The 72,089-nt window shown below is 41.0% G+C and overlaps 1 protein-coding gene across 1 annotated transcript; it reads left to right on the forward strand.

The window, feature by feature from the left end:
- The first annotated feature begins 7,050 nt into the window (after window positions 1-7,050).
- On the forward strand, window positions 7,051-54,464 carry LOC114645836 (prokineticin receptor 2-like). The gene is made up of 3 exons (XM_051935353.1): window positions 7,051-7,325; window positions 44,981-45,496; window positions 53,641-54,464. The coding sequence occupies exons 2-3, from the start codon at window positions 45,045-45,047 to the stop codon at window positions 54,320-54,322; spliced, it is 1,134 nt and encodes a 377-aa protein (XP_051791313.1). The 5' UTR covers window positions 7,051-7,325; window positions 44,981-45,044; the 3' UTR covers window positions 54,323-54,464.
- Window positions 54,465-72,089: the final 17,625 nt, after the last annotated feature.

Here is a 72,089-nt window from a genome sequence, read left to right on the forward strand (position 1 = left end):
TTCAACACACAAGTAAGACATTTCCAAAATGTGAATGTAAGATAAGAAGACATAAAGAATAATAACCTGAATGGTGAACTTGCCCACCACGACAGCTTGACTTGAGATTATTCCCAGCACAGCACAGACTGCAGATGCCTAAAGAGACCAGCAGAGAGGACCACCACATCCACAACTGATGAGCACGAACAGGTTAAGGAAGTGAGGTTTGGCCTGGACCCCCCACTCCAAGTGCAAGCTCAACCTAACAGTACCACTTATTAATGTAGGAGCCAGATGCCCCATTGACTCTCGTAGATGACAGTTCAAGAAAGAGAAGGCTGAAGAAATTCTCTCTTAATGTCTGGATGTCACAGGATGACCAAGATGGGCAGGAAATAGGATACCAATATGTAAAGTGAAATTGTGAAAGATTGGGGGTGCAAACACCCAGGAAGACAAAGACCTATCTGTTTTCTTGACTTTACTCCAAGTGTCCAGCATGTAAATTAATAGGTGCTACAATTTTAGAGAGCAGACCTTTAGTCTGAGTTTCAAAAATGGGAGATTAGATAAGGATTTAGGGGCTGCAATGTTGGACTGGATAACAGCTGGAGAAAACCTGGTCCAGATGTGTGACAATGTAGAAGCACAATGCTAAAACTCCACATTAGGCAGAGAGCTTCTGCCCTGACACCTGTTCCTAGTCAGCATATTGTAGTTAATGGTAGATATCTTTTTATTCCATAAAAAGTGGGATAGTAGAGATCTAGTGCAGGGATCCTCAGTCACAGTTCTGGAGGGCCGCAGAGGCTGCAGGTTTTTGTTCTAACCCGCTTGCTTAATTAGAAAGCAATTCTTGCCAATAATTTAATTTCATGGCTTGCTAGTGCTGTAACTCTGCCATGTCAGGTCATTCTCATATCCTAGATTTTTTTTTTCCTTTCTAAGGATATCATCCAAATGATTTGAGGTTTAAAACAGACGAGTAGTTCTCAGTCCTTCACTTTTTTCTCTTCACTTTCCTTCCAAATATTTAATTAAACCCAATAGTGCATGATAAATACATTCAGGTGAAAATGGTAATAAGCTAAATGGAGAAATGCTGGTTTCTTTTGTCATTTGCATGTTATTGCTAATTAGGAGCAATTAAAAATCAAGACTACAGCTGTTTAGGACTAAAATAAGCAATAAGCATTCAGCATCTTAACGAGCGAGACAACTAAAGTAAAGCAGAAGTGTTACTTGAGCAATAAGGAATTCTTATTAAGTAATTGGGTTTGAGCAAAAACCTGCAACCACTGCGGCCCTCTAGGACCGTGATTGAGGACCCCTGATCTAGCATTAGGCCAAAACATTTTAGAAGGTGAAAGAGGGAACACTGCGTTTTCAAAGTTAAACCAAGGTAAAACATTTGTTTTAATAACTACCAGCTGAAATTTACATGGCAGAGAATTCAAGAGAGTCCTTGACCTTTTTAAAAAGCTGTTAATTGTTAGATGTGACTGTGTCTGACGGGGAAAGAGACATCTCAGTGCTCAGATATTTCGTTGAACTGGCCACCAGGATAAAAAAATGAAAATTACAGTTCTTGCGTGAAGAGTTTAGAGAAAGGGAAGCCAGTTTTGCCCAATTGATTTTATAACCTGATAAAGATTTGTAAGCATTAAAATGACTTAAGGTCAGGGCCACTACCTAGAAAAAGCAGTACATCATCTGCAAATAAAGATATTTTGTGAGGAGAGCCATAGGCAATAACTGGCATAATCATCTTGATACCTTTTACATTTATCATGTAAAAATAAGCAAAAACTATTGTCGTACCTACCCAAACAGTACATAGGGAATACATTCCTGTAGAATTTATTTTCCTTTTGTTGCTCTTCTCTTCACTTTTAAGTTTTAGGCAGTGCTGGGTGTCCATATCTTTAATCCTACACTTAAACGTTTGTTGCAGTTGGACGTTTCACTGAACGCTGACAGTATTTATTTGTACTTTTTCTATGGTTCTCCGTTTGGCATTTAATGGGAGTATCTTGTTGAAAGAAAGAGAATACAAGCAATGAAAGTGCCTGTTTAAAAATGGCGTGATGACAACTTCAACACTGGCGTCTAGTTATCTACATGATGACACAGGCAGTGAACCAATCAATGAGTACAACATCACCACAACCTTGTGAAGATACAAAGCGGATATCGACCACTTAGTGGCTCTCTACGCTAAGGATTATGCACTTAACACTATATTCGGGGAAAAAGCTAATGGAAATATAAAAGACAAGTTACGATGCCAGCATATGAAAAGGGTCACCTCCATCATGAACCATGTACCAAGTCTGCACGCCAGTGCGTGAAACTTACCATGGGAACAACGTAGACAGATTGCATAATTTTCCATCCATTTGTAGAAGTGAGGGACATCTATCACGAAAATGAAATTGTTTTATTAAATTGCTTAGACTATGGTGCATGTATACTATTAAAATAGACATTTTATAGGTGGGTAAAGGGGCTCATAGGATGCTGGTTGCTCGTGGCTCAGAATTTTAACAAGATCACCAGTTAATGAAACTGGATTCTCCACATTAGATCACCAGATTATCAAGTAGAGTGAAGTCCAGTCATGTTCATTGTCATGTGTACTGTACATAGTGCAATGGAATTCTTACATGCACGTCTCCTCAGAAAAGTGACAAAAAGAAATTAAATTAAATAAATAAAAGGTATGCATCGCATGCAAGGTACAATCACGTGCAATATGTACTTTCAAGTATTTTACATAATAAATATTTCTGCACTCACTGTTACAATATTTGTTTTAAGACTTGTGGGTAGAAACTATGCCTGACCCTATTCGGTGCGAGGGCCAGTGGTCCTTTAACATTTACCAGAAGAGAGGATTGAGAAAAGAGACTGTGCAATATGGCTTTACTTGTACTTCATTTCTAAGTCAGTGAGTGTAATGAATTTCCTGAATACAAGGCAACTGGGTGCCAGTAAAATTTGGTGCCATTATCTTTGCAGTTCTTTTTGTTTTTGACCAGAGTATGGTGTCATACCAGGAGAGATTTGGCCAGTAAGAATAAACTACTGTGCACCGGTAAACATTCTTTAGAATGAAAGGAGAAATGCAAACTATCCTCAAACATCTGAAGAAGAAGAAGTGCTGGTGGGCCTTTTTGACAGGTAATCAACTTCAGTTCATCAATGATAGTCACTCCAAGCAATTTCAAAGTCAAAGTCAAAGTGAACTTTATTGTCATCTCAGCCATATACAAGTATACAGATAGACGGAATTGTGAAGCTCAGGGTCCACAGTGTAACAAAATGACGTGCAAATAATAAAATTAAAATTTAAAATTAAAACACAAACAAGGCAAGACCTTGTGCAAAGACAAGACAAAAAAAGTAGCAGCAATATTGATGTGTAAGATATGTAATATAATAAATAATAGATATAGATCATACAGAAATTATCAGTGTATGATAATAGTTGTTTAAGACGTGTAAACAGTGACAGGTCAGAATGTTTCACAGCAGAAGAATATCAAGAGTGTCAAAATACTTAAAGGTCAGTATGAGATGTTCAGTTGTTTTCTACATGCACACTCGTCTTTGCAGGACAGTGGCTCGCATGTATATAAGTTCTGTTTTCAGAGGTGGTTGAGGCCGTGTGGAAGGTCCCAGGGGGCAGCCTGGTGTTAAGGAGTCTAACAGCTTGGGGGTAAAAACTCTCCTGCAGCCTGGCAGATCTGGCTTTGATGCTACAGTATCTTCTCTTGGATGGCAGAAGTGTGAAAAGTCCATGTGAGGGGTGTAAGGGGTCCTGCACAATGCTGAAGGCCTTGCGGACACCGCGTTTGTAAAATATGTCCTGTAGAGAGGCACCCCAATAATGTTCTCTGCTGTCTTCACTATCCTTTGCAGGCGCTTGCGGTCGGATATGTTGCAGTTGCCATACCAGGCCGTGATGCAGCTGCTCAGAACACTCTCAGTGGTGCCTCTGTAGAACATGGTGAGGATGGAAGGGGGAAGACTTGCTCACTTCAGCCGCCTCAGGAAGTGTAGTCTCTGCTGGGCTTTCTTGATTAGTGATGAGGTGTTATGTGTCCACGTAGGTTCCTCAGTTATGTGCACACCGAGGAACTTTGTTGATGCTGAGTGGGATGTGGGCAGGACGTGATTTTCTGAAGTCCACGATTATCTCTTTTGTCTTGTCGACATTGAGAGATAGATTGTTGTCTTCACACCATGCAGAGAGCTGTTCCACCTCATCTCTGTATGCTGTTTCATCATCCCTTCTTATCAGTCTCAGCACCGTTGTATCATCCGCAAACTTGATGATGTGGTTGGCGTTGTGTGTGGCTGTGCAGTTTTGAGTCAGCAGGGTGAACAGCAGTGGACTAAGCACACAGCCCTGCGGTGCTCCAGTGCTCAGTGTGATGATGCTGGAAGTGTTGCAGCACATCCAAACTGACTAGGGCCTCTGTTAAGAAGTCCAGGGTCCAATTGCAGAGGGTGGTGTTCAGGCCCAACCTGCTCAGTTTTACAACCAGCTTTTGAGGGATGATTGTGTTGAAGGCGGAGCTAAAGTCTATGAATAGCATCCTGACATATGTGTCTTTTTTATCCAGATGTGTCAGGGAGAGGTGAAGGGCAGAGCATATGGCATCCTCAGTTGACCTGTTTGAGCGGTATGCAAACTGAAGAGGGTCAAGGGAGGCAGGGAGATTAATCTTTATGTGTGACATGACTAACCTTTCGAAGCACTTCATGATGATTAGCGTGAGTGCAACTGGTCGGTAGTCATTCATGCATGTCACTGATGACTTCTTTGGCACTGGTATGATGGTGGTTGACTTGAAGCATGCTGGGACTGACGACTGGCTCAGAGATGTGTTGAAGATGTCTGTGAGGACACCAGCCAGTTGAGTGGCACATTCTTTGAGTACACGACCAGGTATGTTGTCAGCTCCTGCAGCCTTGCGTGGATTGACTCTGGATAGAGTCCTCTTCATGTCATTTATGGAGAGACAGAGTGCCTGGTTTAAAGCTGTTCACTCTTTCAAAAGCATCTCTTCCAATGTCAAAATGTAGTGTGGTGTGCCATTATGAAGTCTATGAACAGCTCCTTGGTTTGGCTGACATTAAGGGTCAGATTGTTGTCCTGGCACCACTGAGTCTTCAGGCAGACCTTTTCTCCATAATTCTTTCATCATTGCTGGTGTGCAGGCTTATGATGTTGGTGTCATCAGCAAATGTAATTAAGGAGATAGATAATCTCTGGCCATCCAGTCATAGGTGAACAAGAAATAGAGAAAAGTGGGATTAGCCACTACCCTGTGTTGTGCATGTGTTGAGGGTCATCATGGAGGAGGCGATGCTGCCAAATAGGTTTACCTGAATGTCCTAATTTGTGTATTTAACCAGTAAGAAAGCAGTTAACAAATGTGGTAGTCTAATGTGTAATTTACTTTAACTGATGGGCGAGTATGACAGCTTTTTCACAGTTTCTAAAAATGAAAATGCAGCTATGAAACACACTTTGTTTAGTTTGGAGTGCAGGTGTGAAGGTGTTCTATCTCCCCATTGGTCTGAAGTATGGCTGTTTGGAACGGGCTTCTATCAAAAGCCTTTAAGTACCACAATGCCCTATTGGCTCTAGGGGTTGGACAGAAAACTTATAAATTTGCTTGCTTTACCTCACCCTCTCTCTTTCTTACCAAACTGATGAAAGACCATCACACACCATGAACTGAAAAGGACAACACAATGAAGAGCACAGCTCGGCAGCCATATTGAGACAGGCATGCGGCCGGTTCTAAAAAAAGCTGACCACAAAACGATGCCTTAACTAGAGACATTTTAAGTAACTAATAAGTCTGTGTGCCGCCTGAAACTACACATTAACATTTATCAGGTTGTATGGTTGCCAGTATTGAAATGTACTTTGCATATTGTTATTTTTTATGAATATTATCAATGATGCATTGTTTAAATTGTAACTTAACTCCTGCTTGTCTTTTACTACGCCTAATTGCCTGAGGTTATACATGTAGAAGGGAAGGTTGGGAGAAGTTATATACTATAATACGTTATAAACAGTGGTAAGTCTGGGAGATTTGAGGCATTCTGACAAAAGCTACATATTAATAATACAAAAGGGGAACGTAGAGTAATATATTTCTCTACCAAGACAAAACAACCCAGAAGCCCCGGACTGGATTCTCTGCATTGGTGCCAGGCGTGCCTATCACCATGCTAACATGTCAAAAACTGTTACAGCCCTTAAATCAACCATGTAATACACACAAGAGAGAAGATTTTTTCTTTGTCTGTGAGTCAGTGCCTCATCGGGGTATACTCTTGAACAGCCGGACTCGGCAGTCACTGCCCCTCACTGCTTTCGGTGCCCTGGTAGGTTTGCCTGTATATTGCATGTACAGACTGTATTCTGTATCGTATGTCATTATTCCCCAAATTATTGTTTCAGCATGAGTTATTGCTGTTATGCCTTTAGTCAAGTGATAAACACAAGGTAAAGACTGCCAGACTGTGATTTACACAGACAAGACATTCAATTTAAAAGCCTGATGTTTTGTGTTGGAAATGAGGGAACTGTTTTAAATTGTCTGTCGTGTCTTTAATCCTTTGGTGTAGAGTGATAAAATGAGGAGTGTGAATGTTTCATGCTGAATTTCTTGGCTACTGCCCATTTTCTGGCTAAAAGACCAAAGTTGTTGGCAGGAGTTGATCTCAGGGCCACAGACTCTGCTTTTTTAAAGCTAGATGGAAGTTGTCGCTACAAAAAGCCAATTTCAAGGGGTCTTCACTGGGCATCCAGATGGACAGTAATGTTCAGTGGCATTGCCCCCCTACTGAGACGCAGTCTGCTCAAATGTGTGTCAAGCAAAAAAAAAAGGGGGGGAGGGAGGGGCAAATTCCCCTTGGCTCCAACAAACAAAGAGCCCCTGGGCTTGAAGACAGTGGGACCACAGCACTACCTGCAAGACACAGCAGACAGCCGGGGGGGGGGGGGGTGGAGAGGAGGAGGAGGAGGAGGAGGAGGAGGAGGAGCAGACACGCAGAGACGGCACAAGCATTCCAGCTGCCTGGAGATGCACGCTGGGCTCCCTGTCTGGAGGCTCCCGGTTCAAGAACGGAGGGAAGCAGGCAGAGCCAAGCACACCGGCGGGATGGAAAGAGCTTTCTGGAATCTCTGTTGTCTTCTAACTGACTGGGCACTATGGGGCTCTGGCTTGTAGCCCGTCCTGTAGGAGTAAAGTGCAACCTGCTCTTGGCATTTCTCTCTGTGTAGCCACATTGGGTGAAATCTTTTTTCTTTGGTAAGTAATTATGATTTTTTTTTAAATTTAGCTTTGCCTGTTTCCATTTTCAGAAATGTAAACATAAGAAGCCATAATTAATATCTGATTACAATTTTAATATATTTAGTGTATGCAATATCTGTCCATGAACTGTATAACAACTTTATCTATCTATCTATCTATCTATCTATCTCATTAAGTAATGCCTATATTTTAGTTTTCCTCATTTATTTTAAAGTTATTAATAATTCTGATAGGTACAATGTCTTAGGAAGGAAATCAAATAAAGAAAACACATTTCAGCATTGCAACATTTCTCCCTCTAGTGGGTTTGACATTTTAAAATGTACACTGAATCGTTTTTGGGATGAATGCAATTATTTACTAAATATGAAATTATCAACTGACACCCAGACACACTTTTTCATATTTTTGTATTGTGTTATAGTGAATCAGTTTTTATTATAAACTCAACATTAGGCATTACTGTATTTTTAAAAGGTTAATAATGGTAATATTTTCCTTCAATAGGTGTTTGTAGTTTGGCTATACAGACTATGTATATATAATGTGTGTGTGTATATGAAGACCATATAGAGAAAATACAGGTGACTTTACAAATATGACTATCACATTGACACAATTATTATTAACTTATGCTCTCTGCTTCTTTTGAATATGTTATCATATTTTGTCATATGTTATTCAAAAGATTTTTTTCCCATGACTTGTGAGGACTGTAATGACTTGTCCCAGTCCTTGCAGGAGTAAACTCTGATTCTCAGAAACACAACTCCAAATTTAGCAAATGAATCCGCAAGCAACTTTTGCATTTAACTGCATATCAACTGAAAATGCTTATTGTTACTTTTCTCACTTCTTTCGTATGAATGAAACTTTACTGAGAGTCTGTAGAAAATGGATATACTGTATTCTCCTTTGTTGTCAGCAGTGTCACAAGGATGGAGGAATGAATTGATGGGCGGTCGTTAATAACGGACTGGCCTCCCATTTAAGGTGGGCTCTTTTTCTGGCATCCACCACTTTTCTGAGGAAGTTACTTACTTTTAACAAATGGGCAACAGCTCTGAACTTGTAAAGTGCCTTTGTTAGTTTCTGCTACACAAAGGTGCTACATAACATGCATATCATTAGATGAAAGTTTAATTCAAAAATTTTCACTTGCAGTTTTGACAATGAAACTTCTGCACTGAATATACTTGTTCTTTTTTCAACACGGCGAACATGATATCGGTGCCTTTACTAATTACAGATTACTCAGTGCTAACGGGCTAATGAGAATGTTAGGATCCGGCACTCCGTGCAGATAGCAGCGCTAACAAGACCAGCAAATGATGGATAAGAGGCGAGTAAAAGATCAACGTGCAGCCTTCAGGTGGACGCCCCGAAACATCGGGCACAGCGCCCAGCCGACACTGGAGGGGCCAGCTAGGACAGAGTTTTATTTATTAATTTAAATTCTACCAGCAGCTTGTTGAATGTATTATTAATGCCGCACAAAATAACGACAATCTGCCTGAAAAGTGAAGAATGAGTTATTGTTGGTTCGCTTCCCGAGTGGAGAGCGCTTTGAGTAATAAGAAAAGTGCTATACAAATGTAAAGAATTATTATCCATCCATTATCCAACCCGCTATATCCTAACTACAGGGTCACGGAGAATTATTATTATTATTATTATTAATACTGAAAAGCAGAGTATCTGCGCCCCTGAGAAGACAATCAGCTGACAATAACAGAAAAAAACTGTAAACATACAAATCTTATTCAGCTCAGACATAAAGACGCAAAATAAATAAATAAATAAAAGCTAGGTAGTTATTCAGTGTTTACGTTTAAAATGCTTCAGTGCGAAGTCAACATGCCCGAGGCCGCATCGTTCAATTTGCTCAAACAAAATAAGATTAAAGCTCATAACGGACCGCGCGAGCTCTCGGCGACGGTAAGCACAGAAGAACTGCGCCTGGCGGACTGCCGAGGAAACGGGAAATTAAATCGCATCCGTGTACAATCAATACAATAAAACGTACTTGGGCTTTCTGCTTGAGATGTAATACATTTAAGAGTCCTAAGAATAACATCCGTGAAATACTCTGACGCGTTAGTCACGACGGACACGAACGGTGGCGATTAGGTTAGTGCGCGAGGTGCTATTGCGAAGCTGGCAGACAGGAGCCCACTGGTCCAAGTACGAGTTTACATTTCCTGGCAGCTTCTGGGGTAATCGATAGGCACATTCAGACACCCACCGTCATCCACAGCGGGTCAACTTTAGGTCGCGAATCAGCCCACAGGGGGTCTCTGCGATGTTGAAATACAACTGGGATCCTCGCAGACCCGCCATCTCACACGGGCTAAGAAAGCGCATGCAACAGATATAAAGAGCACGGGTCGGAGTTATAAAAAAAAATCTGCTTTACAATGAAATATATATATATATATAAAAAAAAAACTTGATTAAGATTCTTGAGACAATCATTGATGATTTAACTATCAAACATATATCAAAAACGCTTGAGATTATACCAATGATTTTTAACGGATAATACTCTTTGTGAATTTCCCATTGGGATTAATAAAGTATCTCTATCTATCTATCTATCTATCTATCTATCTATCTATCTATCTATCTATCTATCTATCTATCTATCTATCTATCTATCTATCTATCTATCTTTATAATGAAGTCATACAGTACCTACAGTACATCCATTTTCTGAACTGACTTACTCGACTACAAAGTCTCCAGCAGTAACCCTACTTATGGTCCTCGGGTGTAAGACGTGACACATCACTTTCCATTCACTAAGCAGCCTGCCAGCGTCCCGTAGTTTGAGGTGCCTCATTGTTTCTATTTGTAACAGTAAGCCGAGTCCTGGGAATGGTTCATCAGGCTGATGTCCCGCTTTGTGCCATTGGCAACGTGGATCATTTCCGTTCAACTCACTTCACTGATCTTCCATGTCCTGAATGATTCTGACCAACTGTTCTGTTCAAATGATGTCAAATATCCTTTCATTTCAGAGTTTGTTTCTTCCATTATTGGGAAGAAGTGCATTATGGCAGCATCAGGTGGAATAAGAATGCAGCTCTTAATCAGATACCTGTCTATTACCGGATATACTCGTGGTCCCAGGCTTGCTGTTATTGGACTAGCTCTGCCATTATTATTATTATTATTAATGATAATAATACTATTATTATTTATTCTAACATGCTGTTAGGAGTAAAACAAAGTTCCTGCAGAACAATAGTAGAGTGTGCCAGTGTGCCACGCATCTCCACACATACAGTGACTGAGCGGAGATCAGAACCCCAGGGCCAACTTGTCAGCCTCTATCAAACATCTAATCATTTTTATAGCTCACATATTGCTAACCAAATCAAACCTAAAGATTTTAATGAATTTGCCACAATATTTTTATTTTCGTTTGTTGAATCTCAAAAACTGACTGAAATGTTGACTTGCTGTACAAGCAGCTGTCACAAAGGGTTGCAGCAGATGGAGATGAACTTGCTGGGTTGTCTCTGACAAAACACTGAAAGTCTGTTTTGGTACAGTTGGTCTTTTGTTGTACTTGACAGTGGACCCCAGATTTCTTGAGCCCAAGGCAAGGTCATAGATGGTTATGGAGATCTGTGAGATGCAGCTTTCCCCCATGAAAAGAAAATATAAGGTGCCTATTAAAGGTATTTACCTCCCTCGGAAATTTTCAAACTCTGTTGTTTTGCTACACAGTGAATAATTAGTTTTTCTTGACCCTGATTAACAGAAAAAGATTCTTTAATGTCAAAGTGAAAACAGAGCTCAAAATAGTCTAAGTATATGCATCAATGGAGATTGTATGGAAAGAGTTTGTGCCTTCAAGCTTCTGGGTATACAAGTTCCAGAAGATCTCTTCTGGTCCATAAACACCACTGAGACAGCCAAGAAGGCACAGCAGAGACTCGACTTCCTCTGAAGGAGAAGCCGCTGGGGTCCTCTCAACGCTGCTCCATTGAGGGTGTGCTGTCATACTGCATTTCTATGTGGTGTGCCAGCAGCTCACTGGCAGACAGGAGGGCCCTTCAGAGGATCATAAACTCTTATTGGCTGTACAGTGCCCTCTTTGGATGAACTCTCGCTGCCTCAACAGAGCTGCCAACATCATGAACGACCCGTTCCACCCAGGACATGACCTGTTTGAGCTGCTGACCTCTGGCAGGCGGTTCAGGTCCATCAGATTTAAAATCAGTTTCTACTGAAGAGCCATACAAGAACTGAACATTACTAAACCCTTCTAGTGATTGACAATGACCAATATAAAAACAGGCACTGTTGCACTACAAGTACATGTTTGCATTCTTTACAAATTATATTTATTTCTATTATTGCACTCAATTTATATGTGCATTATACCTAAGTGCAATATTTAGTTATTCTATTGTATTGTAATATAATTTAATTATGTCCATTACATGTGAATGCACTACTAAGACTGCCACAACTTAGTTGCACGGAGTGCAATGGCAATAAACGGAATCTGAAGAAAAATTAATTACAAATCTGAAACACAAAATAATCGATCACATAAGTATTCACCTCCTTTATTATGACACACCTCAGTCATTACTGGGGTAGCCAATTGGTTTTAGAAGTCACAGAATCCATTAAACGGAGATGATCTGTCTACCATTACATTTGATTGTGGTATAAATGCATCAAATCTAGAAGGTCCAGCTTGAGGTGAGTCCGTATGGTGGCCTTACCCTGTACAGGACACTTTGTGAAAAGGTGACTGCAAAGCACAAGTCAGAGGATGATATCCCAGTAATGGAATATCCAGTTAAATCAGTCATAAGAAATGGAAAGAGTTGTAAATCTGCAGAGAGCAGGCCAACCACACAACCTGAGTGATCCTAGAAGAAGAAGAAGAAGAAGAAGAAAAAGAAGACTAGTGAGAGAGGCCACCTATGATAAATCTTAAGGAGCTCCAAGCGACAGTAGGTGAGATTTGGGAGACCATACACACAAAGACTGCTGCCCAAGTACTTCACCTGTCACAACTCTATGAAAGAGTAGCAATGAGAAGCGAACACACAAGACATCTCAGCTAGATGAGAGACCTGAAGTTAGCTGGAAAAAGAATATACAATCTAATGAGACCAAAAGTGAGCTTTTTGGCCATCAGACTGTCATATTTGAATCATGCACATCATCCAAAATCCACCATCCCCACCGCCAAGCATGATGGTGGTAGCGTTATGCTGTGGAGGTGGTTCTCTGCAGCAGGTCTTGACAGCCTTGTGAGGATATGTGGTGAAATGAATGCAGTGAAACCCTGGAGAAAAAGTCTACAAGAAACATGCGCTTTGAGAGATTTGTTTTCCGGTAAGACAACAACCCCAAGCATAAAGCCAAAGGAACAGCGTAATAACAGCAATACTAATGTCCTGGAGTGTCTGGGTCTGAGTTCAGATCTCAATCCAAACGAGTGTTTGTGGCTGAACGTGAAGAGAGCTGTTCACTTACGATTCCCATGCAGACTGATGAAGCTTGAACAGTTTTACATGGAAGAATGGGAACAAATGGCAGTGCCCAGACGTGCACACAGACTCAAAGCTACCATGGCTGCCAACTAAATACTGACATGAGGAGGTGAATATTTATGAGATCAAATATTTTATGATTTAGATTCAAAATTAATTTAGGCCACTTTGCAGCGACCTGTTGTCACTTTGACATAAAAAAGTCCTTTTCTGTTGTTCAATATCAGAATCCGCTGGGATTCAATTTTGCCTAACTATAAAATGTGAAAACTTCGAAGGGGGTGAATACTTTTTATAGTCCCTTGTCTAGACAGGGATAGTGAACACAAACAATTAAACTCGCTTTGATTCAATTTTCAGGGCTAAATATCCATTTATCCTCCCCACAACAGTGGACAGGATTAGTGAGTGTGAAAATAAATGAATGGCTCCGTCTAAATTGACTTGTTAAAAACCATTCTCGTAAATACAAATCAAAATAATGTGCGGTGAAGGTCTACCTTTCTTTTATTAGTAATGGCTTCTCCAGCAAATGTGCAGCGAGAACAGCTTTACAATTAATGGGTCTGCTTTGGTTGCTAGGACAGTTGCTTGCTAACATGTGAGTCTCTGCATTTCCTCACCATGACTTAACAATTCACTCTGAATTTTGTGAATCAGATGGCAGCCATGAAAATGCAAATGCCCAAATGTTGCCAAGGATCACAACAGGAACTGGCAAACCGCTAGAAAACAAAAGTAACAGCAAATCGAGTAATTAGCTCAATCTAAGCAAACCAGGCAAAGAAGAGCTCTTTTTTCTTTTGCTGACTGTTAACCAGACTGACTTTGAGAATTATGGGAAGTTCACTTGAATTATTGCCCTTAAGTTTCTAATACCTATTAATATATATATATATATTTACTACTGAACTCACAAAATATAACAACAGGCTTTATTCAAGACTTATTCTTTTTGCCTCAATGCCCTTCATATTATTACAGTGCCATGAAACTGTGCCTGATTTCCTCTGAACTGCAAGTGTGTAAAATGGGATGTTATTAGTTCTTCAAGCAAGATGTAATATTAGATAAATGGCACCCACGTGTACACATGATGCATGTTTTAAAAATGGATTTCACTCATCTCATTTTCCAAGAGCAAATGACATTGTGCGAAAAAGTAATTGCACCCAGTGAAATCAACTCAAGTAAACTGAGCCTTTCGATTGATTAGAGGCGCCATAGAAATTGCAGTTATTTTGACCTGAGCAATCAGAGTCAAGTTGCCTTCACAAACATTCATCAAGCACATAATGGCACAATCAAAAGAATTTCCCGAAGAGACTGGAAAAAAGTGTTTTAATCTGTCAGTCTGATGAAAGGACTACAAAGCCATTTTGAAGGCTGAGGAACTCCTCCGAAACACAGAGAAAGACATAATCTTCAAATTTTAAACACTCGGAACAGCAGTGAGACTTCATGGAGGTGGCCAAAATGACTCCAAGGGTGCAGCGTAATGTCATCCAGGAAGGATCCTAAAAAGGAACTGCAGATGTCCTTTATATTATGATTTTGTTTTGTTCTTAATTTTTCTAGTCTTCTATTAGAAATTTCCTTCTCTTTAATCAGAATCAGAATCAGAATCAGCTTTATTGGCCAAGTATATGTACACATACAAGGAATTGGACTCCGGTTTTACCTAGTATTGTCCCTGATGCTGTGAGATTGACTTAAGTGTTCATGAGAGTGATGGCCTGAGGAAAGAAACTGTTCACATGTCTGGTAGTTTTGGCGTACAGTGCTCTGTAGCGCCTACCAGAGGGAAGAAGTTGAAAAAGGTTGTAACCAGGGTGTGATGGGTCTGCAATGATGTTTTCTGCCCTTTTCCTGACTCGAGATCTGTATAAGTCTTGAATGGAGGGCAGATCAACACCAATGATTTTTTCTGCAATCCTGACTGTCTGTTGAAGTCTGTTCCTGTCCTGTTTTGTGGCTGAACCAAACCAGACTGTGATAGATGAACAGAGAACAGACTGGATTACTGCAGAGTAAAATTGGATGAGCAGCTCCTGAGGCAGGTTGAACTTCCTGAGCTGGCGCAGGAAGTACAACCTCTGCTGGGCCTTTTTAACAATTGTGTTTATGTTTAGTTCCCACTTTAGGTCCTGGGAAATTGTGGATCCCAGAAACCTAAAGTTTTCCACAGCAGACACAATGCTGTTGAGTAGTGTGAGAGGGGGCAGCACTGGGGGGGCTCCTCCTGAAGTCCACTGTCATCTCCACAGTTTTAAGCTTGTTCAGCTCCAGGTTGTTTTGACCGCACCAGAGGGCCAGCTGTTCGACCTCTCGTCTGTATACAGACTCGTCACTGTCCTTGATGAGGCCAATGACTGTCATATCATCTGCGAACTTCAGGATTTTAACAGACGGGTCAAATTGTACTTGTACCCTAGTAGGATTGGAATATGTGGATTCCAGATATTTGGTTGTTATTTTCGCATTAATAATTCACCTACCCTGGTTGCTGGCACTGTGGTCTTATAGATCACGATTTGTCATTTACTGACCAGTTAAAAAGTCAACACTGGCGGCCATTTTTATCCAGGTCTGCAGATAACTTTCTAAAAGTCTAGTGTGATTCGTTCTTTTCGCTCTTTCAGGCATATAACGTTTTGGCAATGATTTTTGGGTGGTGTTCTTTGGCTTGTTAAAATCCGATTTGACATTTGGTTCTCATCTCTGTGTGCATCTTTGACTGCATCACATTTTCTGGTCCTCCTCTTTCAAACAATGCCATCTCTACATGTGAGATGGTACACCTATCTTCAGCAAAAGTCAGTGTTCACAATGCAAAAGACACCACTGGGCAAACAATGGGCTCCATTGGAAAGTAGCAAAGCACTACTAACCGAGAAGAACTCACAGATGCGCATTTGCCAGGATGATCCCCAAGTCTTGCTGAGAGACAAAAAGTGGACATTTTTGGGTGAGATATCATATGTCATAATAAGTCAGTCAAACATGGTGCACCAGACCCCAGATGACTCGCCATAATCGAGCAAACCATGAGTTTAGCTCTCTATTGCATATGTCCAGTCATTCCGTGGTGAGTTGAAGCTTTGCTATGATGTCGTCATGTGGCAATGCAAAACACAAACACAAGTCCATATCAGAAAAGCTGAGAAGAAGCAAACATTTTGGACTGACTTAGTTCAAATTCAGACTCAAAGCCAGCAGAGGTGCTGCAGCAGATCCCGAAACAAGCAGTTCACACTTGAAAACTTACCAGCCTTTCTGAATTCAAGCAGTTCTACAAGAAAGAGAGGGCTAAACGTCCAATACGGCAATGGGAGAGACACATACTGAGTTCAAAGAAGTGTCTGGCTCCAGTCACCGCAGATTAAAGGGGCACAACCAGCAAAAGGGGGTAAAAACATAATTTTTAGACAGTGCCCGATGATGTTGAATATCTCTGTTAATTCAATAAATGACATACTGTTAGTAAAAAAAGTAATTTATTCATTCAGGATTGCAAGATCTAATATTAGATTTTAGATGGACAAATTGATTCAGTGTCAAAAATTTGTATTAAATAGGAAAGTAGTACTGTATAATTAATTTTCAGTTAATATCACTGGTACTGGGGTTGCCCAGTTTTAGTGCTGCTGTCTCACAGTAAGGAGACTAAGGTTTGTGTCCCGAGTCCGCCCTGCATGGTGTTTGCATGTTCTCCCCGCGTCCGTGTGGGTCTCCTCCGCGTGAGCTGGTGTCCTCAAACTGTCCAAAGACATGCAGGTTAGGTGAATTGGTGATGCTAAACTGGGCCTGCTGTGTGTGTGCGCGCATTTGCCCAGCGATGGTGTGGCACCCTGTCCAGGGTTTCCTCTGGCCTTGCACCCTATGCTTGCTGAGATAGGCTCCAGCACCCCCCACGACCCTGTTCAGGACCAAAGCTGTTAGAAAAAGTCACGACATGACAATAGTGCTACTAATAGTCACAGATTGGCATTTCTAGAGTGACCTACTACTTAGTACTGAAATAGATCCTTAATTTAAAGAAATTAAAAATAAAAACACACTAGAAATATGTAAGTAATTTTGAACAGGGGCCAGGCATTTGAAAATGACACTTTTATGTCAGTCAGTCAGTCATCGTCCAACCCGCTATTTCCTAACACAAGGGTCTGCTGGAGCCAATCCCAGCCAATACAGGGTGCGAGGCAGGAACCAAACCCCAGACACAGCGCCAGCCCACTGCAGGACACACACACACCAAACACACACCCGTGACAATTTAGGATCACCAATGCACCTAACCTGCATGTCTTTGGACTGTGGGAGGAAACTCACATAGACACGGGGAAAACATGCAAACTCCACGCAGGGAGGACCCGGGAAGCAAACCAGGTCTCCTTACTGCGAGGCAGCAGCGCTACCAGTGCGCCACCGTGCCACCCCACACTTTTATGTAATTAATGAAATGTATCAGAACTATTTGGAAAGAATAATACCATATAATATAATATATTTGTTATTTTTATATATTTCAAATCTACACACTGAAGAAAATTACATTTATGTAAAAGCAATCCTCTGTTCTGGATGTACTTAAACAGTACACCAAATATTCCTCAGAAGTGACATGTACTGCAGGCCTTTGATACGACACCACGCTTACTGGTACTGCTGCTCCCACAAACAATGTAAAAAACAAAGACTGTGTATGTCAGCAAACATTTCATGAAGAAGAGATTAAGCTGAGACTATCTTTAGGGCCTGTGATTGTACAAATCTTCAGTTCCAACTGTCTGTAAAAGTAAAGATCTCTAGCTTTTTATAAACTGTACACTCATATATTTTTATAAACACAATATGGATTCCTACCTGACATTTAACAGGTGCAAGTCAACCAGATAAGAGTCAAAACTGTAGAATAAACTACCGAGTAATGTGGAAGACAGCAGGACTTCAGGGACCTTCAAAACTCGACTTGATGTTATTTTGAGAGAATTAAGTGGATAGGACTGGCGAGCTTTGTTGGGCTGAATGGCCTTTTTTCGTCTAGATTGTTTTAATGGTTTAAGAAATGTGGTGCACAGGCAAAAGGATCAACTGACAAAAGCGAGCGCAGCTCAGAAACTGCTGGATACACAGCTGGAATCGCCTGCAGAACTGACGCCACATTTCACAGCACTTCCTTAAGTAATGAGGGTCTCAGCATGACAGCAAAGAAATATGTCACTTTATTAACAAAGTGTTTGACATGCATTGAATACGGTGACGACTGCTGGTAAGACTTCCATTAACAAAAAGAAGATAAACAGTGTGAGATGTGTACAAAAAATGCTTATTCAAGAAGACATTTTAATGCACATTCTATTTGTCTGTCAGATATCAGACAGTTGTCTTCCAGTTCAATGAAGACACATATTAAAGTCAGTGATTTAAAAAAAAAATGAGACAATAGAAGATGGAAGAAGAAGGAACCAACTAAGGTAATCAGACATTTCACCTTTAATAGGACAGTGCCGTATATCACCCCCAATTTTCAAAAATCCTTCTTTGACTCTTATCCTTAGACATGACTCTAATTACGTTGAACTAATGCCGACATTTGCACACAGCTCCTCCTTCTCGGCTGTACTGTTACCTTGGTGCTCTAGCTTTAATAGCCATTCACATCAGTTCTGTTCAAAGCAGACAAGTTTTGATCAATTGGATGCCCTGCAATTGCAAATTTCACGCCTTTATCAACTTGAGTGCTGGCAAACTTCCCTCCCGTGAAAGTGTCTTTCAAGTGAAAAATATAAAGCTCTCAGTCAGAGAACAGCCAGTGTAGCAGCACGTCTAGAAAATTTTGTTTTTAAATTATAAAGCAGCTCTCAGTGATGCTACCAGTACAATCGATGATGGTTAGTGGTTTGCATTCTCCTTTTTTCTGTTGTTGCTGGTTTGATGTGCCCAATGCTTTCTTTACAGTCATGATCCAAGTGGCTGTGTAGCCTTCTTTATGTTCTGTGTGTGTGTGTGAGCAGTGTTAAAGTCAGTAAATTATGCATTCTAATACTGGCATTACAGCAGAGAATTCAAAAACATGTAATGTCATTACACCTGTAAATCATCAGCCACCCAATGAAGTACCAACGTAGCACAAATCCTTCCCGCCTACTGCCATGCTGGATTGATTTCAGGAAAGTCAGGTGACTCTACAGTTAGACTGACCACTGGCTAATAGAAAGACTATGTCATCACTCACTGACCTCACACATTAATGGAGTGCCCATGTATCCCTGCAAAGTGCCCGGCATGCAGCTTCAAATGAGCGAGTCGGCAGGGAGACTTAGATGTTTTACATGAGTTAGGCTCACACAGCCAGTGGTTTTTAAATTAATGTTGTAAATTCATAACGGATTGAAAGTATCACATCTATCTTCCGTGTTCTAAATTTATAAATAAAGAAACTGCCATCAGTGCTGTCTTGGCAGACGTAAACACAACATAAACATTCATTATGTGCAGGGGACTGAGGGTGGGGGATATCACAGCGTGTGTGTGTCTGGGATTCACTTCAGTGATCTGAAAATGTCATTCATTGCTTAAAACAATGAACATTTCAAGCAAATGATTTAGATCCTTTTAATCCTAACTGTTTTCTTTTGAAATACTATTTTAAAATTTACAGTTGCAGTGTCTTAGACATCAATAACTTTCTCTGGTGTGAATGTGAAATAATGGTAGATGTGAAACAGTATTTCAAATTAAACTTGTAGGCCATTTGACCTTTTACAGCTGTCATTGGAAAATTTTTTGGTTAAATAAAAAAAAACATATCACATTCAGTAATGCTATAGTTGCATTGAAGCAATTTTGTTCAAAATATAGGGTCCCATCATCTGTAGATTTTAATAAAAGTGCCAAATTTGGGCACAGTTAGTCAATCTGGTTTATTCATATCACAGTTTATTCTTGCCAGTGATGCACAGACTCAAACACCAAAAGCCACGTGCATATAAATGTGGACGGAAATCACACTGGAAATGGGCAAATCGTGTTTTATGGGCAAAAATGCTATTCTGTCATCATTTCCTCTCGTGGTGACATGTTGCATGCTGGTTGAGCATGCAGGTAAAACACTCCCAGTACTCTGTACATGTGACAAACTACTAATACTTCTACTACTGTAGAATAATAAATGTAAACATTTATAAGTATCTGTCTTTCTTAATTATTGTAGTTTCTTAATTTGTAGTTTACCATCTTGAACTGGCTTTTGTTTGCCTTTTTTGGTTTCTTTCTCTAGGAAAATCAGTTTGTAGAGTCCTGGTACTGCTAAGGTTCACACTGTCGAAGAGACGGTGATTTATTTATTTTTTTGGTGGAGATTCCAAGGATGCACCCAGCCTTGGCCCGACCTGCACACACTCACAAGCAGAGACAAAAAATCAACCAGTAATAAAACAGCAATTAAAGAATATATTAAACAATAATAAATGAAACAATGATCCCACCCCAGTTGTGAAGATAGGGGCTGAACGCACCCCAAGGAGACATGGTTGCTCCTCCAAAACCCCCTCTTAAACGTTGTCACAATGGGAAACAAATACAGTTTCTTTTTTTTTACCTCCTCTTTGCTCGATCAGCTGTTGGCTTGCTGCTGCTGCCGTGCCACGTGATCTGCATCTCGCGCGGCGCTTCAAACATTTAAAAGCCTGTACAGCAGTTGTTCTACTCTTTGTATTTTATTTCTGGCCCCGAGCGTGGTTAAATCTCTTGGCACTCTTGGTTAAGTCTAGTCTCTCGTCTTGATATTTTTCAGTTTATCATTTAAAATGGAATAAGAATCTGAAAATCTAACAACATCACATTTAAAGTTCGATAAATTCTGAAAAGAATGATACCAAACATATATATGTAGTTTTTAAAATAAACCAGATTTAAAGCGTGACAAAAAACGTGACATAAAAACATCATATACAGTAAAATCGTTGCACAAAATTGTTGCACTTTTAGGCTTAGGATTTTATATATAGAGAGTAGATCAGCCTACTTCTTAACTTCTCCTCACAGACTTGTGATCAATGGTCTCTCAGGGTGAATTTGCTGACTTGCTTTGCACTTTCAGTCATATTAAAAACTAAGCTGTCCCCATGAAATGTTTAATTCTTTTTTAACATATATGGGCATATTACAATTGTATCTTCATTTATACAGTATGTTTAGATAAAGGTGATGTAACTGAAAGAAAAAAAACAATGAAAATTTGACTTTGCAATAATTTACGCAATGAAAAATGAACAGATATGCCATTTCCCTAATATAGAAAAAGTAAGTACACCCTTGGCTCTTTGGCAGAGACAACCTCAGGTAGGCATTTCCTATAACTGTCTATCAGTGTCTGACATCGACTGGGAGATGATGTTCCCACTTATCCTTGCAGAATTCTTTTATTTGTGTGATGTTTAAGGGGCACCTTGCATGCACAGCATGTTTTAAATCCCACCACATCCAAAAAAAAAATCCTTAGAACATGACCTCATTACCTTCTCTTGTGGTGACATGTTGCATGTGCCTCTATAAGATTCAGATCCAGGCTATTTCTTTCAGCCATTCTTTGGTGGTTTTAATGGTATGTTTAGGGTCATTGTCATGTTATAAGCTCCACTTTTTTAGAGCTTTAGTCTTCTGACAGATGGTTTCACATTATCATCAAACAACTCCTGGTACAAAGAAGAATTCATGGAGGACTCAGGGATGGCAAGCTGCCCAGGCCATAATGCAGCAAAGCAGTCCCAAACCATAACATTTCCAACACTATGCTGTACAGCTGCTATCAGGTTCTTCTGCTCAAATGCTGTCTTTGGTTTTTGCCAGACATGTCATCTGGGACTGTGGCCAAATAACTCTGTCTTTGCCTTATCTATCCAGAGCACATCATTCTAGAAATCTTGGTATTTGCCTAGGGTGTTTACTTTAGTATTACCCTGATGTTCTTTCTGGATAACAAAGGTTTCCTCCTGGCACACCTTCCATGCAGATCTAATTTTTGCAGCATCTTTGTAATGGTAGACTCGTGCACTTGGATACCAACATTTGCGAGAGCTACATGTATGCCCCATGATGAAATTCTGGGATTCTCAGAGACTTCATTCAGAATCAGACTGTACTTGCTGGAGTAACCTGGCCTGGACAAGTTGGCAGATGTTTAAATTGTTCTCTACTTGTAGATAATCTTCTGGACAGTGGAATGGTTGATTTGCAATTGTTTGAAGATCTTTTTTTAACTTCTTCCCAAAATAACAGACATCTATAATATTCTTTCTGAAGTACCCAGAGAGCTCTTTCAATTTAGGCATGGTCATAACATACAATATACAGTGCATCATCAGTGACGAGCAAACCAAACTAAATATCTTAGGCTTAGATAAGACAGGCTCCTCTCTAATGATGTTCTAATCATTTTCACCTGATTCTAATTTTAGATCTGCAGTGGGCTGGCGCCCTGCCCGGGGTTTGTTCCTGCCTTGTGCCCTGTGTTGGCTGGGATTGGCTCCAGCAGACCCCCCGTGACCCTGTGTTAGGATATAGCGGGTTGGACAATGACTGACTGACTGACTAATTTTAGATATTTAAAGTAGTGATAAACAGGAGTGTACTTACTTTTCCACATGTGAAATCTGCATTTACGTTTATTTAAATTATACAATGGACTACAGACTGTAAATGTGGCATGATGTTTCTTACATTACATCACCTAAATCTATCAATACTGTTTAAATAAAGATTAAATCTTGATATATACACATCATTCTATTATATAAAAAAATCCTGGGACGAGACAAGACTTTTTAGCCTTGGACGAGATGTGACTTTTTCAGAGAGATACTTTCAAGTCCCGCGAGACGAGACTTTGTGCCAAGAGATTTAACCACGCCCAGGGCCGGAAATAAAAGACAAAGAGTAGATGACAAAGTAGAATGTTGTAAAGAATTCAAAAACGTTGGTGCGATACACATGCAGAGCAGGTTAGAGATAATGGAAGTATGAAAATTCGAAAGTCCCAAAAAAATGATAGTAAAGATCGCATTAGCGCTAACAAATGGAAATTATTACTTGGTGAAATAACGGAACAGCAAAAAGAGATTGAATATATTGTTTGGATTTAAACTTTAAGTTGGAGACTTGTAGATCGTCTAATTTGTGTTGCCATCAGGGAAAAGTAGTGTTTCTTTCCAATGAAGAGGTGTATCCACGAGAATTAAAAGATTTGTTGTTTGGTGAAAGTGAAATCCACATACATGAGCCCCAGAGATGTGAAGTGGCTGGAGCGTAGCGCAGGCCAGGGAGTTGGCAAGCGAAGCCCCCTAGTATGTTAAAAAGAAAAAAACATTTCATGGGGTGTACTTACTTTTTTCACATGACTCACTACCGTTTGAGTCCACTCTGTCTGTCTTGTCAGATTTCTAGGTTCACTGCCTCCACCCACCCACATAACTGTCATGCACATGTCAATGTATCACCCGATCATTAGCAACTGTCACAGGAAGACAAACTTGGCGGACTCCTCAGACACTCTGCTGCATATGAACGGAGCAACCAGAGAATGCCAAGTAGGTTTTGTTACAAGTGTTAACATTAATCCAGTTTCTTAACATGCTTGGTTCAAGGGGAATTTGGAGCTTAACCCTATAACACATTGGACACAAGGCAGGAATAAATGCAATACAATGTCAGTGTATCACAAAACACAAATCAATACTAGGAAATGTTTTATTACTATAACATCTAGACTTCGTATTTGGGAGTAAAACTGGAGGACATCCAAACTGAGACTGGGATAACATGGGGAAAAATTGTGACTAAACCAAAAATCAAACTCAGATACTTGGAACTGGGGTTAGCAGTGCCATCCTCTTTGCCACCATGCCACCCAATGATCAATCAATCAAGCAATCATAATTCTATAAGGCTAGGTAGCATCTACTTGAAAAGTTTAAAAAGATTAATTTTTCTCAGTCATCTTCTCATTCTGATGTAATTGGCATATTCTCTCTCTCTAAGTAACTTCCCTCCCAATTTTGCCTTGTTCAGGGCTTTCTTAACTTGTGGGCATAATGGGCACTGGCCAGAGGCCCCAGGAGCATAGGGGCCCATGATGTTTCTAATGGCTATGTATGTTTCTGTTTTGCTATCAAAGCAGGGGTCCAAGTGCACTACTTTGCCTGGGGGCCTATGATGCTCTTAAGATGGCCTTGGACTGTTGATTCCAGACAGGATTATTCTTCAGGTGACTGCACCAGCAAGAGCACTGCCAGCAAAGGGATGCAGCCCAAGGCAAACCAAACAATTATCCGTGTTAACAAGTCTAAGCTAATAAACAGAATGAATCGCTTTCTTCCTTTCCCAGTCCACTCCATACCACCCCCTCCAAGTGTGAACGTGCGGCCCTCAGAGAAGAGGATATTTGAATGGATTTAATGCCATTTCAGAGGAGGCAACATTTATACTGGCAGTAGTGCACAAAGCCTGTCAATTTAATGTGAGAGACAAACTGGCAGCAACTAAGCCTGTCTGCTTTGCTGTCTCACGGAATAAATCTGAGTCTTGAGCAGAAAAAAAATGGTCTTCTTCATTATCTTGCTTTGCTTTTATCTTAACACCTGCGTCTGCACCATGGGTGGTGCTGCGTTTCTTGTTTTTTCTTTCCCTTTTCTTTTATATCACAGACATAGCTTCACTGTGATTTGAGCCTTTTTATCTAACTATTGGCACAAATGGCCTGTGCACATTAGAACAATGACCCAGCATGTGTAGTCGAGGAGTAGCACTGGTTTGTAAAAAGCAGAAAGTGAAAGTAGACGATGACATGATGCAGAAAATGCAAATTGAACTAGTAACAGTCAAATGAATCCAAATTTACATTCAAGATGAAGAAAGGCTTTAGGGTTATTATTATTGTACAGTATATTTAGCCGACAGCTTTATTCAAGGTGAATTATAAGATTAGGAAAGGCTATGATGGATTACAGATACATTTGTAGGGTCAATATTGTCACATGTGACATGGTACACTGGTGAGGCCTTCTCTGGAGTACTGTGTGTGCAGTTTTGGTCTCCAGGCTACATAACGAACATAGCAGTGCTAGAAAAGATCAAGAGAAGAGTGACTAAGGCTTAAGGTTTCTTTATTTAGTCGTGTTTACACAAGAAAACATGAAATTTGCCTTTTCAGTTGCATCTAATAACAGACAGAATGAAATAAAACAAACAAATATAAATAAGACAGGTTAAGGTAAGGCAGTTAGATAATGTATATTTACACCAAAAAAAAAGGTTACAGGATATATATATCAAAACCTTAATCATTAGCTTCGATATTTGTTATTGAAAGTCGAATGGCACAAGGAAGAAAGGAATTTCTGGAGCGATTTGTGTGGGTTTTCAAAGCGACTATCCTTCCTGATTTACTGAACTTTAGTTCTACATGTATTGGATGTCTGTCATCAGTTGAGATGATTTCCAGTTTCTTTAACACTAGGGGGCTCCGCCCCCTGCTCGCTTCGCTCGCCAACCCCTGGTGTTGGGAATGACAAAGAGCGTGATGTATGAATGAGATATAGAATAGTGTGACGGTGTAGATGATGCAAATAGAAAGCAAACAATAAAGTGTGTGGCACAGTGTAAAGGTTTATTTGAAAATTTCTTTGTACACGCCGTTTAAGTGTAAAAGGTAATTCCAGCTCAGACTTGTAAGGTCATTTAAGATGGTTATTGTTGTGATCAGAGTCAAGTTTGTCAGAGCTTAGAAAGAGTTGTGTCTCTCCAGGAAGTAATGGAATGACTTGGGTATTTATGTTTTCCACATTAATATTTTTTGGACCTAATATAGTGCGTTGTGTTAAAAGGGGCATTTGGTCTAATGAGATTGCTGTTCGAAATGTCTCTGTAACTAAGTCGTCGCAGATAAAGGCTTGAGGAATTGTAATAATATGTGGCTGAAGTCCATCTGTATTGGTGAGTGTACCATCTCTCAGTTGTAATAAGCAATTGTTATGATCTGGTTCTGGACATCGTATCTTTTTTACTAACTGTATCTTTTGAAAGCAATGCCAATTGTCTGCGTATTTTAAGGTGCACTGAACAATAGCTGAGTGCATGGCATCTGGAAGAATAGCTAATCACTGTCTAAAATCTCCTCATAAAAGTACCTTTCCTCCAAATCGAATATTATTATTCATAAACATTTGTAGAAGTTTATGAATGGTGTTGAGTAAGTGACTTCATGCCATTGAACATTCATCAATAATTAACATTTTTTCAAGACGGATGTCACGTGCAGTGCCACCGTTAATGTTCATAGTGGATACCGATTTGTAGGATCTAATGTAGTTGATAAAGATTTCACTTTCAGGTACATCGTCAGTTATAAGCTTCTGTAGATATTCAGTATATGAATGTAAAGGAGGCAGTCTAATTTGACCCTTTTGACAACAATGTGTAAATGTATAACTTGTATTGCCAGTTGTTTCTTCAGGGAAGTGAACTGAATGACAATGATTGCAAATGACATTCATTAATCCGAATGAATTTTCCTGGTGTATGTTTTGCTTGTGCCGTTTGAGAGGCGCGTTGTTGCATGTGTAGTATTTGGGACGTGTTGTTTTGGAGCTGTAATCGATTTGCCTGTGCTGTGTGAGAAGCCCGTTGTAGCCTTCGCTGCCATTAACGTATGTCTGAGACGGGAGGTGTTTCGTTTTGAATCTGTGCCTGTTGCGATGCAGCACTTTGATTGATAGTTTGCATAATGTGGATCTAGGATGTAGATTTGTGCATATTTGCGTTGTTGATTTGTTTCAGGGTGCACTGTTCCAATGCGATGCAGTATTTGTGCACATATGGGAAAGCAGTATGGGCCATTGCCTTTTGGTGGCCTGATATTTACTCCGGTAGATGCAAAAGCAAATGAACTATTGTAGGATCTAATGCAGTTCATAAAGTTTTTACTTTTAGGTACATCGTTAGTTAGAAGCTTTAGTTGAGCTTTGCGTTTTTGGAGTCGAGACATTTTTTCTTTTAGAAATATGGATAAGTAATAAGGAGTATTGCACTCACTGTTAATATGGAGCCTTTTCTGCGGTTGAACGGTTAATAGTGCCTTATTGTAATGAGATCCACCTATGCTGCATAGCCGTCTATTTTGTTGTTTCTTTCGTGTTCGTGTGTTTGTTCCTGTTATCCTTTCCTTTTCGTTTTGTACCCGTGACCGTGTATTCATGACTTGTTTCTTTCTGAGCATGCGAAATATGGATAAGTAATAAGGAGGATCGCAGTCACTGTTAATATGTTTCCTTTTCTGCAGTTGAACGGTTTAATAGTGCTTTATTGTAAGGAGATCCACCAATGCTGACACCTATGCTGTCTAGTGTGAAGGTGTTGATGTTCACTTTAGAATATGTGGCTTTGGGTGTCACTTCTTATGGATGTGTGTGTGTGTGTGGGGGGGGGGGGGGTTGAGGATTGTTGTCGCTCTCGAGCGTCTTCTTTCTTTTTGTGTTCCTGTGTCGTGTTTAATCCCCCTCTTTGTGTGTGTCCCGTCCCTTGCTTGTAGGGTCTGTGGGGTGGTTTTGTGTTCTTTTTTTGTGTTCCATGGGCTTGTTGAATCCCCCTCTTGGTGTGTGTCCCGTCCAGTGCCTGTAGGGGGGGGGGGGTTGCCTTGCTGTTGTGCGCGAGCCTCTTTTTTTTTTTTTTTTTTTTTTTGGGTCTAGTTTCGTGTGCAATGTGTTTCGTGCTTTGCCTGCGTTTGACTACTTTTTTATGTGCCTTTTCCTTTTTTCGGTGCTCGTTGCGCCTCATTTCTCCATTTTTCCTGTGCTCACTCCTTTTTTCTGTGGTCTTGTCCGCCTCTCGCGGCCCCTCATCCGCCTCTCTCGCCCTCTTTTGTCCGCCTTTCTCGGCTCCTCAGCCGACTCTCGCGGACTCTTTTTGCGCCTGCGCAGTACGTCTTTTTGCAGCTATGGCCCATTGCCGGATGTGCCTGCGTCCATCATCCGGTTTAGCATTCTTGGTTAGTAATATGGATTGCCCTCTGACACACACTAGTCACATCATCTACATCAGCCCCAATAACTTTAGCTGCATACTTTGTAATCTGCTGGAGCTTTTTTGTGTTTTGGTTTGTCAGACTATTAAACCAGGCAATGAAACTGTGTGGTGTAGCGGGTCCACAGCTCACGTCAGAAAGGCCACTTTTTAAATAAATAATTGCCATACTTGCAGCTTAGCGAGGGGGCATGGTATGTGTGGTGGGAGTAGTTCCCGGGTGATGATGATGCGGATGGTCCTCACTTAAGTGCACAGGTGAGGAGTCGTTTGCATCCATGATTGGTAGCAGAGCTGCTAATTGCCACATCTGATCCACATCCCTGTAATAAATAAAAGCGCGAGGCGGCTAGGAGGGAAAAAAAAAAGAAATGGAGGTTAAGGAAGAAGGCAGCTAGAAGTGAAGGAGCCGGTGTGTGTCCGAGAGAGAGAGAGAGAGAGAGAGGGAGAGCAAACAAGCGAGCAAGCGTAGACTCGCAGCTGTATGCAGGCAGCTGGGAGAGGCGAGCCTGAGTGGGGTGTTTGGCTGGCACCCAAGGGCTGACGGTAGTGGTCGCTCCTGCTGAGCGCTTGTTGGGAGCAGGGGTGACCAGGAGAAGGTTGGCTCGCTGCAGCGAAGTAGAATCCCCAGTGTGACCGTCCTGGCCGTTGGGGAAAGCCGTCTCAGTCTGGCAGGGGCTCAACGAAGCCAGGGATCAGGAGGCCACCAGACCAGTCGAGTGAAGAAGGTCAGCTGCAGGTATGGTGACTCCCCTGGTGCATAGCCTGGATGGGAGAAGCAGGGGAGTCACCAGTAAAAGAAGGCACTGTGCTTTGTGTTTTCAAAGAGACTGCTTCCAGCCATTGTTTTAACCTCGTTGTTTTTAAAGGATTTTTTTCTAATGGATTTTAACCTCCACCCTTTCACTTGTTTTTATGGATTATTCATTTAATGACCTGTTTGTGAAGCACTGCACTTTGTTTTTGTTTGTTGATTTTAAATAAAAGCACTTTGCACTTTTTGCACCATCCCCTTGCTTTGTTGTGCCTCACTGCCTAGCTCATCAGTGACATTACCGATGGTGTTGGGTTCAGAACTCCCAGAAGCCAGATGGGATCATGGAGTGGAACCCGCATCGTCACAAACTGAAAATGATCACAGACTGGATCAGACTGCGATAAAAGGACAACATGAGGTCCTTGTCTACTTTAAATAGTTTGAGATTATGGAGGGGAAATAAGCGCTGGTTGCATTTACAGAATATTTTTTTATATTAGTATTCCAGTTAAGATTGTTATCTAGGTAAGTTCCTAAGTATTTATATTCAGTCACTATTTCTACATCCTCCCCCAGAACTACAATGGGTGAACATACAGATTTCTGTCTCTTAAAATCAAATATCATTTCTTTGATCTTTTTTACATTCAGAGTGAGAGAGTTTTTATTGCGCCAGTTTACCATACAGTCCACTTGATTTAGATAGTGGCTTTCATCCTCCCCAGATATGCGTCCTAGGAGCAGGGTGTCATCAGCATACTTGATAATGGAGCAGTTGTCCTTGTTCTGTCTCAGGTCACTTGCGTACAGAGTAAACAGTAATGGTGATAAGACACACTCCTGCGGACTTCCTGACTAAGGAAAAAGTGCCCTGTCTGCGAACGATTTAAAAGAAAGTCCTGAATCCATAGTGTAATAAATGGGTTTACATTTATACTGTTCAATTTCCCAATCAGTTTATGAGGCTGTATGGTATTGAACACTGGAGAAAAATCCAAAAATAGTGCTCTGAGATGTGAACCAGGCTGATCAAGAAAGGTGTAGATTTGATGTAAGGTAACAAGCAGAGCATCTTCCACATGTCTGTTTGCACAGTAAGCTAATCGATTGTTGTCTCTGTCTTTAAAATGTTTTTCACCAAATGTTCAAAGCATTTCATTGGGATAGAGGTGAGTGCCACTGGTCTATAGTCATTTAAACAGCTTGGCCTAGAAACCTTCTATAATGGGGTAATGATTGATTGTTTCCACAGATTAGGTACAATACCACAGGTCAGAGACCATTTAAAAAGCAAATAAAAAACTGGAGAGAGCCAACCTGATATGTTGTCTAGTCCCACCACACTGATTGTTTTAACCTGCTGCAAGCCTTTCTCCACTTCAGTTAACCTGAACCCCATCACTGCAGAATTTCTAGTGTTTTTATAAAGCATCTCCTTTATTTCTGTATTTTGGGTGCTGAAATCACTTGTTTCAAATCTGGCAAAAAAGTTATTCAGTTCATCTGCTAAAAGTTTGTGGTCTTTGTCAGCTGGAAAATTCACACTCTTTTTAGAGCCCAGTCCTGTAATTGTTTTTAGTCCCTTCCAGACCTGCTTTGGATTGTTATCACTAAACCACCTCTTGATGTTTTCCCCATACATCTTTTTATTTTGTTTAATTAACCTGTTAATCCATCCATCCATCCATTATCCAACCCACCATATCCTAACTACTGGGTCACGGGGGTCTGCTGGAGCCAATCCCAGACAACACAGGGCAGGAAACAAATCCCCAGGCAGGGTGCCAGCCCACCGCAGGGCACACACACACACATACACACACACACACCAAGCAAACACTAGGGTCAATTTAGAATCGCCAATGCACCTAACCTGCATGTCTCTGGACTGTGGAAGGAAACCCACGCAGACACGGGGAGAACATGTAAACTCCTCACAGGGAGGACCCGGGAAGCAAACCCAGATCTCCTAACTGCAAGGCAGCAGCACTACCCACTGCGCCACAGTGCTGCCCACCTGTTAATCCTTTGCTGTAAAATTTGCTTATCTTCTATTTTATTTTCTTGATGTTCCTGTTGCTTTTCCAATACTAATGCTTTAACCTTTTTAGTGATCCATGGCTTACTGTTTGGGTACACCTTGACAGTTTTTTTGCTTAATGATCATAGACTCACAGAATTTCATATATTCACTGACAGTGTAAGTGGCCTCATTCTGTGACTAGGGTGATTCTAGGGCTAAATTAGGGGATGAATTATAAAGAAAGTTTAAAAGAGCTGAGCCTTTTAGATTTAAGCAAAAGACGATTAAGAGGTGACGTGATTGAAGTGTTTAAAATTATGAAGGGAATTGGTAGAGTGGTGTCAGACTATTATTTTAAAATGAGTTCATCAAGAAGATGAGGACACAGTTGGAAACTTGTTAAGGGTAAATTTTGCACAAACATTAGGAAGTTTTTCTTTACACAGAGAGCCACCAAATAGCATGGACAGTAAGACTTTAGGGACTCTCAGAATTATTGGATAGGACTGGCGAGCTTTGTTGGGCTGAATGGCCTGTTCTCGTCTAGATTGTTCTAATGTTCTAATGTATTCTTTCTTGCCCATCCTAATCAACATGAAATGTGCCACTGCTGTCCGGTGCCATGATCAGTAAGTATTTCAACCTTACCTCGCTTAACTATTGGAGCACATTCAGGTTAAGTGCCTTGTTCAGGGTCACACAGTGAGGTACCAACTCGAATTGCACTGACAACCTTGTGATTAATATCCCAGATTCTTAGCCATTACACCCTAAGTGTAAACTGCCATGATATGAGTTAACTACTCACAGAAACACTGAACACACGTCATTGATGTTCCTCTGGGTGCTCTGGTTTCCTCCCACAGTCTAAAGTCACGCAGGTGAGGTGGATTGGTGACAACTGGCCCTAGTGAGTATGCGTGTGTGTGAGTGTGTTCTCCTGCTGTGGACTGGCACCCTATCCAGGGGATTGCATGCATGCTGGGATAATCTTCAACCACTCCTGTTTAGGATTAAGCAGGCTTAGGAAGTGGCATGGTATGGTTTGGTAGGCTACTCACATTCATATTTTCAACAAGGCAGCTACCTTGCATGCCCAGCACATACTGAGCATTACGAGACAGCACAGTCACTATGGCAGCGGTGTTTGTTCCTCAGATAACAATAATGGCAGCTGCCTTGGCTATATGAGTGCCTCTTAGAGTCCTTTTGTTAATCTGCTTGTGTGTCTCCTTCATGGAGCGAAGCACTTAAAGAAAAATCAATCTCAGTTGTGAAGGTGTTAAAAGCTGAGGATGCCCTTTACCCAAGGAAAGCAAGCCATCACAAAATATACCCTAGTAAAGACAGAATAAATGACTTTTAAACTAATGGAGGGAGTGCTGTGGTGTGGTGACACAGTGTTTAGTGCTGCAAACATCCAGATTGTCAGTCCCACTTGTGAGCCATTGTTGATTATTTAAACATTAAAGAACAAAACTCCCCCAGGCTACTTCCTTTCTGTAAATTTATTTGAATTGATTGGATTGTTTTGATGGACTTTAGATGCTATGTGTTTTCTTAAATGCATATATACTGATATCCATCCATCCATTATCCAACCCGCTATATCCTAACTACAGGATACAGGGGGTCTGCTGGAGCCAATCCCAGCCAGCACAGGGCGCAAGGCAAGAAACAAACCCCAGGCAGGGCGCCAGCCCACCGCAGTATATACTGATATATTTCTGTTTATTTATTCAGCAAGTACTTTTATTCAAAGTGCCTTTTAAATCATGCATTGCAGTAACTCTTGTAGTTTTCCTGGTCTGCACATTTTTCGCAAGTCCATTTTTTTAAGTGCTCAGGCTTTCTGTATTATAGTGTGGATGAGTGTATCCTGGGATTGATTAGCTTTCTACTCGATACTGCTGGGACTGCTGGACCCCATCCCTGTGTTGTAATAAGTGGATTTAAAGATGAATTTAAAAAACACCAGGTGAATAAATACCAATGCAAAGGAATCATTCAAGCTCTAAACCATCAATGCTGTAGCATATTAGAACAATCTGGACAAGAACAGGCCATTCAGTCCAACAAAGCTTGCCAGCCCAATCCACTTAAGATAAGATGAGATAAGAAAAGATAGGAGTGGTGGCTCTGAGGCTAAGGACCTGCACTGGGGGGGCAATCGGAAGGTTGCTGGCTCAAATCCCATAAATGCCAGAAGCGACTCTGCTCCATTGGGCGCTTAATCTGCAATTGCTTTGTTAATCTACATCCAGCCCTGCAAGCAGGTCCTTCAACTTGCAGGGAAAAACGTGGGGTTGGTGGCAGGACTGGCAACCCAGCCACTGTAAAAAACCTCACACTGTTCCAGTGTGGTGCTGAGGTGTCACCTGCTGCACGGCTGCTCTCGGGTCTCAGTCCAGGGGGTTCGTTGTGTGGTGGGTGCAGCAATGCGCTATAAAATCAGCACGCGCTCCCAACCTCCTTGTATAAATAGCTTTTCATCCTGTTGAGTTTTGAAAGCCCCGAAAGTCCTGCTGTCTACCACACTACCTGGCAACGTATTCCATGTGTCTATATTTCTATGTTTTTCCATTTTTGAATGTTGTGTTCAAGTTAATTACGAATCTAGAGTCAGTGAAGTACAGGCGAAAAAAAATGAAATAAAAGCCACAAGAGATTAAAGGCAAATCAAGACATTAGGACTCACATGTTATAATAAAGCTTGAAGTTACTGGTCTTGGCAGCACCATGGTGCAGTGCAGCGGTAACATTGCTACAGGATACAAGTCCTGGTGCTCCCTACATGGAGTTTGTATGTTTTTCCCACATGTGTGTGGGTCTCCTCCTCGTCCTAATGTGGATAAGTTAGGTGGATTGTTGATGCTAAATTGGCCCCTGATGTGTCGTGTGTTCATGGTGTTCACGCTGTCCAGGGGTTGTTCCTGCCTTGTGCCTACTGCTTATATGATAGTCTTCAGTTTCCCGTGACTCTGCTCTGGATAAGAAGATTTGAAAAATGGATGAATAGATGGGTCCAGAAAACTGGAGATGAAATCTTTAATTCTGGTTTTGATAGATAAACTATGCCACTATTATGGTGCCAGAGCTATTAAGCAGTGAACTCAGATTCAGCTATAATATCAGAACAATAGACTCTGGCTACAGAGCTCCACTTCATTGAGGAGGTTGTCATTTTACATTATATGCTAGTAATACCAGGATCCCGAGCTGTTTAGTCGTGTGCTGGGTGAGGCAACACGTTGTACCAATGTATGCTCCCCAACCTGACCTGACCTAATAAAAACTGGTCACATTTAGGTTAAGATTAGGGTTCGGGGAGGTTTATCTCACGCAAGTCAAGTAAACTACGTGACAATAACCTGCAATGCAACTGGCTGTCCTGCAGAGGTACTGAATTGCAGAACTACAGAGGACTGCAGGTGGAGCCATCTCAAATGGAGACTGACCATAGATTTGCACCTACATTGGGACAATGGGCTGTACCCACGTGGGATCAGTGCTCCTGGAGTCCCAAGATCTGACCTTAAACAAAATGAGAAGAAAGAGAGAAATGATCAGCTATGTAAAATTGACAGTTATGTGTGGAAGAAATAGAAAGGAGGATGGGGATATATGAAATTGTACCATTTATCTGGCAAATGTTGTAAACAAAAATAAGAGAACTTGCTGTTGCTCGTTCGCATGTTTACTCCTTGACTGCATGTCTGTCACAAAGTTCTCACATGCAGCATTTGAACCTTTTTCGTTTAAAATGGAGAGACAAAGAGTGAGCTTCAAATGAAAACATTCCCTCGCTTCTGTTGTTCCAGAGGTTCTTCCTTAATGATGCTAATGTGATGCCATCACAACCATTTGTTTTGAGAAATGAAATCAGTCAAGCACAGTGCTATTATTTCTCTCATGTTTCTCTAGTGTTTTATCCTCTACTGCCTGTTTTGAGCTTTACGCGTTTGTGTTTTCACGCTACCATTAACTTGCAAGGAAAAATAACCTTGCAATCCTGGCAAAATATGAGGACATTGTGATGGGAGGTTGTGACATTTGGGATGTGTTGTAGTGCTCTGTTGGTGTAACTGGGGAGTCATGCCAGGATGGAGTAGTCAGTTGGACTAACCTTTGGAATAGCAGCTGCTTTAAGAGCAAGAAGAGAGGGAAGGAGATCCTCTGTATGTTGTCATGGAGTATTTTTTGACCCCTTTGATCCATCATGATCTGGTGTTATGCTTGTTAATTTTGTATTTCTCATTGTTGTTTATTTTCATTGGTATGATGATTACATCATGGCATTAGTGGAGACATTTTGTTACTAGTTCCAGCATTTCGTGATGGATTCTTGTGGCCATTTTATCTGTAGTCGTGTTTCAAATCATGTGTTCCTAACAATGGCATTTTTGACAGTAGGACGCCATCTCTTTAAGAGATGCATCACTCATATTTCTGCGTCTAAAGTATTGATGAATTATTGTTATTCAAAACAAGTCTGCAAATCTTAGGTTATTTAAGGAAAGGATCTTTAAACTAAGACCTTGCTTGCCTTTCTGAGTACCAGTTTTGTGGTAATGTTTTAGTATTGATGATCGTTTTTTGCAAGTTTATTTTTGACTTGACCCTGGGCTTTTGCTATCAACAATTTTTGGAACTGTTTTAATTATTTCATCACTCGGTTGTTTTCTATTGAAGTTCTTTCTTTGACCTTTTGGTCTTGTTGTGGTCAGAACAGTGTAAACAATTATTATAACCATTTTGAAATATAATTTTATTGTCACATATTACAGGGCTTATGCACATAAATATGTGAATTTTAATACATAGCCAGCATCATTTCTGAACTAACTTTTCCATTACACAATCACAGTAAGGGGCAGCCCATCACCGCTTTGTCGAAAACAAAGCAGGAAACTAGCACTGGTATGGACACTAGGCCAGCGCCAGACACACTGTCAAACACACTCTCCCTCACTCAATCATTCATTCATTTTCTGAAATTTTAAATTCATTGCAAGGCTATTGGGAGGATCAGGCAGTTAGGAGACAGCAGAATCTAGGAAGCCATTTCGCTAGAACACACAATCACAAAAACACTTGGTCATTTATATCAGGCCAATTTACAGTCAAACAGCCTCGCATCCTTGGGAGGAAGGAAGAAATCTGCACATTCAGAGAACACTTTCACACACTCAGGAAGGACATGTAAACTCCACACAGACAGTGCTCAGCTGGGAACTAAACCGGAGTTTCTGTAACTGTACTATTTAAAGCATAAGAAACACAAGACATAAGACACCATGTAAAAGTTACATACTACATTTACTGTTTTTTTAAATTAATTGCCTTCAGAAGGTACCTAATCATGTTAAGGTAACTAAATGGTATGTATATTACATTAGGCCTAAACTATAGCTGTTTTGCATCTTAGATGAAACAAAATTCCATTCCACACAAATCCTGTAGAAAGTTAACTGGTGTGGCCCATGGCCCTCAGGAAAAGGCAAAGCTGACTCTGTTAGCTGCCCATCCCCTGCCTGGTCACTCTACAATGTACTGTGATGCAGGCTAATGTTCATAATTTTACAGACAAATTTAAAGATTCTGATGCCAGGTTTTCTAGAGTTGGCCATCTAATCCAGGGGTTCTCAAATGTTATGAAGCCAAAATGTACAAGTAGATCAAGGCTAATACTAATATAAGTGGAGCATAATCTTGAATCTTGGTTATTACTAACAGTAATCTCACAGCATGTGTATGGATAATTGATCAAAAATTCAATGTCGTTTTTAAAATTTTTAACTGTGCTACTATTTCCTGTCTGCTTATATTCTGCACACATCAGTAATTTCATTCAAGACAAAGTCATTTGCAGTCAATTTCCAAAATATACTGTGGATTCAGAAAGCGTTTGGACTCCTTCTCTTTCTGCACATCATATTCCCTTGTAGATTTGATTTTAAATAGATTCATTTGCTTTTATCATCCATCAGTCTATGCTCAATGACCCATAACGACAAAGTGAAAACATGTTTTCAGAACAGTTGGAAAATTTATTAAAAAAGCAAAAACTGAAATCTCTCCCTCATATAAGTATTCAGACCTTTAATTCGGCACTTTGTAGAAGTCTATTCGGCAGCAAATACAGCTTGGAGTCTTCTTGAGTAGGTCTCTACAAGCTTTGCACAAATGGATTTGGACAGTTTATCCTAATCTTCTTGACAGATCCTCTCAAGCTTCATCAGATTGAATGGGAAGCTCCTGTAAACTATCATCTTTATCTCTCCACAAATGTTCTGTGAGGTTTTAAATGTGGTCTTTGGCTGAACCATTCAAACACAGTCAAGGACTTGTCCTGAAGCCACTCCAGTGTTCTCGAGGATGTATGTTTTGGGTGATTGTCATGCTGAGTGTGGAGCTGTAGACCCAGTCTGAGGTGGTGTGCACTCTGGAACAGGTTAGCTTCAGGGACCTCTCTGTACACTCTGTGTGCATTCATCCTTATCTCATTTAGAGATGGTATTAGGTGCACAGCCTTCTAGAGAGATTTTGCCCAAAGAATTCAAATTTTATCTCATCAAAACAGACATTTTTTTTCCTCATCTTCTCAGATTTGTTTAAATGTCTTTTGGCAAACTCCAAGGAGAAGTTAGCCACTCTGCCATAAACGCCTGATTGACTGAGTGCGGCTGAGATGGGTTGACCTTCTGAGAGGTTCTCCCAACTCAGTAGAGGACATTTGAAGCTCTGTTAGAGTGATCACCTCCCCACTGAAGACCCTTCTTACCAACTCTAGGATGAGTCCTGGTGGTCCCATTTCACACTTTATTAAGGCCACTGTGCTCCTGGGGACACTCTCTAAACGTTACAAATGGTTTATACTCTTGTCTTGATCTATGCCTCATCACAATTTGATTGCAGGGATCTACAGAGAATTCCTTGGACTGTGGCTTGGTTTTTGTCCTGATTTTCAGTGTGAATTGTGGGACCTTTATATGCACAGGCGTGTGCCTTTCTAAACGATGTCCAATCACGTCAATGTATCGCAGGTGGACAATGAAATTCTAGTCACATTTCAATAATAGTTAAAGCAAACACAATGCGCCTGACCTCAATTTGGAGTGCCGCAGAAAATATTTATGTGAATGAGAGATTTCTATTATTTGATTTTAATACATTTGCAAACATTTCAGGAAAAATGTTTTCACTCTGTCATTATGGGTTATTGAGTGTAGATGGGCAAAAATATCAGATTTATCCATTTAAAAGTAAATACCTCGGCAATGTGTGCAGAAAGTGAAGGGGTCTGAAAAGTTTCTGAATAAACTATGTATATATATTTATTTGCTTTAAAATCTGTTTATATAGTATCCATGTGTTAACTTTTAAGGGCATTGAACATAAACTGTAATAAAACAATAAACAATGTGGTTTATTAACTTTTGCAACCACAGAGCTTTAATGGCTTTATGTTGCAAAGTATAATTTTACTTCAAGACTTCCCATGGGCTCACCCCACCCCAGGGGCCAAGGAGGTCGGTGCAGTGTGAGTTGGGTGGTGGCCGAGGGCGGGAACCTTGGCGGTCCGATCCTCGGCTACAGAAGCTGGCTCTTGGGACATGGAATGTCACCTCTCTGAAGGGGAAGGAGTCTGAGCTAGTTCGCAAGGTCGAGAGGTTCCGGCTAGATATAGTCGGGCTCACCTTGACGCACAGCTTGGACTCTGGAACCAATCTCCTTGAGAGGGGCTGGACTCTGGAGTTGCCCCGAGCGGGTGTGGGCATACTTATTGCCTCCCGACTTGGAGCCTGTTCATTGGGGTTTACCCCGGTGGACGAAAGGGTAGCCTCCCTCCGCCTTTGAGTGGGGGGACGGGTCCTAACTGTTGTTTGTGCGTATGCACCAAACAGCAGTTCGGAGTACCCACCCTTTTTGGAGTCCCTGGATGTGGTGCTAGAGGGCATACCTTCTGGGGACTCCCTCGTACTGCTGGGAGACTTCAATGCTCACGTGAGCAATGACAGTGAGACCTGGAAGGGTGTGATTGGGAGGAATAGCCCCCCTGATCTGAGCCCAAGCGGTGTTTTGTTATTGGACTTCTGTGCTCGTCACAGATTGTCCATAATGAACACCATGTTCAAGCATAGGGGTGTTCATATGTGCACTTGGCACCAGGACACCCTAGGCCTCAGTTCGATGATCGACTTTGTTGCAGAGAGGGGCGGAGCTGTCAACTGATCACCACCTGGTGGTGAGTTGGCTTCAATGGTGGGGGAGGATGCCGGTCAGGCCTGGTAGGCCCAAACGTATTGTGAGGGTCTGCTGGGAACGTCTGGAAGAGTCCCCTGTCAGAAGTAGCTTCAACTCCCACCTCCAGCAGAACTTTGACCACGTCCCGAGGGAGGTGGGGTACATTGAGTCTGAATGGGCCATGTTCCGTGCCTCTATTGTTGAGGCGGCTGACTGGAGCTGTGGCCGTAAGGTGGTCGGTGCCTGTCGTGGCGGCAATCCCCAAACCCATTGGTGGACACTGGCGGTGAGGGATGCCGTTAAGCTGAAGGAGTCCTACAGGACCCTTTTGTCCTGTGGGACTCCGGAGGCAGCTAACAGGTACCGGCAGGCCAAGTGGAATGCGGCTTTAGTGGTTGCTGAGGCAAAAACTCGGGCGTGGGAGGAGTTTGGGGAGGCCATGGAGAACTACTTTCGGACAGCTTTGAGGAGATTCTGGTCCATCATCCGGCGTCTCAGGAGAGGGAAGCAATGCAGTGTCAACACTGTATATGGTGGGGATGGTGCGCTGCTGAGCTCGACTCGGGACATTGTGGGTCAGTGGGGGGAGTACTTCGAAGACCTCCTCAATCTCACTAACATGCCTTCCAATGAGGAAGCAGAGCCTGGGGACTTGGAGGTGGGCTCCTCCATCTCTGGGACTGAGGTCACCGAGGTGGTCAAAAAAATCCTTGGTGGCAGGGCCCCGGGGGTTGGATGAGATATGCCCAGAGTTCCTCAAGGTTCTGGATGTTGTAAGACTGTCTTGGTTGACACGCCTCTGCAACATCGCATGGACATCGGGGACAGTGCCTCTGGATTGGCAGACCAGGGTGGTGGTCCCCCTCTTTAAGAAGGGGGACCGGAGGGTGTGTTCCAACTACAGAAAGATCACACTCTTCAGCCTCCCTGGAAAAGTCTATTCGGGGGTCCTGTAGAGGAGGGTCCATCAGATAGTCGAACCTCAGATTCAGGAGGAACAGTGTGGTTTTCGTCCTGGTCGCGGAACAGTGGACCAGCTCTACACCCTTAGCAGGGTCCTGGAGGGTGCATGGGAGTTTGCCCAATCAGTCTACATGTGTTTTGTGGACTTGGAAAAAGTGTTCGACCGTGTCCCTCGAGGAATCCTGTGAGGGGTGCTCAGGGAGTATGGGGTACCGGACCCCCTGATAAGGGCTGTTCGGTCCCTGTACAACCGGTGTCGGAGCTTGGTCCACATTGCCGGCAGTAAGTCAAACTCATTTCCAGTGAGAGTTGGACTCCGCCAGGGCTGCCCTTTGTCACTGATTCTGTTCATAATTTTTATGGACAGAATTTCTAAGCGCAGCCAGGGCGTTGAGGGGGTCCAGTTTGGTGGACTAAGGATTGGGTCACTGCTTTTTGCAGATGATGATGTCCTGTTTGCTTCATCAGGCCGTGATCTCTCTCTGGATCGGTTCGCAGCTGAGTGTGAAGCGGCTGGGATGGGAATCAGCACCTCCAAATCCGAGACCATGGTCCTCAGCCGGAAAAGGGTGGAATGCCTTCTCAGGGTTGGGGGCGAGATCCTACCCCAAGTGGAGGAGTTCAAGTATCTTGGGGTCTTGTTCACAATTGAGGGAAGAATGGAGCGTGAGATCGACAGGCGGATCAGTGCGGCATCCGCAGTAATGCGGGCTCTGCATTGGTCTGTCGTGGTGAAAAAGGAGCTGAGCCATAAGGCAAAGCTCTCAATTTACCAGTCGATCTATGTTCCTACCCTCACCTATGGTCATGAACTATGGGTAGTGACCGAAAGAACAAGATCGCAAATACAAGCGGCTGAAATGAGTTTCCTCCGCAGGGTGTCTTGGCTTTCCCTTAAAGATAGGGTGAGAAGCTCAGTCATCCGGGAGGGGCTCAGAGTAGAGCCGCTGCTCCTCCGCATCGAGAGGAGTCAGATAAGGTGTCTCCTGGACACCTCCCTGGTGAGGTGTTCTGGGCACATCTAACCGGAAGGAGGCCCCGGGGAAGACCCAGGACACGCTGGAGGGACTATGTCTCCCGGCTGGCCTGGGAACGCCTTGGGATTCCCCCAGAAGAGCTAGAAGAAGTGGCTGGGGAGAGGGAAGTCTGGGCATCTCTGCTCAAGCTGCTGCCCCCGCGACCCGATCTTGCATAAGCAGAAGAGGATTGATGAATGGATGGACTTTCCATTGATATGTTTATAAGATGGGTGGGCATTAATGCACATGTCCCCTTTGTGGAAAGCATGGTCTTGGTATTACTGATACAGTTCTTTAATTTTTTCTGTCAGATTTTTCAATGTCATACACACATCATTCTCCACTTGAATTTGTGCCTTGTACTTTTTGATTATTTTCAGAAGAGGAAATCTTGGTTCACAAAGTAAGTTGTGGCAAATGGAACGGGGGTTTTAATAACCTTATCGGACTAATCAGAGAGAGTGTGAAACTCATTCTTTGCAGATTCCCAGTACTTATGACATGGAATATTACTGAATTTAGTTTCTGCTCTGCTGTATTTGACACATCAGTGATGTTCTCTTGGAATTTTATTATATAAACTGTCTCTGACCGCTGGAGCAAAGGGGTTCCCTGTCCAACTGTGATGTGTGTTTTCTAAATGAGGAAAATAATCTCGGAAATATTTCTGCAATTGAGCAAGGTTTGAGAGCACGAACGATGAGTTGATGTCGTACCCTGGGATTCTAACTAGCAACTCTTGATGAAGGTGTGGAAATATCTCTGTCACTCAAACAAACAAATGTGCTTGTCCAGAGGGTAATTTTTGTGGGAAGTCGCATACTTTGTCCTGAATATTCAATACACTGTATTGTGTCATGGTCTTACAAACTCACACGGCGTGCATTTACTGTAGCTATTAGAAAATGCCCAATAAATATACAAACTTATACTTCCAAGGTGCATCAGCAAAGCCTCTTGCAAGTTGGTGATTTTTAGACAGGAGGAATGCTGCCATCTCCTCTCTCAACTCAGTGACCTAGCTAACAACCGCCACTTTTGGTAGCCAGTGTACATTGAAGTGATACATAATTGAGAGAATAGTTTTTGATTAAGAGGTCGGCTTTTAATAAAGTTTTCTATGCTAACAACATCCTGCGGGACATGAGAAAGTTCATCATCAACCTATTTTGCCACAAGTGTCTCACTGTGTATCATATAATGTGTAGGGCATTAGGACCTGTTTTCCTTAGTAGGACCTTGACTTGACTTCATCTCCCAGTCATTGCAGCGGCCCACTCAGTGCATACACCCACACACTGAGACCAGTCAATGCCATTTTTGATTCAACAGTTCTGTAGGACAAAGTGGAAATTGCCCATTTTGCTAGATCTTTAGTGGCACATGGCTTTTTAAGACTGCAGATTTACCAGGGATGCAGAAAGCTAGCTGAATATATGCATTACAAAGTGAATGGCTGAATTGCAGCTCTATGGACACTTTGGTCAGCTCTGCACTTCATCTGATAGCAAAAGGATCTTCATTTTAGGGTTATAACCGCAAACTCAACTCTGGCTGGATATTATTGACAAAATATTGCAAATATAAGTGGACACTGAATCTAACCAGAAGGGACATTATTCTAATCACCAGAGGTTACACTTTCCTTCAAAACTCGGTTCATTTATCTTTTTCACTCTCTTTTGGATAGCTGAAAGCTGTCAATATGTTCTCTTTTGGGGTGAGAAGGCACCCACTCTCTGCTGAGCAAAATGCTTATAAACTTTCTTTGGCCTAGAAGCTACTCTTTGGAGTGGGAAGCCCCGAACTAGCTCTAAGATCAATTCTGTCAAACTGATCTTGGTGCCAGTGACAGAGCCCTGTCTGAGAACACCGGGAAGCAGCATCACTGCAAGAAGGGAACTTCAGCACCTACATTCTTATGCCAGACAGAGCTTTTCCCTTTGAGGTTGCAGAGGATACAGCAAAGAGCAAGTTGAGGAAGGCAACATCCCACAACATCAGAGATCAAGGAACATCTAGCAAAAGCCAAGAGTGCAATCCAACACAAGAAGAGTCCTCCACCTGAATCTGGACCATCAACATGCAATGCCACACAGCACTGGACATCATATAGTATAGTAAAATTGTTTATCTGTGCCAAGATAAATTAGAACTCTAACTAGCCAGTAAACAGTCACCCTCTTCTGCGTTATATATTTGTCTGCCTCTCCTGTCTTGTGTTCTGTCTTCTGTGTCAACATGCGCAGTTATCATATTTCTATAATCCCTTGTGTTTATCACTAAATTATATTATTCTGTTTCTTAAAATACGTGTGCTTCACTTACCTTGAGTACTCACTGAACATTTGTAAAATGTCTTTTCCTGCTGCGTTACCCTCAATTGCTTTACAAAACAGATATATAAACAAGCAGCTGTGTATTGCTGGCTGCCTGTGTTGTCATCTAGCTGTAAGGTAAATCAGAGGCTATCTCTGATCTTTTTTAGAAGTTGTCATGACACATCATTGGCCATCTTGCTAACAGACTACAGTGTTACTCAACAGTAATATTACATCAGTTTCTCGAGCAGCCTCATCACTTAAACGTTCCCACACTGCTGTATGTATCTGGAAGCTGTCAGGATTAAATCCAACAGACTGAGGGTTTTTAGGGTGTGCAGTGTGGCAAAACTCTGTATTGGATTTTTGTGTCAAACTCTCCCTGATTCCCTCTCATCAATTTGTCCAATTTTTTTCCTTCTTCTTTTCATGATCTCTCCTATTTCAATCCAATCTCCTCAGTATCATTGCTGCAAACCTGGCCAAGGCCAAATCTTCGTTTTATAACTTGATTCTTCTTCAGCTGTCGGCATTAGGAGCAATGGAGCATCTGGCCCATCATTAAGAAACGTTTTATTAGTCACAAGTCTTGTGTAGATCTGGAAGTCAGCAATGTCAGGACCTCCACCTCTTCTTTGTCTTTTCTTCTTCAGTCTGGCTGTGGACCATTACCCTACTTGATTTATCCCCCAGGTTCCATTTAGTCATCTCCTGTGATTCGTATATTACTGTTCCTCACAAATTAGGGGTGGGGGATTGGCACTAGGTATGTGGTTTTTAAAGTTTTATTTGCATACATCATATTTCTTCATATATTTCATTTATTTTCTTCAATAGCATTTTTATCACAAAAACAAGAAGCCAAAAATGATGCTTTCCGTGCCTTCCCAGGGATGGCTGTTGACTACCTACTGAGCTTCTCTTCTTTTCTTTGAAAAAAAATTCCATCGTTCTTCCTGATTGACAAGCGTATTATTAGTGCAAGTGTCTGAAGAGTTTCAATGGCTTTAAACCCTTGATTGAGAGTATTTCAAGACCGAGAGCACTTTGACACTACATGTCCATCCTTCCTCTTACCTGCAGTGAAGTTGTACTTAATGTATGCAGGGTAATATTTTTGACATTTAGTTTCAAATTTCTCTCTATCACCTTACCAGGGACTTTCAATAATTTGTTCATGACTTCCCCAAATGCAATCTTTAAAACGGAATTTTTTGCTTTTTTAAAACATCAGCTTTTCTAGTATTGCAGCAAACCCTCAAATGGGCTCTGGCAGCCCCAGTTTGACAGCCATTGTTCTGGTTTAAGTTCATATTCTAAGGCAAGAATTAATCATAAGATATTGATGAATTCTGTGGTGGGTTGGCACCCTGCCCGTGATTGGTTCCTGCCTGGTGCCCTGTGTTGGATGGGATTGGCTCCGGCAGACCCCCGTGACCCTGTGTTCAGATTCAGTGGGTTGGAGAATGGATGGATATTGATGTATTATAATAATGGTATCATCAAGCCTCCCACAAATACACGTTCTTATAGAAATATTGCTTATTCAAAAATTAACCTAAAGTGTGGTTAATTCTTATACCTCAATCAAAGTTCTTACTTAATTTTAATATGATATATTAATATTTTTATTATGAAGATTACCATTGAATGTGGTTTAAATTAAGTTTGAATATAGGACAATATTAATTTAAGTGTTTCTTTTTTTCATTTCAGAGAGCAGATATTGCACAAAGAGACGAGCGCCATTCAAGGAAAGTGAATAGAGTGCGCAAGCACAATGGATGACCCGTGTGCAGTTTTGTCAGATTATTTTGACCTGCCTTTGTCAAATTCAAACTATTCTTCTTGGAATCAAAGCTGTGATTATACAAGCCTGTTGTGGGCTGGACAACGTGTGGAGACAGGTGACCGAGCCTATTTCACTGCCCGGGTGTTCATTGGCATGTCTCTCGCCTGCATTATGCTCACCTGCGGTGTGGGCAATTTCCTCTTCATTGTTCTCCTGATCCGCTGCAGCAAGTTACGCACTGTCACAAATTTGCTTATTGCAAACCTGGCTGTGTCTGACTTGATAGTTGCGGTTATTTGCTGCCCTTTTGAAATGGACTATTATGTGGTGAAAGAGCTGTCCTGGAGCTTTGGTCAGCTGCTCTGCTCTTCAGTCAACTATTTGCGAACTGTGTCTCTCTACGTGTCTACAAATGCATTACTGGCCATTGCTGTTGACAGGTTAGTGGGAATCTGTGGCTTTGTGTATTTCAGCCTGCTGCCCAGTTGATGGTTGAACTGAGAGTTACTTTATAGTTCAGAACTGAAATAAGATAAAAACAAATAATGTAAGTGGCTTCAGCAGATACTGTAATTATCACTTTAAGGATATTCCAGAATTACACTAATTGTATACACCCAGATTAATGATGATAAACAAAGTACACAGCAATGACTGACATTCATTAATGATTCTTCTCCATTATGCCATGTGCACCTCACAACTTTATTACCATCAGCATCCTTCACATACTTGTATTATTTCTTCCTACAGTCCTCTATTACACTTCACACTTCCAGACTTGTAGCAGAGAATCTTAAATGGCTGAAAGTGCACTGGACAAATACAGATTGGACACTTGTCAGCTTCAAAAAATATAGAATTATCGACTCAGTCTTCATGTAACATGTCTTTTTTTCTAAAGACAGAGAGACACAGCCACACAGTCTGTTATTATTATGGTGTACAATTAATATAATAGAGATAATTAAATCAGAAGCACTCACATAGTATACCACCACAATTATGAAGGAGTGTACTACATTTTAGCATGTGGCATTTTACAAGAATCTATAAAATTATATACAGTATGTAAAGATGTTTCATATTGATTTGGCCAGTGAATGACAGCAGTCTGGACCATTAGAAGGAACTGCTACCGAGAAAACAGTGGAGCAAATAAAAAAACGAATGTGACTGCACATGTCTGCCAATTTACCTTGCGTACATGTCACGTCTTTTTAATCTGATCATGCAATCACACAAGTCATCATCTTGGACTAGATGCAGCTATCTGTTACCAAAGAAATGGCTCTTTTTTATAGCAACTAATAAGATCATAAGAAATTTGACAAACATAAGGAGACAATTCAGTCCATTAACCTTGTTTGTTTAGCTAATAACTAAATGATCCCAATATCTCATCCAGATACTTCTTAAAGGCTGTCAGGGCTTCTGCTTCAATTACATGTCTTGGTAATTCATTACAGATTCCCACAGCTCTTTAGTCCTAAAAGCATTTCCTCTTAATTTCCACAGGTGTCCTCAAACCATGGGTGCAATTTCAGTCAGCCGCTTCCTGGACAGGACCGCAAACTAATTTTAAGATTTGTTCATTTTCTAGAGCTGGACACATATTCATTCTTGACTGGATGCAGTTTTAAATATGATACTCTGAATTCTCCTCATGAGTGAGGGGTGGAACAAGTGGCTTAGGGAGGGCCAAACGGAATAGTCTTTAAATTTCATCCCACACTCCAGAGATATTTGACCAGTGTTTTTAAAAAAAGCATCAGACTGGCATTTTAATTAGTTTTACCCATCTATCCATTGCTGTCAAAATAAGCTCAAACACGTAAAGATACAATACTCAATAATGCTATACAATTATTATTAAAACATTTTAGTCTACTTTAGGGGCACAGGAACCAGAGGCTATTCTACTGTTCCAGCTGCATCAAGCACAAGTCAGGAAACAATCCTTCTTCCCTGAATAAATGGGTTTTAAAAGTGCAGGGGAATTAGATCAAAGATGTAATTGTGTATATTAACTAAAAAGAAGAGATGTTGCTATTTCTTTAGACGGGAAAAGGATGCAAATGAAAGCAAAGAATAAAAAAATGAGAAGTGCCAGCATTTCAATTTAGCCATACTCAAATCATATGCATACTCTCGCCACATGAGGCCGGGCATTGTCGTGCACCAGGAGGAAGCCAGGACCCACTGCACCAGCATAGAGTTTGACAATGGGTCCAAGGATTTCATCCCAATACCTAATGGCAGTCAAGGTGCCATTGTCTAGCCTGTAGAGGTCTGTGCGTCCCTCAATGGATATGCCTCCCCAGACCATCACTGACCCACCACCATACCAGTCATGCTGAACGATGTTACAGGCAGCATAACGTTCTCCATGGTTTCTCCAGACCCTTTCATGTCTGTCACATGTGCTCAGGTTGAACCTGCTTTCATCTGTGAAAAGCACAGGGTGCCAGTGGTGGACCTGCAAATTCTGATATTCTTTGGCAAATGTCAATCGAGCTCCACGGTGCCGGGCAGTGCGCACAGGGCCCACTAGAATGTAGTCTGTTTCTGATTGTTTGGTCAGAAACATTCACACAAGTGACCTGCTGGAGGTCATTTTGTAGAGCTCTGGCAGTGCTCATCCTGTTCCTCCTTGCCCGAAGAAGCAGATACCGGTCCTGCTGATGGGTTAAGGACCTTCTACGGCCCTGTCCAGCTCTCCCAGAGTAACTGCCTGTCTCCTGGAATCTCCTCCATGCCCTTGAGACTGTGCTGGGAGACACAGCAAACCTTCTGGCAATGGCACGTATTGATGTGCCATCCTGGAGAAGTTGGACTACCTGTGCAACCTCTGCAGGGTCCAGGTATTGCCTCATGTTACCAGTAGTGACACTGACTGCAGCCAAATGCAAAACTAGTGAAAAAACAGTTGGAAAAGATGAGGAGGGAAAAATGTCAGTGGCCTCCACCTGTTAAACCATTCCTGTTCCTGACCCACCTGTTTTGGGGGTCGTCTCATTGTTGGCCCTCTAGTGCACCTGTTGTTAATTTCATTAACATCAAAGCAGCTGAAACTGATTAACAACCCCCTCTGCTACTTAACTGACCAGATCAATATCCATCCATCCATCCATTTTCCAACCCGCTGAATCCAAACACAGGGTCACGGGGGTCTGCTGGAGCCAATCCCAGCCAACACAGGGCATAAGGCAGGAACCAATCCCGGGTGGGGTGCCAACCCACCGCAGAGATCAATATCCCAGAAGTTTCATTGACTTGATGCTATACTCTGATTCAAAAGTGTTCCTTTAATTATTTTGAGCAGTGTGTAGCAGTCCGCTGCCGCTAAGATTCACACCGTCAATATGATGGTGATTTATTTATATTTTGTAGAGGAGATCCCAGGGATGCTCCCAGCCTTGGCCCGACCCGCATACACTCAAAAACAGAGACAAAATAAAGCACACTGGGAACTAACACCAATTAAGAATATAATTAAAATTTTAAAATTAAATAATATAAATGAAAACAATAATACCACCCCTGTACCCCTACAGCGATATTACATTAAACATATAAACACAAACAACTCCACACAGCAAAGTCCATGGAAACAACACCGGATGCAATGAAAGATGACGATAGTGAGTCCAGAGATCTGCACGCTGAAAGGGAATGAAAAAACAGTCCTACCGGTAGACGCTGTAAGGGTGAAGATGGATGGATGGTGCAGGAGCGCTCCTTTTCTTGCGGGGAAGCCAATAAATCCACTCTCAGTCCTCAGCACACACGTTGACAGAGGACGACACAATCCAGGACACAAAGACTAAATACGGCTTAATCAACAGGAGGCAGTCCAACAGGTAAACGGAACACAAAATACAACAAAAAAAAAAAAAACACACCTTTCTCCCTTGGACACCTGCCCTCCTTTTAAACCCCTCTGACCACCTTTGACCCCAACAGAGCCTGCAGGGACTGCTGGGAGATACGGTTTTAACTAATAGTAGCACTGCTACAAGTGTGTGTGTGTGTATATATATATATATATATATATATATATATATATATATATATATATATATATATATATATATATATATATGTATATATGTATATATATATATATATATTTGCAGTTGGAGATCAACAAAGGGAGAAAAAACGAATATATATATATATATATATATGTATATAAAATGGAAGTACTCATGGATTGTGATACTTAGCAATGAATGAGGTGACTTAAAAAATTTATATATATATATAATTTATTTAAGGCACCTCATTCATTGGTAAGTATAACAATCCACGAGTCCTTCCATTTTCACAAAAAAATGTTTATTCTTGTATTTGCATACATTGTCAGGTCTGCCATATTTATAAACATTCACGCACAGATCAGTCCATCCTCAATGTGCCACCTTGCGTGGTCCCCTTTCCTCATGTCAAATTGATGCTGGCTGTGTACTTTGTATTCCAAGTCCAAATATCATGTAATTTTCAGTACTGTGTTTTAGCTAAATGAGATAAATAGAGTACAGACAGTTTTCAGATTAGTGTATGATCTTTTTACTTGTACTGAAAAAATATGAGTGATTATAATATGTAATCTTTACATGAAGAAAGGGTCTGAGAAGCCTTGAAAGCTTGCATATTGTTATCTTTTTAGTTAGCCAATAAAAGGTGTCATTTTGCTTGACTTCTCACCAAACATATCAAAGCAGTTTTTGGCATCCTGGGAATTTCACTTTATTTTTGTATGTATGCTATCATTTAAAGTGAAACTATATATCGACAATACATGCTGTGCACCAAGAGTTGTTTTTATTTTTACATTCAATTAAGCTGTGTTAGGCTATCTGTGGCTTTTGGGTGTAGGGATGCATTATCAGGGTGTTGAGGTGATGGGTCCATTATCCAACCCACTATATCCTAACTACAGGGTCATGGGGGTCTGCTGGAGCCAATCCCAGCCAACACAGGGCGCAAGGCAGGAAACAAACCCTGGGAAGGACACCATCCCACCGCAGGGCGCACACAGCCACACACACACACCAAGCACACACTAGGGACAATTCAGAATCGCCAACGCACCTAACCTGCATGTCTTTGGACTGTGGAAGGAAACCAGAGCACCCAGAGGAAACCCACGCAGACATGGGGATGAACATGCAAACTCCATGCAAGGATGACCCGGGAAGTGAACCCGGGTCTCCTAACTGTGAGGCAGCAGTGCTACCACTGCGCCACCGTGCCTCCATGATGGGTCCTTAGTGAGAACAAAATGATTCAGATACCACTTGGCTTAGACTTGGTGGTTGTTGTACTTAAAAATGCACAATGTTTGTAGTGTTTCCTGGAGTGATGACATTATTCCTTCTCCTGCATTGAATAATCTGTCTGAATATTTCAGAACTTGTTACATTTATGTTAATGAGCTGAACGTACAGTGATACACTCAGCAGCACAATCTCGGAAGTAGTGTTGGGAGTAACATGCTAAAAGTAAGGTGTGTTATGTTGACCAATTACTTTTTAAAGTAATGAGTAACTTAATACAATACTTATTTTATTGAAGTAAGAATACCTGCATTATTATTATCCCAGCAGTACTGGATATAAGGCCAGAAGCACACGTACTGTTACACCACTCAGCAATGCAACCAAGAAGAGAAGAGTGTGCTGCATGAAATCCAGAAGAGCAGAAACCTATAAATATCTGTTCAGTCTTAATCTAGCTATTTGCTACAGATATGTTTAAAAAGTGTGATCAGTGATTATACCGGAAATCTTTGATGGCTTAGGTCAGGGAATTATAAAGGAGGTGGATGTAATTTACAACACAGTACGTGAAGACTACACATATTTAAAAACACATCAAAATTATAAGGTTTGGCAGTGTTTCTGTACAGTTTTATGAAGGTTCATATATGGACTTAGCATTTAATAGCAAAAGCTGGCTACTCAAATGTGAATATTATTATACAAAAGATGAAAAAGTAATAAGAAAGTAACACTGTTTTTAATACATTACATTTTATTATACATAATTATATATAGACATACTATATATATCATAATACATATTTAGTTTTTTTTTTTTATAAGTAATGGGTAATGTAACTAAGTTAGTGTTACTCTTTACTCTTCAGGACACACAGGATTCTCGGTGGCCGTTGATGTCTATTTTTTTAACACATTTGAGCATTTTCTGAAGGGAGAATTCCATAAGTGAACTTGCGCATGTTTTTAAGAGCTCGGGTTACTCACCTTATGCTAGTTTGGTGTGTATGTGTAAACGCACTCATTGATCCTGCTCATAATCTAATTAATACAAAACTATTTAGCACTTGACAAGTCTAATATCAGCATTGCATTGTTTCGCAGGTTTCTTTGATTTATTGCCTGACATGAAGAAGGCTATTTGAGTCTGCACACCGAACAAAACAAATTATGTATGCAGACATCTGACATGAAAAAAAATAATAATAATCAACTCTTGTGCTTATTGGAGAAAAGTTGTGCAGACAGCACATTGATTTAAGAGATATGGAGATTGTATTTAATTAAACTGCTAAATCATATTTGTGCTGTCTTATTGCAGATAGCTCAGCATTTTCATTGGATTTCATATTATTGTGCTCTTTGTTAATATAGTCTGGCTCTCAGACTATATAAGTAGCCACTGTGGGACCGGCAGCAGGGTTGTCAACTTGGGATTTTTTATTTTAGAGAAAAAAATCAATATTTTTTTCACTGGTACATAAATAATATAAAGCCATCGGTGAAGTACAAACCTAGACTATATTTTTGCATCTAAATAATATCCTTCAAATGAACACATACAGAATGTCAGCATTTTATATTGCAGACAGCTGAAATTTAGGGATTTGTATTCTTCCACTCTATGAAAATTATATTTATTTTACGTGCAAATTTCTGAAGAAAGAGTGAACTGCAGTTTTTTAAATTTAACTTGGATAGCCCAAGTGTACTGCGAAGAACACCCTTATTGCACTTTTGGTTTTAAAGCAAGGAGCTGGTATTAAACAAATTAAGTTTATTTTGCCTTGGTATGCCAGAATCTGCAAAGCGTATCACTTGAACTCTAATTCTGTTTTAAATTGAAGTACCCTCAGTACAGATTTGGATTCTTCACCAGTATTCTTGTCTTTACTATTTAAGAACAGGCTATTAGGGCAACTACCAGCCGTTAAGTGCCACGGAATGTGATGGACTGGCATTCTATCAACGTTTAATCTCTGCCTTGACCTTGTTGCTGCTCAGGTTGTCTGTGGCTCTCCATGACTCCATACAAGAATTGCAGGTGCAATTATACTAAACAAATCGTTCATCCATAATTATGATCATGGTCATGTTTTCTTTTTCCAATGCCAATTGCATGGATGTTTTTAACACATGTAATAGCACCCAACACTCTAAACCAGCTTCATTCAACACTGCCTATCATCACAGGATTAAGAACTCCTGTAGGGGTTGGGGTCTCTCATAACAATTCACTGTCCAGATGGTGTGGTTTTATATATATATATTGTGACAGAGAGGGGGCACTATCGCTCCCTTGAACCCTCAGACTCCACGCCAGACACCAGATAAAAGTCCAGATATAATATTTATTTAGACTATAACGTGCACAAAGCACCCTCCTCTCCACAATACTCATATAAACACTACAATAATCACTAATAAACAATCCTCCACTCTCCCAGACACGTTGCCACCCTTCCACCCAGCTCAGCTCAACGACTGGGATCTCCCACAGTCCTTTTATATTTCCTGACCCGGAAGTGTTTCCAATCCTTCAGTCCATGTGACCTCCTATCACTTCCGGGTCAGATAAAAAGTCCTCTTCTTCATCCCGGAAGTACGTCATTCCTCCTGTCGCTGTGACTAAGATGTACTTCCAGGTTATAGGGCACGTAAGAGTCTCTGGGCCTCCCTGCAGCATCCTCTGTTGGCCTCCAAGGTATCCAGCAAGGCTGTAAAGGAAAACTTCACTGTCCATGATTCCCTGCTGGTATTTGGGGCACCTCCATGCTGCAGGGAGAGCTCCACCTGGCGGCCTGGGGATATTGGCCGGGCTGGACTGGCCAGCCATATTCCACAATATATATATATATATATATATATATATATATATATATATATATATATATATATATATATATATATATATAATTTATGCCACAGGCCCAGCACTTGGTCTATGCAAAGGATTCATAGTCACATATATTATGAAGATAAAGCTATGGGTTGGTCCTGAACCAGCTCTGACTCCAGACTAAAATGGTAAGAGGGCTTCTAAAATATTGGGGTTAGGAGTTGGTGTTAAAAAATCCCCAAAATCCAACAAGTAACAGTATATCTGACAAAGTTTATGTGTATGGTAGGGATTGGAGATTGACAAATGATCCCCTGGAGCCAGGTCTATTCTGCAAAGCTGAATTTCTGAAAACACCTTGCAAGTGTGGTGACTTTGTTTCCAAAAAATGCTGCAGTACAGCTGGCAAAACTGGAAAAAAAATATCTCAATGTCTTTTGTGCTTCTCCCTTACCTGCAGGTACCTGGTGATTGTGCATCCATTGAAACCTCGCATGAAGTATCAGACAGCTTATTGTGTGCTAGCTGGAGTCTGGCTCATCTCCATTCTCATTGCCCTCCCATCTGCCTACTTCACCACTGAGACCATGTTTGGTACATTCAAGGAAGCTCCAGGAGTAACAAACCAGAAGGTGTATTGTGTTCAGATTTGGACAGCTGATAAAGCACTCTTTTACAAATCCTACTTTCTTTTTCTGTTTGCTGTGGAGTTCCTTCTCCCAGTAGTGGCCATGTCCTGTTGCTACATTCAAATATGCCGTGAGCTCTGGTTTAAGGACCTTCCAGGGATCCAGACAGAGCAGCTTCGCAACCGCCTGAGGGCTAGGAGGAAAACGGTTTTGGTCTTGGTGGGTATTCTGACCATGTATATCCTCTGCTGGACACCATACTATACCTTTTCTATTGTCAGGGACTTCTTTCCCAGTCTGCTTCTCAAGGTGACTCACTCTGTGTCTCTCTACTATGTGGTTGAATGTTTTGCTATGATCAATAGCGTAATCAATACCATTTTCTTTATCTTCATCAAGAACAACACAGGCAAATATGTCAAAAAAGTCCTGCTGCGGCGATGGAAGCCAGTGCAAGCACCGGAGAAGACAGCGGTGGATTGTCCTTCATCATTACAGCCAGGGATTGAGTGACGTGAACAGCTTTTTTTCTTGAGATAATGCAACAGACAATCACTTTTTTCTTAACTTTCACACAACTTTGATTCTTGGGAAGTTGTGCATTTTAAATTCTTCCTATATTTATTAAGTAGCTAAACCGTTAACAAAACTGGATGCTTGAAATGGGTTGATTCTTGACCAGTCATTCACATCAAGGAAACAAGAAAATCCGCCTGCCCTATAAAGCAAATAATGTGATTCATGGTCTATTTTTTGTTTACAGACATTAGTGGGCAGATGACTTTTTAATGCTAAGTGACATTTTAAACTTGCACATTCTCTGGCAGTAGAGAAATTAGAAAAAAGTATAGCAGTTTACTGTGTGCTTTAATGTGAAGAAGCAATGGTGGGTTTGTTATCAGAGCCATTCATTGAAATGCCAGCATACCGTATGTGTCTTGTCTTTCTTTTGGCTTGAACCTAAATTTATATGCAGTTTACAAAAATAATGACTCCTCTATCCCTTTTAGTGCAAAATCACATTAGCTGCTGGAAATTTTCACTTCCAGCCTGGGTTTTGGTACTTTCAGTGCCACAAATCAGCTATTCCAGAAAGGTATTTTTTTGTACTTATTAAACATGTAAGAAATGAAAACAAAAGAGAATAGCCACATCAGGAAGAGCTAGACGGAAAAAAAACCCCTTTAGTGTTACACACTAGAGTAAGGGTTACTCACACTAAGCACGTTTGTTCCTTACTGTGCCCAAGCATGATTGTCCCCGTCCCTACTCCTCTGCTGGCCTGCACTCACACTGCGCTTAACATTCAGGGCCCGGGCACGCTTTCATCATCACCATGCGACTTCGTGTAAAGCCAAAACAAGATCTGAACACAGAGTGACAGCATGCACTTCAAAATGATTTTACTTATTTTACGGTTGTTTTGGAGTCTTGTAGGGTAGGAAAACGCTCTACCTTCTTACAGATTTATTGAGTGTGCAACATAGCGTTTTGCTGTTAATCGTACGAGAAGATTTTTACAGAGAAATAATTAAGTTAAGGGAGGAATTTACAGGTTTTCTTGCCAACTACAATTCATGTTCTTGTGTAAGGTGAGAATAAAAACCTGTTTTTAACTCAAAAGATATTGAATGAAATGAGAATTGTACTATCTGACTTGTTGCATCATTGACATCATATCTGTTTTCTGTGCTCAGCCACGTTTAGCGATCACACTGTTTCCGAATGCTACTGAACCGTGCTCCTGACACAGAGCGATCACACTAGTCAAATGAACTAGACTTTGCAGGGTTACATGTGGACAAACATTGAATTGCCAGTGTGAGTACACCCTAAGTGCTGTTGCCATTCTTTAACCCAGAAATACAGGGCACCAGAGACTATTCTGTGATCATCAGGTAAAATGCAGGGGTTCACTCTGGAAGGTGTGCCAGTACGTTGAAGAGCAGGTTCATTCACACCAAACCAGTGTAGCGTCATCAATGGAAAGAATTTGGAGTCCCTGGAGAAAACTGCATGAAGAGTGGGCAAGCTGCATACAGACAGGCAAGACTCCAAGTCCCTGGAGCTGTGACAGGGCAGGACTAACCATAGAGCCATAGTGTTGCCATGTGTTTAGTAGATTTAGATCTTTCAGAAACATCATCCAGATTTGTAGTAGAGATTTTGAATTCAAATTCAAGTTAGGAAGAGTATAAGAGTGCAGAGGAGTAAAATTCATCTTTGAGCATACATTTTAATGCCTCTACTCTTTGAAAGGTTGCTGACCTCAGCCATTTTTTGATTCATGTGTTTTCATTTTCAGTGATAGCATTGTGCAGTTGAGCGTGTCTTGTTTATAGATAATCTATCTAATGATATCTAAGTGCACATTAAGAAGGCAAGGCCACTCTCTCAGGCTAATATAATCTTTTCCAAAAACTTTAATTGAAACAGATCTCGAAAGACAGATGAATGAAACCCTCACATTCAAGATTCAGTCTCCAAATTGGGCTCCTTGTTGGACCTGCTGTGGAGATCCAGTTTGTTTTCAGTCTTTTCCACTGTAGACCTAGATATGGCTTAAGGATCCCTAAAGCAGTGGAGGTCTTAAAGAACTCAAGAGATGACTTCCAGTTTTGTTTTCTCAAAATCCTCTTTGAAGGGCCTACCTATTGAGAGAATGTGCCGGGGGCATCAGGACTTCTGCAGGTCATTGTGGGAAGACACATATGGAGTGGCCATTTTATTAGTCACACTGAACCTTTCACGTAATGGTGCAGTGACAGCCTTACCTGTGCTCACAATGCCAGCAGTTAGGCTGATGACAGGTTAAATCACAAGCAAAGGCAACAATAAAGACATGGGGGTTAGCATTGCTACCTCACAGTTTTAAGAGCCAAGGTTCAAATCACAATGTGATTACTATCTGCTGTTTTCGCAGGGTACTCCAGATTTTTCTCACACTCTAAGTATATGTGCGTGTTAGGTAAGTACTACAAATTGGTTTAATGTTAGCTAATATTGGTGTCTGAGTGATTCTATCTTATGATGGACTGGCACCTGGTATTATAACCAACAATGGTACAAATAAAAGTGGGCCACCACCCAAAAACATCTAACGTAAAATTATCCTGTGTTCAGAAATAACAAAAAGGGATGATAAAGACTGATGTGACTTGTGTGGTCTACAGTCGTCAAGCAACAGCTCAGTTCAGTAGTGGTGCAAAAAAAAAAAAAACAGAAATCACAATGGATTTTGTCACTTATATTAGTAAGAGTACAACTTCACTATTACTTAACTCTGCAACACATTGGAATCAACAAGGCCGCCATCCAGGTTCAGTGCTATCATATAGGCAAGCTAGGCAGTCACTTAGGGTGGCAAAGGTTTTAAGGGGCAGTGTTTTGGCATCTCAGCACATAGTACAACACCAAAGTAGAAGCCAATAACCCCCCGTTCTATGATATAATATCTGTGTGACATCACACTAGAAACTTCAAGGGGGACTTGTGATGGTCTGGGTTGGCTTCAGCTGCCTTAACTGTACTTTCACCAGGAAACATTGATAACATGAACTGGAAGAAACGTGCAATGAGGATACATAAAGTCAATTGTTGCAGTGTTTTTATTATAAAAACAAACTGTTCAAACGTGTAATGCTCCAATACATGAATATTCCACAAAAAATGGTGTTCGTGGACATTAAAATGTCAAAAAATATTCCAATAAAGCTAGTGTAAAATCACTGTTAGGTTAAAACACTCACAAGCCACAGTGCTTCTGTTTAAATTCCAACGTCTCCTTCGCTCACCCTTCTAAGTCTCCTCGGGGTAAGGTGACATTTGTCGACAATCACAGTCAACCCTTAAAACTCTAGGCTTGTGTCACTTTCTGCCACACCTTGGCATCCTGGGAACCAGGGCGAGCCCCACTCCATTTCCCGTATGCCACCACCACACAGTCTTAACATGGGAGCCCATTGAGAGCACCTGGTCATTCCTGCTCCTCAGAGTGCTCAGCTGAAGCGACCACCATCCCTGAAGTGCTGGCCACATGCTCTTTTTGGGACCATACTCTTGACTGCCTGCCATCACTCCTCCTCTCATTGGCTCTCACAATCCTGCATTTTCTTTTTTCATTACTGTTGGTTTAACCCTCCATCCCTTTATGTCTCTGTCTGGCTTTTCCCCTTATACCTCCATGGATATGGCATTCTGAAAACCTGCAAGCCACAGAGTGCCAATGTGAAACTCCTGACTAATAAGGCAATCATCTAGCCATCCACAACACACACTCTACAGCTGCCCACCTCCACAGCAGCAGAAGCACCCACTGAGCCTAAGTCTCACTATTTTTTAAAAACTTATGCTGCCATGGATCTTCATTTCATCACAGGACCTCCCCCAATACATCAACTCAACTCCAAAACCCTGCTTTACCATGCACTATATTTTTAGCAACTGCTTTCAAGACTCCATGGTTTGGGCACAACATTTTCACCTTTGCCTAGGGCAGCAAAAAAAATCTAGAGCAGGCCTTGCCAACATCCTTGTTCCACAATTTCAACACCTCCTTGAATGCAATGAATTCCTGCTCTTCTTGTATCCTGAAGGTCCACCCGACACAGTGGTCATTCCATAGATACGCTTGATGTCTGGAGGCTAGAAAACCTGCTAAGCATTCTTGTATTCCAATTGTAGAGCACAGTGAAAGAAGGAATGGTGCATAAATGACAACACAAGTCTAAATAAATGTGGATAGTTGCTCAGTACACTAAACATGTGTGCACCACAGAGAATGACTGTGGAAGAGTCTCTACCGGACTAAGATAGGTAGTGTTGCAGTGTGGTTAGTACTGTTGTCTGTCTGACAGCTTCGGACATCAGGCTTGACCTCACAAGCCTAGTCTCTGTCTGTTTGGAGAGTGAACAGTCTCTCCATATCTTGCGTGTTCTATTCTTACTTCCACACTCTAAAGATTTGCAGATTAAATTGATTGGCAATTCTACATTAATCATCCAGGCTTTTTTTCTACCTTGTGCCTAACTCTGCCAGCACAGGCTTCAGCACCCTGGAACATTAAAATGGATTATTTGTGATACAAATGGAGAGATAATTGGTTGGATAAATTCATAAATTGACTGCAGATGACCCTGTGCTGAACGATTGTGTATATGACTTACTGTAAGTGTTGTTTGCCTGAAATTCTGTGCTAACAGTAAGAATATTCACACTAATGTTTTGGGTGATGTCAATCAGAAAGACTTTACTTAAAATGTTTACTGTTTGAAGTCTTTAATCAATCTCAAGAACCCAAATGCATCTCGTGTGCAATGCCTGTTAAAATTAATCCTCGTTGAAAAACTGAAAATGAAAAGATCCTAATGCTTTTGATAAAGTATGTATATAATAAAAATAACTTCACAAAGAATGTCACGCTTAATGACACCATGCATGGAATGAAAACAGCAGAGCATTTTGCAGAATAAGTTGGAAGACTGATAAATTGGGATCTAAGACTGTTACTATGTTGTTAGGCTAATCTTATTAATCAATTTGTCATAATTGGAAGCATTGACGTTACTGTATGGAGAAAAGAACATCTCATGCGTCACCCTGACTGGTCCTTGAGCCACAAACTATCATCACATCTCATCAAAAGTGTCTCCTCTTATACTCGTATATAATGTTGAATGGCACAGGGGTAAGTACTTCTGCCTCGCAGGTTTGCAGTCTTGGTTTCCAGTCCTGGCTCAGGCACTTTCCATCTGGAGTTCACACATTCTTCCCATGTCTGCATTAATTTCTTCACACATTCAAAAGACATTTATGAGAGATTCTAAATTAGAGGTGTTCAAGCTTATAAGGTCATTATTGTCATGTGTGAAATTAAATTCTTACTTGTATGTGCTAATCAACATGCAACACATTGCCACTCTCTGGCTCCATGATTAGTGAGGATAACAACCTGGCCGTGTCAGGCTAGTGCCGTGTCCTACTTTGACTCTAACCAATCATTTTTTTTTTTGGTTTTGACTCCCCTTATCCCTGATGTACATTAAGCAGTTCCAGGATATGAATTAATGAATATAAAACATAATCTTAGTCAGTGTTCACAAATAACTGAGCCCCCTTCAGACTAAGGTCCTCTCCAGCACCAAACAGCTAATTTTCTCAAGTGATCCCTCAATTCAAAATCTTTTTTATGTGATTTTCATGTGGTCAGCATGCCACAGCTCTGCCATCTTAATACTTTTGTTTCTCATTAATAGTTCTGTTTTTTATATCTCCTTTCACAGCAAACTGCACTCGAAAGCATCTTCCTCTTTATTTGCAGATACATGAAGACTGAGACTCTAACCTTTACTCTTTAGATCTCCTCTCAATGTTCTTTAAAGTCATTTAAGAGGCCATAAATCTGATTTCCCAGGTCCGCCTCTCATTGCCCACTGCCTGTGGCACTGGAAGCTCCTGCTTTATTAAACGATGCCTGCTGCTTTGACAACTCAGAAGGAACACTTACTATTGGCCACTGTTGGATGCTTTTACTACTGACTGATCTTTAGTAAACAATTAAATACAAAGCAGCTAAAATATTAAGCATTCTGCCTGCTTGAATGCTTTTCCTGCTAATGAGTCCTGTGGCATTCTGTTGGTAGGTGAGACATGATGTTGTTATTAATAATAGCTGAAGGCCCGACTACGAAGGCACTCCGGAGTTTCTAGGGACTTGTATTTCAATGAATGGGCAACGGTTGTTGTGAAGTGCTTAGGCCCGCCTCTGCTTCCACAGCAGAGTAAAATAGAAACTTGTCTTGCAATCTTGAGAAGCCAGTCCAATTACCAGAGCAGAAGATATTTAAAGGTCACCCATTTCTTTTCCGGAGATGAATGCTTTTGGAGATGAGTCTTTTGGAGGATGAAAGCAGGACAGGCCAGCAGCTAATAGGGACCGGTGTTTTAAATGAGCCGTGAAAAATCAATCAGAGCAGCAGGGAGGAAGGGTGCAAGAGCAAAAGTCTTTACTTTTTTTAACTGTAGGCCATTTAAGATCTGTCTAGCTGTGCCAAACATGCATTTGACTTTAACCGAAAACACAAAGAGGCTTCACATACAAAGATGAACCTTTACCTTAACTTTGTGTTGTGGTATCATTCTCAAAACATGTAGGCAAGGTAGAGCAAGAAACAGTCACATCAGTTTGACTAATGAGCGCTCACAGGAAGTGGAGTTTGTGAGACAGTGGGTGGCGCTATACCGTAGAGGACAGTCCATGCAGGCACCACTTACCACCTCTATTTGGAGATTCTACCATTCAAATCTAGAAATTACATGTGATACTTGATCTAACAGGAAACCAATTTTTATTCAATATAGAGCCTTTCATCATAAGACATTTCTATGGTCATATTAGGAAAGGAAAATTACTCACTAGCTGGTGATGGTGTGTGAAGTGTGTGATTCAGTGAGTGTTTTTTATTTAAGCTAATGATTTCTACTTAATTAGTCAAATAGCTATTTAGTAGAGTCATGCCTCTGTGCATCACAATTCTACAGGGGCAGGAACCGAGACAAGTTGAAGTGTTCGGTAGATTCCCACACCAACACTATATATATATAAACTGCTGAAAAAAATTAAAGGAACACTTTTCAATCATAGCGTCAAGTCGATGAAACTTGTGGGCTATTGATCTGGTCAGTTAAGTAGCAGAGGGGGTTGTTAATCAGTTTCAGCTGTTTTGGTGTTAATGAAATTAACAACAGGTGCACTAGAGGGGCAACAATGAGACAACTCCCAAAACAGGAATGGTTTAACAGATGGAGGCCACTGACAATTTTCCCTCCTCATCTTTTCTGACTGTTTTTTCACTAGTTTTTCATTTGGCTACGATCAGTGTCATTACTGGTAGCATGAGGCGATACCCGGAGCCTACCGAGGTTGCACAGGTAGTCCATCTTCTCCAAGATGGCACATCAATACGTGCCATTGCCAGAAGGTTTGCTGTATCTCCCAGCACAGTCTCAAGGGCATGGAGGAAATTCCAGGAGTCAGGCAGCTACACTAGTAGAGCTGGACAGGGCCGTAGAAGGTCCTTAACCCATCAGCAGGACCGGTATCTGCTCCTTTGGACAAAGAGGAACAGGAAGAGCACTGCCACAGCCCTACAAAATGACCTTCAGCAGGCCACTGATGTGAATGTCTCTGACCAAACAATCAGAAACAGACTTCATGAGGGTGGCCTGAGGGCCCGACATCCTCTAGCGGGCACTGTGCTCACTGCCCGGCACCATGGAGCTATAGAATACCAGAATTGGCAGGTCCTCCACTGGCACCCTGAGCTTTTCACAGATGAGAGCAGACGTGAAAGGGTCTGGAAAAGCTGTGGAGAATGTTATGCTGCCAGTAACATCATTCAGCATGACCGGTTTGGTAGTGGGTCAATGATGGTCTGGGGAGGCATATCCATGGAGAGACGCACAGATCTCTACAGGCTAGACAATGCCACCTTTAGTGACATTAGGTATCAGGATGAAATCCTCGGACCCATTGTCAGACCCTATGTTAGTGCAGTGGGTACTGTGTTCCTCCTGGTGCACGACAATGCCCGGCCTCATGTGGCGAGAGTTTGCAGGCAGTTCCTGGAGGATAAAGGAATTGATACCACTGACTGGCCCCCATGCTCACCTGACCTAAATCCAATAGAACACCTCTGGACATTATGTTTTGGTCCATCCCACGCCGCCAGGTTGCACCTCAGGCTGTCCAGGAGCTCAGTGATGCCCTGGTCCAGTTCTGGGAAGAGATCCTCCAGTACATCATCCATTGTCTCATTAGGGGCATGCCCCCCCAACATTGTCAGGCATGCATACAAGCATGTGGAGGCCATACAAACTACTGAGTATGATTTTGAGTTGCTGCAATGAAATTTTGGCAAAATGGATTAGCTTGCCACATCATTTTTTCACTTTGATTTTCGGGGTGTCTTTGAATTCAGCCCTCTGTAAGTTGATAATTTTCATTTCCATCAAACGATTTGGAATCCTCTTGTTCCTAAAACATTACCCTGTCCATATCAGTATAGATATCCAGCATGATTTTTTCCCATTGAGATCTGATGTGTTTTCAAAGTGTTCCTTTAATTATTTGAGCAGTTTATATATAGTGGTGGAGAACAAAAGTGTGCTCAGATCATTATCTCCCCCAGATCCCCCTGGAGTGCTGAGGTGCCACGGATTCCCACAGGACTTCATGGGAATTGGAGTTTGGTGGCTCAGCCCTGTTGGGTTCCAGGGGTGCCGCCACGGAGGACTGCAGGCACTGCGGAGCCCAATTTTGGCGGACTCCCACCTCACCTGGAAGTGCTTCTGGACCACATTTATGGGTCATCTGAAGAACTCCTGTGTGTAGGATAAAAGCTGCCACTGCTCCAGTAGCCAGAGTTGGGAGAGAGAGGACAAAGCTTGATGAGATAGACACAAAGACAGAGGAAGAGCAAGAAGTTAAAGTGCTTGCTGTTACTGTTTACTTCGTGGTGCTTACTTTTCTGTGCTTTGGTGCTGGTGGGAAATGATTTGAAGAGTGTTTCCCACTCAACACTGTGTGTTGTGTTTAACTTGTGTCTGTATCTATCTGTGTCTGGTTTGAGGTGCTGGACCGCCCCTTACAGACCACTATCTTAAATATAAATGTATACACATGGAAGTGTGTGTGTTGGTCTGTCCGGCCCGGAAGTGAGAGGTGGAGTCAGGGTAAGGGCTCCACCTCCGAGGAAACAAATTCGCTTAGCTGGTAATACAGAAGCGAGGCGAAAATATCAACAAAACGGTATCCCTTTAACTTTTCCTCCTGCTGCTAATACATGAGTGAGGAGAGCATGTTGACAGAATGAAACCTCCGAAGAAAGACAGTCACTTAACCGCTAATGCACAAATGATGAGAGCACATCAGCAAAACAAAACCTAATAGGAGAGAGATGCCCAGAGTAATTCCTTGCAATTACCTGACATCTCTATATTTCAATTTTTTTTCTGATGATTTCAAAAGTTTCTAGGACCCCATGCTTTTTACAGCATGGGCTTACACAGCTAGTATTATATATATATATGGAAGCGAAGGTCTGTGATATGGTTTGATATATATGGTATAGATGTTCTCAAATATGGTCAGGCCTTCCTAACAACCAGCTTAGCGACTCCAACTTCAGACCACATTCTACATGGCAAATACATACGTAATCTGGAAAATTTGTTTCGTCTCAGTGTAGATTACCTAGATTACAGCTTGGTGGGCATTTAATAGACTTAGACAAGCGCCACTAGAGATAGATTTTCTCTGTTTACCATAAGTGTGGCACTGTGGGTAACACTTCTGTCTCATAAAGTCAGTGTTCTGGATGTGAATCTTATTCCTAGTCATTGTCTGTGTGGAGGTTCAACCTGCATCCTAAATTAGGCTCTTGTGTTATTTAATGATTTTAAATTGATCCCATGAGCCTTAGTAGGCCCTTTGATGGATTGATGTTTTATCCTGGACTGGTCTTGTGTCTCATGTTACCTGGATAGGCTTTAACCCTTAATGGCTCTGAATTGAATAATTTAGGTTTAAGATGATCTGTTTTATTTTCATTAGAGGGAGTCAGAGCCTAATCTGGCAGCAATGGGAATAAAACATGAATTAACCTGTGGTTAAGTTGACTGTCCATTTTAAGATATAGTCAGATAATGGCAAAAGATTAATTGGGATCGTAAAAAAAAAAAAACCAAAACAAAACAAAAAAAAAACAAACAAACAAAACCTTTGCTATTTATGATGTAAATACAATGGACGAAATGACTGACATTCCAACTGGGATGGAGAGCGATTCCTTACCTAGAAGGACAACATGGGAGAAACTGCAACCCGGCCCGGGTACTTAGCAATCCTTATTCCCGGTGGGGTAGAAGGATAATGAATGGACTAGGCAGACATTGATGTCGGAGGCAGTTCATTCCCCTACACCACAGGTGTCGAACTCCGGTCCTGGAGGGCCGCAGTGGCTGCAGGTTTTCATTCTGTCCATCTTCTTCATTAGTCACCAGTTTTTGGCTGCTAATCAACTTCTTTTTCTTTAGTTTTAGTTAACTTGACTCAGAACCCTTAGTTGTCTCTTTTTCCTTAATTAACAGCCAAACAATTATGAGACACAAAACAAGCCGCCACGTGACCAGCTCACCTGTGCCCAGCACATAATATCTGAAAATAACGAAAGGTGAAGGTCTCAGTAAGGTTGATCTCTCAGGTCACCAAAACATTTTGACGATGTTCTTAGAAAAAACAGAAAATCAACAGTTTTAGAAATGTCTGCCGTGGCAGAATGAGAGCAGCAACAAGCTGTGGAATTAAATAACGAGTTTAATTAAAGCAAGAATCAGCTTTTCATTAAGAGACTGGTTGGAGGGAAAATTGGTTGGAGTTTGAAATCCCAATTTAGCTGGTCATATGTTGGCTCGTTTCACATCTCATTTCTGTTTGGATCTAATTTAATGAAGAAAGGAATAAATTCAGAGGACTGAATCCTTAAAAACAGGGCTATTAAAATGAAGGGAAAAGGAGTTAATTAGCAATGAAAACTGGTCAGTGATTAGGAAAAAGGTCAGAATGAAAACCTGCAGCCACTGTGGCCCTCCAGGCCTGGAGTTCGACACCCCTGCCCTACACAATAGTTGGCAGTGTTTCTCCAGGCTGGACCCAGTTAGGACCGCACATGGTTGAATGGGAGTTGGAGTGCAGAAGAGCAGTCCTATCGGGGTCCTTGGGTGCTGCTGGAGAGGTCTGTTCTGGTTTCTATATGAGGTGCTCCGGATGACCACTGCTGTGACACCAGAAATATTTCCAGATCTAGCTTAAAAGAAGCACAGTGCAGAATCGGGAAACAGCAGGCAACACTCACTTGGAGGAATGAAGCACAGAGGACAGAGGAAATTGATTAGTTGATATATTCTTGTGTTGATTTTGGCTGGTGCTCAATTACAAACGTGTTGGTGATCCTGTCAGAACTTATTCCACCTTTATTGCAAAATTACAATCTATACAAAGAACATGAAAAACAAATCAGAAACTGTTTAGTGAAAAGGGAAAAAAACCTGATTGCAGGTGCACATACTTTCATAAAAATTAAGTATGTGGCTGTGTTCAATCAACCAATCACAATTCTTCTCATCTCATTTAGTAGTTTGTATATACCTGACATCAATTAAAGTGCCTCTGATTGAGCTCAGATAAAGTTTGGCTGTTCCTGTAGGATTATTGTGAAATCCTTTTTGGATGTAACAGACTCCAAAAGCCATGGTCCTCAAAGAGCTTTTAAAACACGAATGGGATCTTATCAATGAATGGCATGAATCAGGACAGGGGTACAAAAAGTACCTAAAGCATTAAACACTCCATGGAGCACAGTGAAAACAGTCATCAACAAGTGGAGAAAATAAGGTTCAACAGTGACTCTACCAAGATCAGGACATCCATCTAAGACTGATGAGAAGACAAGAAGGAAATTGGTCAGGAAGGCCACCAAGAGGCCTACAGCAACATTAAAGGAGCTGCAGGATTTCCTAGCAAGTACTGGCTGTTCCCTACATGTTACAACAATCAGTCATGTTCTTCATATTTATGTATATTGTGGGGTAGGGTAGCACAACAAAAAACATCCAAGCCTGGCTAAATTTTGCAAAAGGGAAAAATGTACAATGGTTTGATGTGGCCAAGGTTGAACTACCGTATATACTCGTGTGTAAATTCTCCAGCGTATAAGTCGGGGCTTGATTTTACCATATAATTTCCGGTATTTTATAATGTCGGTTGTATAAGTCGAATGGGAAAACTAATGCTATTGGTCCAATTGTGCCTACATGACCACAAAGTTTTTTGTATCTCACACCCTCATACACCTTTATCCCTTATCTATGATAGAGAGTTTGATCAGAAGAAAGTATGAAGCTGGTTTTAAATTAAAAGTTGTTGAAGTGGTGAAAGAAATTGGTAACTGCGATGCTGCAACAAAATTCGATGTGTCTGAGTTTTTTTTTTTTTTTTTACATTTTAAGTGTCGCAATTTTGAACGGGCGTATAAGTCGGGGTCTAATTTTATGATCGATTTTTCAGGTTTCAAGACCTGACTTGTATGCGAGTATATATGGTATTTGGCCATAATTCCAAAAGGAATGTTTGGTACAAAAATAACAAAGCACATCGAAAGAACACCATAACCACAGTGAAGCATGGTGGAGGTAGCATCATGCTTTGAGGCTGCTTTTCTTCAGGTGGAACTGAGACTTTACTCAAGGTGGATGGAATCATGAATAGCTACAAGTATTAGTCTGTTTTGGCCTTCTAGCATCTGCTAGGGTTAAAGATGAAGAGGAGCTTCACGGCTTCAGCATGACAACGATCCAAAGCATACATCAAAATCAACAAAGCAATGTCTTCATTAAAGGAGGATCAATGTACTGGAATGGCCCAGCCAGAGCTCAGGCCTTAATCCATTTGAAAATCTGTGGGGTGACCTGAAGAGAGCTGTGCACAGGAGATGCCCCTTCGTAATTTCACAGATCTGGAAATTTTTTGCAAAGAGCAGTGGGCAAAAATTGCCAAATCCAGATGTGCCAAACTGACAGATACTTGCCCAAAAAGACTGAGTGATGAAATAAAATAAAAAGATGCTTCAACTAAGTTTTAGTTTAGGGAGTGTCTACACTAATACAACCAGGTTTTTTGTAGGATTTCTTTTCTTTTTTCACTAAACATTTTCTGATTTGTTTTCACCTTCTTTGTAAAGACTGCAGTTCTGCAATAAAGCTCAAATCAGTTCTGATATGATTTCTCTTGGTTTCATACAAAATCTGCAATTTTGGCAGGCGAGTGTTGACTTTTTATATCCACTGTAGTACAGTGAAGTTGTTTGGCATTACAGTAAATACTGTTTTTTGCATGTGTATTTCTACTATAGTGATTATGTTCTGCTCTGGATTCTTGTTTTTGATTAGGGATTGTGTTTTTGGATTTGCTATTTGTGGATTGCCTTTTAGGCTGCAGCTGTTTTCCTATTTGAGTCTTTTACTGTATTTTTTTACTGGAGTTTGTTCTGTAAGCCAAATATGTTTTTATGGTTTCCTTTCCTTTGGAAGGCATATTGATATTTTGGGACATTTAAGGTTATTTTTGAGACTCACACACTTTCAGACCGGTGTAGTCCATGAGCTGGGGTTAAGCCCATTGGCATGAGGACTTTTCCAGGCAGGCAAAGGAGGCCTGACCTGGCCAGTAAAGACTTTTTCAGACCTCTCACAACTTTATTACTTGGTTCTGACTCCAAAACATGGCAGCAGGAGTGTGCTGAGGTTGATGGGAGGACAATGTTATGAGTATAGTTTTTAACAGTAAAAGTGAGATCTCATCTAAGACTGCAGATACAGTGTTTCTTCTCAACTAACTTGAATAACAATTTTATTGTCTTGCTGGATTACAGCTTTTGTTCAGGAGTTTGCCTTTTTGTCTCATGATGGGTTGTGTTTAGCCATGTTGAATTTCCAAGACAGTTTTACCCTATTTATCTGCGTCTGGACCCCTACCATGTAAAATATACAGGTCCAGAAGGGGTGTACAGTGTCGCCGAACCCTCAAGGAGGAATGATCCTTTCTTTCAACCCCCACAAATGTTCAAGACTTCAAAACACCGTAGTTAATTTCATATTTTCAAAATCCTATGTGAAATAAAATTTAGTGTTAGTTTTGTTAAATGGTATGTAAAAGAAAAAATGGGTGATTCTCTTACCACTACCTATTATTTTGTGATGTAACATTATAAATGGGCTTAGAAAATGGATGGATGGATATTATACCTTACCAATGTAGCGAGATTCGGGCTACCAGACAAAGACCGCAATGGCCTGTACTATGTTGGTCACATGTATGGATAGCGCTTTAAGTACTGAGAAAAGCGCTATATAAATGTAATGAATTATTATTATTATTATTACATAGGACAATAACTCTTAAATTACACTGCATTTTTAATTAAACCAAATCTTTGTGTTTTTAAAAAAGCCAATGCTACTGTACACCTGCACATCCTTACTAAGTGCAAAAGAGATAGACACAAGGAAATAGCTTTGAAGTGCATGGCAGGTTGCTGTTCATTATATGGTAGAAACGCAATGATTGAGGACAGCTTTAGTTTTATTGTTTCTTGATGGTTGAGATTTAAGTCCATTTTATTATGATGCAGTTATAATTTTAATCTTTGATGGCAATACAGCATTTTGATTTTTAGCAACATTTTAATTTGAAATCATCATTAAATGAATCATTATAATGCTATTGAATCCTACCACTGAGGCTCTCTTCTGTTATAATACAGAGACCCGAAGCAATGTTTGTCAACCCCAATCCCCTCCAGGCCCTCCACTATAGAAGCTTTCCATGATTCATGGGTTCATTTATTCAACATGCCATCTACTTTAATAATGTGGAATTAATATCTGTTCATGAAACCACACTAAACCAGAAAATATTAAGAAGCAATGTTCATGGTTCCAAGCCAGCAAGGAGTTATAACAATTATGGAAACCAATGATACACAAAAAGAACAAAATCTTGACCCATGAAAGCAGAGGAATTGATAGTTATTAGAGAGGTGGTATTGATGACAGATGGGACACTAGTATTTCAGTTGGCAAAAAGAAAAGGTTAGCAATTTCAGTTAAATAATTAATGCTATATCATTCTATATTATCTGAGGGAGGATTTTTCCACAGCTTTTGACAGAAGATGCAATACTGCCAGGGGTCAGTAGCTCCTCCATCCCAAGTGAGTACTTCATAGACGACAATGAAGGAGGATGGCAGTGGGCATGAAAGCTCAGATCAATGCAGGGCAGCAAGGACATTGTTTATGTGTGGACCCCTGCTGTATATTTGTCAGGATTTAAAAAGTAATGGAAGCATGTTTTGTTATTTTTCTTAATGTCCTTGTCATTCTGGTTATAGTACAGGCACTGGCAATTTGCGTGCTGGTTGCTATGACACCACACGCTGCTAGGCACGTAAGCCTCATGTTGTCCGGCATGTGACATTATGGCAACTGGCTCTTTAAGCCAGTTAAAATGCATATTTGTGTGTCTGAATTTTGTTTATTAAAAATGAATAGAAATCAGTTTCAAAGGCAGAAAATATCTTTAGGAATTTCCAGTTTTGATCAAATAATCAAATTTAGAATTATCCATCAATGTAGCGTGCTGATCTCAGATCTTTAGTGGTTTTACCCTTTCTTCAGTTAGACTACTGTTTTAGGTTTGTTATTAAATATCTGCCATTCAGAGAGCCAATCCTTTTCAGTCATTTAACTCATGATTGAATGGTCATTGAAATCCTGAAGACAACAGGCTATGTGGCAGTTACCTTGACCTTAAAAAACATCTGGAGCCCTGGCTTACAAGAACACCTGGAGTCAGGAGAGGGAGCTCTAAGAAGACAATTGGAGGACTTTTACAGAGTGTGACCCTTCTCAGGAAAAAAAAACAAACTCCAACTGGGGTATAAAGGCAATTGTGCCAGTTTTCCTCTGAGCTTGGAGTCTGGAGGTTAAGTTTGGGCAAAGGCTTGACAGATATGAGGATGGTAGATTATTAATGAAAAAAGTGTGCATCCTAAGAAGATGAGTGTTTGTGTTAATGTAAGCACAGTAGTCAGGTAGAACTCCTGTAGAATTTAATATCTTTCAAGGCATTAATTTAATACTTTATGCTACTCCTAATGTTTATCCTTCTTCTTTGTACTATTAAAGACATATGAGAACAAAGAGAAGGTGCGGATCTCAAAAGGAAAGTACCCTATTTAATAGCAGGAATCTTTAAGGATATGACAGCAAATGGACTTGGGACAACATGAGTATAGTTGTCATCTCTGAAATCCTTTGAAATGTCCTCTTGATGTTCAAAATGGGTAAGGTCTTCTAAAACAGCTAGGGAGCAGGCCAAAATCTTGTCTTGTCTGTCCAAAAAAAGCTCAGCAGACTTCAGCCAGGCTCCTAAGTTTACCTAACAGCTCTAGCTGCAATAGGCCCAAAAATGGAGAGCTGGCGAAACAACTATAAATATCTCAAAAATATAGTAAATGCCTCACAAGAGGAAGGACAAACATAAACCCTCACCTTGTAACTATAAATATCTCAAAAATATAGTAAACACCACACAAGAAGAAGAATAACCATAAACCCTCAGCTTGTAACTACAAATATCTCAAAAATATAGTAAAAGCCTCACAAGAGGAAGGATAACCATAGGAAGGATAACCATAAACCCAGCTTGTATAAAAATATTAATGGAACATTACATTTATAAATGGAACATTATTAACTAGAAATAAAAAGAAAAGCATAAAAGATCAAAAAAGAGGCTCAACTGAGTTACCTAAAAAGGCAATCATAAGTAAACAAAGTTCCAACACATAAACCAAAAACTAGAATCATTAAGACAGTGGCAAAATAATTCAAGAATACAAGAGGCTACAACATAGAAAATATAATACTAACTGCACTCAACCTTTAAAGAATAATTCACAACTCCTGGACCATCTCAGCTTACTTATATAGCAGGGGTACCTGGAGGGGGGAGGGTATTGAAATACGAGAGGTGACATCAGGGTGTATCTGCCTCTTAGGGCTCCTCCAACAAACAGCATGGAACATAACTACATTAAAAGAGACAGTACACTATTACAAAACTGAAAATTAATATGAAATCAACAGAAATACCATAAAGACATAAGAAATGATTCAAAACTAAGAACAAATACAACTAAACATTAAAAAAGCATAACTTCAACCAAATATGTAACAATGGCAGAATCTGTGTCCAGGGGATGGAAAACATGGGAGACACAGTTGAGTTTAGCCTGGGGTCATAGTTCTCCTCCAGATCAACTACTTGTTCACATGTAACTAACATTGTCTTCTTTTGTCCTCTGGCCATTATCTGGACTTGACAATATAAAGGAACTGGTGAGCATGTTAGCGTCAATCAGCCATATATTGCTGTCCTCTTAAGTAGGTTACTGCCTAATGCTGCTGGAGTATGTGAATTTCCCCTTGGGATTAATAAAGTATCTATCTATCTATCTATCTATCTATCTATCTATCTATCTATCTATCTATCTATCTATCTATCTATCTATCTATCTATCTATCTATCTATCTATCGGTGTGTGCTTTCTAGAGTCACAGAGCTTATTAACATACTTTTGCCTCTGTTGTGTCTCTCCTTC

The sequence above is a fragment of the Erpetoichthys calabaricus genome, chromosome 1 (assembly GCF_900747795.2).
Source record: "Erpetoichthys calabaricus chromosome 1, fErpCal1.3, whole genome shotgun sequence".
In the NCBI taxonomy this organism is placed as follows: Eukaryota; Metazoa; Chordata; class Cladistia; order Polypteriformes; family Polypteridae; genus Erpetoichthys; species Erpetoichthys calabaricus.

Coding starts and splice junctions, on each gene's coding strand:
- LOC114645836 (XM_051935353.1), top strand. CDS start 45,045: ATGGATGACCCGTGTGCAGTTTTGTCAGATTATTTTGACCTGCCTTTG. Junction 45,497..53,640: donor CTGGCCATTGCTGTTGACAG/GTTAGTGGGAAT, acceptor CCTTACCTGCAG/GTACCTGGTGATTGTGCATC.